Source organism: Pinus tabuliformis, chromosome 4_2 (assembly GCF_031772625.1).
Source record: "Pinus tabuliformis cultivar Carrire ecotype Pingquan chromosome 4_2, CPIR1, whole genome shotgun sequence".
In the NCBI taxonomy this organism is placed as follows: Eukaryota; Viridiplantae; Streptophyta; class Pinopsida; order Pinales; family Pinaceae; genus Pinus; species Pinus tabuliformis.
The window spans coordinates 865,761,711-865,833,799 of record NC_142304.1 but is presented as its reverse complement, the minus strand read 5'-3'; the positions used below and the strand labels follow the sequence as shown (position 1 = coordinate 865,833,799).

Sequence of the window (72,089 nt, the reverse complement as noted above, 5' to 3'; positions counted from 1 at the left end):
TTGGCAATACTTAAGGCAATGCAGAGGTCAGGATGTTCAAAGATTTACCGAGGAGATTAGAAAACAATCACTTAATTTGGGCATTGCACTTGACTCACCTGAAGTAGTAACTAAGTATATTGGATCATTACATAGTTACATTAGACATTCATTATTATTGTTTGAACCTACTACTATTGAATCGACTAGTGTAAAGGTCATTCATCTGGAAAACAGGGGAACACCTGAACGGGATGACCACCCAAAGAGAGCCGCAGCAGCTAAGAGAATGGGAGAAAAGCCCTCTTGTACACATTGTGAGAAAGAGGGGCATGAAGAAGAAAATTGTTGAAAGTTTCACCCTGAGCTGAGACCTAAAAGGAATGATAGAAAGGGGAAGCAGAAGGTCGTCACCACCGTGCAACAAGACCAAGATTCTGAGTTAGAGGAAGATGAGAAGGTCACAACTGTAGGATTTTCACAAGGTAGGCCCATTGACTTGGGGCCAATTTTAACAATGAAAATAATTTTGCAGCCCTTTAAATCGTGGTAGGAGGACCCATAGATTTGGGGTCTGGTTTTGGCCATGAATCAAGGATTTCAACAGACATAACGAAAAGGGCACTCCCCGCCGCAAGGCTCCAAGAACTTGAGGAGATCAACCACTGCATCCAAGAAGAGAATGTTGAGATAAGGAGGCTTCTACAGGAGGAAAGTGAAGAATAATCACACAGCCGTATAGCCATATGCACAACAAATTAACATACAAACATTAAACTGGTGGAAAAGGCAGAGATCCATCATGTGGTCTCTCATGCTCATGTAATTCTCTCTTATTCAGATCATTTAATAATACATTTACATACATGAGCAAGTGGTCTTAAGATAGAGCGTCTATCTTAGACTCACTTGGTTGAGACAATTTCTCAACTTACACACTAATTTAGGAGAGCTAGTTGGATAGAATCTCTCATCTAAACTAGAATCCTTGGTTTGAGGAATTCTCATGATTTTATTTATTTAATTTAATAATTGGATTTATTATTGATTTTTAAGAGAGTGACGCTAACATTCCCCCCCCCCCTCAATGATAAATCCAAAACAAACAAGAGACCATATTCCAAGTTCTCAAGTTGATCCTCAAAAACCATTTGCCTGAAAAACCACCAAAGCTGGATGCTGAAAAAAACTCAAATCTGAAAAGAACATGAATCAGCTGCATGTCCGATTCATCTCTGAATGTCACTTGACAACTCCATCATGTGCCAAGCTGCAAAAGGATCCAGTTGTCCTTTTCTTGAAATCAGCATCCTGTGTCCACTGACAAAATGTGATGAACACCCACTGGCGTATTTGCTGATGATGATTGCCCACTGGCTGCTTCACTGATATTGTTGAGATTTTCAATCTGAAAACCACTTGTCAATTTATTTGACATTTTCCCCCCTTTGTCAGCTGAAAGGAGAGGCAATATTCTCCAAAATATATCTGAACTCCCCCCTGTAGGTGTAGGAGTATTCCACTGGTGTACTCCCCCATTCAACTGCACGAGAGTACCATCTTCATTTGACTATTGGCTACAATATGTGTGAGTGAAATCGATTGTAAAAAGTGTACAATATTCTGGCTATGGATGACCATTCCCATGGATAAATCCATGAATAATCGATCTTTAATCTGGCAGGTTGTTCTTGTTTGCAGCATTTCTCTGATGAATGATTCTGCTTGCCACAATGGTGACAAGGATGGAGATCAAAACACTGATCTTCCAAATGACCAGTTCTTTGACAATGAGAACATGCCAGTTTGTCTGCAACTTGAGTCTGTGTGAATTTCTATTTGTTTGCAACTTCAATTTGTGTGCATTGACGTCGGTCTACAAGTTACTGAGAACTTGATGAGGTGATTTGTTCAAGTAATCTAGCACTGCTGAAATGAATGGGCTTGAATAATTAGGAATATGTAAGTTGTCATTATCTTTGACATATCCTAAGCTGCGTCGATTGTGATTACTTTGAATTTCTTCCCATGGCTCAATGATGGGTTTGGAAGAAAGTTGAACTGGAACAACTTCAACACTTGAAGCTGGTTGGATGAATGAGTTCGAATTATCAGCTGTCTCTGAATTGGTCAAAGTCTTGGAAGCAACATGCTTCTCTTGCAACTCATTTCTCTGTAGTTGCGACTCCAATTGAAGGAACTCAATCGTTTCATGTGCATGTTGAATATGCACATGAATGTCAACAAGAGTGGTTTTGTTGATGTGCACCATGTCATTGGCTGATGATAACATTAAACTGTTAATAATTTGGGACAACTGAATGTGTGTCGCCATGTTTTCTTGCTTACTTTGAAGTGAGGCTCGCTTGTCGTAGAAGTCGTGCTTGAAAAAATTGCTCACCTGAGTTGATCACTGAAATGGCACGCTCGCTTGTACTGGTTGTTGATTGTTGATGCTTTTAAACACTTGCTTGAACTGTTGATTGTACGCTCACTTGATGACAATCACTTTTCTTGAATGAAACATTATGAATGCTTTAATGAACTTTACACAGGCTCGCTTGTTGTGCGTTGAACTGTTGTACTTGATTTGGTTACTTGACATGCTCACTTGATCTGTTGCTTAAAACACTAGCTTGAATTGATGCTCACTTGAAGAATTCACACTTGTTTGATGATGATTGCTTGCTAGATGGCTTGCTTGAACTTGCTTGATTTATTACTGACATTTTGTGCTTTCTTGAATGTACTCACTGAATGTGCTGATTTAAAAAAGGAAGGGTGTCAAACACTGTCGAAAATGCACCCAAGAGACAAATGACAAGTTCAATCTTGATGACTCAGTTGAAGACTTACATGACTTAATGGATTCACCATAACCATTCAAATTAGGTTGTCGGTTACAACCGAGAATGCGCCCACACAATTCAGTTTAAAAATGTTTACCTGCAAGTGATACAAAAAGTGTTGATGATGTTGATGTCGTCTTGGCTTGAAATTCTTGATTTTTGTAGCGTCCTTAACTTGATTTCTTTGATTACATAATGTGAAATGTGCTTGCTTGGAAGATCATCTTATCAAGTTGATGATGTGACTCTTTGTGCTTGTGTACTTATGTGCATGTAGTTGTTTTAAGCATAATACAAAGAGATAATTTGAACACAAGTCATGCACATGCATTCATTACACACCGTGTACCTAAGATCCTCTTATTCAATTTCGAGCGGATCTAGGACACAAACACCACAAAAAATATGTCTTTATTAAATAGTGAATTACATCAACCTTCACCTTCACAACATCATGAATGAAATTTCACAAACAATGAGAATGCCACGCTCACACAGCCCTTTGTCTTCAAAAAATAAAAGTACACTATGCTAAAAAGCCTTCTTCAAAATACAACAATGAGCTTCCCTTTTAAAAATCTTCACGTATCACTCCAAAATTACAAAATATGCACCTTATGAATCCATAAAATCACTTATTGCTCCATTGCATAAAGAGTTAGAAATATTCCTTATCCCTCCAAAATGTAAAAAAATCACCTCTTCTCAAAAAACTTATCACTCCAAAATATTAAAACATACCCTTATTACTCCACAAACATCACTTTAGAAATAAGAAAACACATCTTATTTCTCCATTAAAAATCTCACATTCCAATAATGAGCATTATCTTTCAAAAATTCCCATTTAAAATAATTTCATGAAGTTCCTTTTTTAAAAAGGTGAATTAACTTTTATAAAGTCACTTTTTTTCAGTGAACGAATCTCTTCTTAAAAGTCAAAACACTTTAAAAAGTCAAAACAAACTTTAAATTTTTCATAAATTATACCTCTTTGTTGGAGAAGAAGTTGAGTATGGCCAACCAGTATAGAACGCTCGCGAGAGTTCCAATGGTGACAAAGGCGCTGCAAAGCGGAGCCTGCGCTTTCATTGAGAGTTCTGCAATTAAGCTTGTGAGATTCTCTTTTCATGGAAAAATGAGCACTGCCTTAGAAATTTTCGTTGCGACTGCTATGATGATTCCTGAATCTACTACAACTACCGAAAATCTGAGATCAATCCTTTTAACAGGAGATTTCTCTCTTGGTGTTGTCATTGCCTGTAGTAATGGATATTTACTCGAGAATCTAATGCCCTAGAGGGCCCATAATTGTGAAAAGTAGAAAACTATGATTAGAGGACTGAACCATAGAGATCACCCAACGAAACCCTTTTTTTTAAATTCAAAAACCCAGAAATTAAAAAAACAAAACGAACAACATCCTTCAATTTCTTGATCGCAAAGAAACTTTGCGCATCATCTGTGCCCTAGTCGCAGATAAAAGAGGAACGAAATTATTTCACACACAACGAAGCACATTTCGAATATGAACCAACAGAAACCCTCATTTCAAAACGACTCCACATAAATTTGACAGCCACAAGTGTTTTTATCTCCTCTGTAGGTGTTGGAAATTTTTTATTTGATACAACGAATAAAAAAAATATGACTTTTGAAACTAGCAAATGATTGCCCAAGCTTCCACAGGACGACAATTCTATTACAGAGGAGCCGAAAAGTTTTCTTGATCCATTATGCAGAGCAAAGGCGGGTCATTTTATAGAAGATGAAGATGATCCAACATTGCTCAAATTTGAGCTCATTTGGGAGCCTGCGCGGTGTCTTTAACAACATTTCTCGCATATTCAATGAAGAGCAGCACTATCAGATGCCTTTTTCCCATCTCAAAACCTCCTTCATCCGCTCCCATTACCCTCTGCGTCTATTTTCCACCGAGAATCTACTTCTTCTGACACCGGAACTTATAAATATCATGGAAAAGAGGATGAGTGGTAATTTGTCATGGGAGCTAGATGCAGCAATTCTTCGATGTCTTGAAAAGCGTATTCTTGTGCCAATGTGATCAAAATTGTGATCACATTCTCTCTTATGTTGTGGAATCCATAACAGTGATCTATTGAGAGACATCACGGGTCTTTTGTTTTCATTTTCCTACATCAATTTCTCACCTTCTTTGATAGTCGCAAATTCTTAAAGATGGGTTCTTTTCAGCTATAAACACTTACATCGCCTTCCCAATGACGAATATTTGTGAGTGACTCGCTTGACTTGTTTTTCACAAAGTCGACTCATCAGATGGTAGATTAAACTTGTCTTTCGTATTCATTGATGCTAACTACACTACCACAAGGTCACTTCTTGTTCCACGGAGCAATAGTGCCGACTTCAATTTATGTGGAATAATACAATAGTCTAATGCAACACTATGCACAACATGGAATTTTAACTACACAAAATTTTCCACAATGATTTATGCACAAATTCTCCACACATAGCAACTCTCATCCAACTTGGGAATGGTGAAGACACACCTGGGCGTTGTCTCTCATATCAAGATTCAGATCAAAAAATATTTGGATGTGAGCATTACAAGTGGAACTGCAAACTAAACAACAAGCACCATCGCCAGCAGCTCCCGCGGATCTCTCGAGGGCTAGTGTAATGCTGGGAGAGAAAGGAAGTAGTGGAGAAGGTGGGTTGTCATTGGTGGGCATACCCCTCTATGCCAAGGATCTCATCGTTGGAGGCACATCATCAGATCTAAATCTCCGCACCTTTAATTTCAACCTTGGGTCATGCACCAGCAATAGAAGTCATTATCAATTAGGACTAAAGAAAAACTCAATGAGAGTTTTTGTCAAACACTTGTTGGCATACTACACTCTTATGAATTTGGAAGACCTTCAGCTCTGATACCACATGAAGAAGAATCACACAGCCATATAACCATATGCACAACAAATTAACACACAAACATTAAACTGACAGAAAAGGTAGAGAGCCATCGTGTGGTCTATCATGCTCATGTAATTCTCCCTTATTCAAATAATTTAATAATACATTTAAATACATGAGAAAGTGGTCTTAAGATAGTTCATCTATATTAGACTCACTTGGTTGAGACAATTTCTCAACTTACACACTAATTTAGGAGAGCTAGTTGGAGAGAATCTCTCATCCAAACTAGAATCCTTGGTTGAGGAATTCTCATGATTTTATTTATTTAATTTAATAATTGGATTTATTATTGACTTTTAAGAGAGTGAGGCTAACAACAAGCGAAGAAAAACAAATATTACTATGCCAATTGCAAGCCAAGGATGAGGCCTTGGAAAAGCTGCAGCATTGCTATCTGGAGGTAAAAAGTGATTCCGCGATTTCATATGATTTTCATGATGATGAATTCGCTACATTTGAAAAACACACTATAGGGATTGGATCCAAACTATTGAAGAAGGTGGGGTATTAGGGAAAGGGCCTCGGCATCAAAGGCCAAGGCATCATAAACCCCATTGAAGTTGATGAATTGCCACGTCATGCAGGACTCAGATATGCCAGAAAGGAAATGGGAGAAAGCTCCAATACAGCTAGTAACCAGCTAACGAGAGATGATGAAATTCCATCCTCGCAGTCCAGCAATAGTGAGGGCCCCATAAACACTTACCAGAGGAACACCAGGGGAAAGTGCCCCAAGTTAACCCCGAAAGTTTGGAGGAAAAAGAATTGTTGTAGCCATTGCAACAAAGAGGGACACCAACAAACTGCGCGTTCGATGCTCCATGCTCTAGAAACATCAATGGACGAGCTGAAAAGTGAACATGTTCAACAAATGAATCCACCCCATTCATGGTGGTCTACTCTATTAAGTTGGTTTTTCTAATGTAGTAGCTTGTTATGGCCACCATTGTAAATCATACGTTGCAAGTAAATGTAAAAGTGATGGTTTGTTTCCTATCACTTCAAAACACAACAATGAATCATATTTTAGCCTTTATTTTAGTTGAGGTATTGATTACTTTTTTATGTAATCCTTGGCCAAGGAGTGTGTGCTATAAACTCTTGGCAAGCAAGGGTTGTTAAGTCATGTGTGGTGTGCATGATTGCAAAACAAAAAATGTACTAGTTTTGTGTGCAGGAGATCAAAAGTGTGGGTTGAAAGGACATAAACAGTGTGCTAAGTGTAAATTCTTTTGGGGTCGAAAATTTCCTCAGTAGGGAGGATTGATCCAGGTGGATCTCCAGATGCCGTGACATGGAAAAGGCGCAAAATCTGAAGTGTTGGAAATATGATTAACTTGACATCAGATCGAAGTGCTCGTCGCCCTGATTCCAATGGTGTGAATGACACTCCAATCCGAGTCCGAATGAGGAAGATAGAGGCAGTCAAAGTTAGGTTGACTTTTACTGACTAGGCAAGATTAATGAAGACACAATTTGGACTTTTCTGGTGAATGAAATCCAGCCAACTCTAGCCAAATTCTGGACGAAATTGTCGCATGGTTAAAAAGACTCCTTTGGTCAAAATCTAAATTTTCAAAAATGGCCATGTCATTTTTTTTAACAAAAAAAAAATTAAAAAAAGGGTGGCAGGCCACCAACCCTGCCACCCCAATCATTCAGCGTCATTGTTAATGGAGGGGCGGGCCATGACCCCAGACCCCTCCCCCCATATCATGGAACCACCATAACGCAGCACAAGTTTGGGTGGGCCAGCCCTTGGGGCACGAACCCAACCCATTTAAAACAAAAAAAAAACATGCACGGGAAAGGTGGGCCAGCCCTTGGGGTGCGGACCCAACCTTAACCCTTCCGCCTTAATAAGAATACAACTTGGGGTAGGTGGAGTGGGTGGGTCACCCAAGGTGGGCCCAGCCCGAACCAATGTTTAAAATTAACATTCGGTTGTGTAAAAAAAGGAGGAGGCGGGGTTTGACCGCCCGACCTCTTCCATAATAACCAAATTCATAACCACTGTGCCACAACTAACTGTTGTGTAATCTTCTCGCCAAATTTTTATTTAAATGCAGTTCATCAATGCGTCGAGGGGAAGAGGGAGCGCATGTAGTTTGAGGTAGATTTTTGCAGGTGGGCTAGATTTTCACTTTGTCAGAATTTGACAAATTGTATATGGTTTCAGCATTTTTCGACACCGCAAATGCAATGGAACTATTCATTTCTCCATCAAAGTTCTGCATTTTTCGGCCATTTTTCAGTATGGAGGTATAAAACTCCTTTTTGTGATTGATGCTTGTACTCTTCTTTCTCATGCCACTTAATGAATGAAGGTCTCCCCATTGATCGAGCAGGGCCCGGAGATGTAGTCCAAGTTAGGACGAACTCCATTATCAAGTTTTGTTGTCTTCTTTCATGCTTTATGTGTTTCTCATCTTCTCTCATGTGTACATTAAATTCTATGTTTAAGCTACAATTTATGCATTTAATTATTTAATACATCTATAAGCAAAAGATCTTGGATCACTGGACTAAGTTTTGAACTATTGCAGAGAGCCTGTGCAATAGAAGGCCGAGGGTAGAGTATATGTGGTTGAGAGGAGAAGGATGCGTACAATGTGGTGTTGCAGAGTGAGAAGAGGATAGGGTGTTGTTGTATGAGGCCGAGAGAGCTTGTGGAATAGTAGAGGACTAAGAGCAGAAGTATGATACCGTAGTGAACCAAATTGATATTTCCCTATATATGTATTTTCCCTTGTTTTTAGTTTTAGAATTGTATGAAAGGTAGAACAATGGTTAGAGCAGGTGGTGGCCTGCATTCATAATAGGTTGGTGCCTCTTTCCATTTAGGTGATTTCTATCTTAAGGGGGTCGGTGCCTCCTATGAGTGGGTTATCACAAACAAATTGATGTAATTAAGTAGGTTCTTAATTTACATCATAACAACAAACATATTGGTGGTTTTCTCCATTTGGGTTTCCAAGTAAAAATACTTGTGTCAATATGTGTACGTTTTTCGTGTGATGGATTGTATGTACATGTGACTGCCTTTTCTTGATACTCGTTTGTATTGTGTATGAATGCTCTTATAAGTAACTGATAGTAGAGGAAAGAACCAAATATGTATTCATAAAAAGTTTTAAGAACCTAACTATTACTGATTCTCCCCCCCTCTTAGTGATTCCTTATTCCAACATCTCCATTATAATATTTAATCATCCATATATTTAATCAATGTTGTAACATTTCATAGCAACATTGGAAAACACAATAGAATAAATTAAAATGTATTTTATTATATATGAATAAGAGGCTCTTTATCGTACAAAATGGGATAGTTGTTGATAACCCCTTTTCTTTCAATTGGCACACTATGTCCATTACATTAAACAAAATGTCTTATTTTCACGGAAAATTATTTCAAAAAATACAACAACTTGCATTGATATCCAAATAGATCATCATTTTTCGCTAGAGTGGTTATCAGTGCTCGAGCTACTTCCATGACTTGGGATATTTGGATGAATGTTTTGTTGATTGCATCAATTGTTTTCATCTTCTTCAAATTCCATCTACAAGAATAAAAATAAAGTGTAATGGGTGTATATAGATTGGTGATCAAAGCGAGGTTGAAAGTATTTTCACTTTCTTTCTGTTGTTAGAAAGTACTGGTTATGGATAATTTTTCTCTAGCATGAATTTCTCTTCATGAATTTAGTGATAAAAGTTTTAATGAAATTCATAGAGAAGAAGAAGAAAGAGAATGTAATGAAAAAATACAATCTGGTTTTCACACTGTCGTCCATGATAAATCTATTACATTATTAAATGAACAGAGTAAGTCTGGTTCTTGGTCTTTACCAAAAATAGACCCCAAAGATGTCTATACAAATCTGGGACTATTAGACATTATACAATACTGGAGATATAATATTAAAGAAGAAATTCTACAAACCTCCAGTAATAATCGTCTGCTTCAAACAATGAACATTTTGAAGCAATCCGAGTTTACAGCTACACTAAAACTTGGTCTCAATTTTGCTCATTTTGGTCATATCCAAATTGGAATTCAGCCACTACATAGAAAAGGTCAAGACGTTGTTGTCTTCTCTTGTGTTTTTGATCGCCGATGGAAAACTTTTCATAAAACTTTAATTGGAGGATGTCAAGGAACATTAGCCTACGGTCCAATTTCTTGGTCCTGTGTTCCTAGATTTCCTATTTCCTTAGATGATCCTAATGCCATCAATGCTCTAATGCTCGACATTCAAACACATGGATATGATGATTTTGAGGATAATAGCAATAATGTTGCTATTCATTGGCGATGTGTCGTCAAATTTTATAAGAAGCCCACTCCTTCTGTTGTCCAACAAGTTTCTGAAAACTCTGAGTTCACTACTCTAATCACTCATGACTATGGCTTAAATCTTGTTGCTCCTCAAATGATATCTCATCAAGATCTTAAACCGCCAACAGAATGGGTCACAAATTGGGCTTCTATTCATACTTCTCCCTATCCACAACCTATCACTACTCAAACTTCTATTTGAGAAGATAATGGCCTTGTTCGAACTCGTTTCTTTGCCCAATCAGAGTGTGCACAATCTGAGCATGGTGGACCTCCTCCTCCTCTTGTTATACATAACCCTGTAAAATCTAAAAGACCACAAATGTCTTCTGTTGCATCTATTCCTGAAGGATCACCAAGTCCTTCATATGATCTTACTTCTGATCCAAACTTCATGCATATGTTATCAAATATGATTGCACAAACTCTTCAGTCTCAGCATTCAAATATTGTTCCTCATAGAACAATTAATATGCAATTAGCATTCCAAATTCCACAATTTCCACAACCATGTATATGTAATCATACTCATTGTTCTCCTAACTTTTGTCAGCAAACTCCTAGTGTTCCAAAACCCCATGAAAAATAAGAACATGATAAAGACAAAAGAAGAATAAACATGATTCGTTTTGTTCCAAGTTCTAGAAATCAAACACAAGAATATACAAAGTGTACTCCTTTTTCACCTCATGAAGAAATTTTGCTCTAATCAGTAGGAAAATCTACTACAAAAGGCTTAGGATATCCAGAAGAAATCCCTAGCTATAGATTGGATCCTAGGAATAAGATTCCTAGTAAAATACAGCTTCCTTCTGATGAAGAAATCATTCAATTTCTTAAGATATACAAAGGAATAAGTCCTTATGATCCCTCAAATGAATGGTATAAGAAAATGTTTAACTAGGATCTATATACTCATCAGCAAGAGTATAGATACTATGAAGAAATGAAAACCTATTCAAATAAATATAGGTCAACAATCAACAAAGTCAACAATGAAAATTGGAAAGCTTGGATGGAACAGAATAACCAATGGATTTCTTTTTATGAATTCTATTATCCAAGTACAAATGAAGTAGAAATGGCTTTTTTTTAGAAGTTCAAGAATCTATCTTGTGAAGATATAAAAACAAATATTAAGGAAAATCCTGTTGAAATTCCTAGACCTCTTATCATCCCTCACATAGATGATAAATATAAAAGTATGTTGCAAAAATCAAATGTTCTGAAACATTTACAGTCTGTTAAGATGAAACGGAAGATTTTGTTAGAACACATCTGTCAAATCCTTAGAGTGAATATGATGCAAGGGTCAGCCTTACAGACAGAAGTGCCACAACAAAAATGGGAATTAATAGATGGCACTATTCTTAGCACTAAGACATCAATTCCTCCTTGGAAAAATCTTGTTATGAGACAAGATGATAAGATTTTTAAGTTACTTCCACTTCAATCTGACCAGTCTCATCTTTCAGGCAGGGAATCGGTTGCAACAACAAACTAGACAAATCTTGCTCTAGATAGTTTGATTAAACATCTAGAAAGAAATCATCAATATGCAGCCAGAGAAAATAAAATTCTCCAAGAAATAATTGATAAAATTCTTCAAAAGGTAGATTTTACCAAAGATCAATTACTAGATGGAATAAAAACTCTTGGATCAAATGATTTGCATATTGATAAAACTATTGATGTTTTAGAAAAAGGGATTAATGATAATTCCAAATGGATTGGAAAAGTACATTCAGTAGTAGATGAGAATCAAGTTATGATGACAAGCTAAAAAATGTCACTTGAAGTAGTAAAGAAACAAGTTTGGGTTTGTCTCTACTTCTGTTGAAATTCTGAAAAATAAAAACACTCCTGATCCTACTTTTAAAGCTACTACTTATTTCTCAGATCCTCAAGATCAATTGCCTTTCCATGTTGTTCCTACTCCTCTTCAATCAAAAATGAAGAATCCTAGTGATATCATTTTTCCTAAACCAGAAACTACCTTTGTTTATGCTCCTATGGCTAATCCTGGCATGTTTTCCAGTCTAAACTCTTCAAGCCCTGGACATAAAATGATAGTTTCTAAGTGGTTGAAATCAGGAGATGATCCTGATAAGCCTTCCAGTTCTGATACAGTACTCAACAAATTTGAAGCACCGCCCTTTGCTCCTCCTACTCTAGAAGATTTAGAGTTTCTTGTGAATAATTTTTCTCCTCCTGATAAAGAAACTTTTCAAATAGCAAAAGACATTCCTGATCTGATTTCATTTTTTGATGAAGAAGAACCCAAAGATACAACTGTACATAAAGTTACTGATAGAAGTTCTCGGAATTCTTCTTGGTCACCTACTCCTGATAAAAGGGATGTCATGAAATCAGAATATCATAAAGATTGGTCTGCTTCTTCCACATATTCATGGAATATTACAATTGTTCTGAAGCAAAAATACTATCTACATTGAGTTCCATGTTGGTCTACCACCACAAATATTTAGCAAATGACATTTCTCCAATAAATGCAACCAGGAAAATCATCAGTGAATTCAAAGGACTCCTTGATTTTTGGCTTAAATCATAAATTCATTATGATCATGTCCTCATTCCTTCTTGGGAAACAATTGTGGTAATGAACCCAGAGAATACTACATATATGGATCCAAAAACTTCATTACCTGTGAATAACATGATTGGTTACCTAATGCATGGCATTCTTGTCAATTTTTGTGGTTATCCTCAGATCAATAATGAACTTGATGTAGTCACACTTACATCCATGAAGCTTACTAATATGCAGCATTTTGATGAATATTTTATGGAATATCTCCATCGATTGGATACTCTTTCTTCTGACATGATTCTAGATCTCAAATGGAAAGAAATCTTCATTGCTTCTTTACCAAATTGGGTAACTATTTCCATTTTGAATAAGCTTCCTGGAAATATTGGTGCCTATAAATTTGGTGTTATTAGACAAGCTATTAAAGTTGTCATTGTTGAACTCTACTCTCAGATGAAATTTGCTCGAGATGCCACCAGCTCCACTAAGCCACATGGTTATCAACAACTATGTAAAAAATGGCACTTACGTGGCTCTAAAAGTTTAGGGGGATATGATCGTCATCGCTCTAAAAAGAAAGATTACTCTAAGCAAACTTTTAGTTCTGCAGAAAACAAAAAAATCATTCATAGAAGGCCTCCCAGAGAATACAAAAAGACACACCAGTTTCATCAAAGGCCAAAACAGAAGAAAATATTTTGCTTCCATTGCATTGAAAAAAGACATATTGCTCCAAATTGTCCAAAAGTGAAAAAAGACAAACAACAATTTGGTAAGAAGAAACAATTTAGCTATAAGAATAAATTTGTCAAGGTAAATATTATTGATCTCCCTTCTAGCTGTGAAGAATTAACAGATTCAGAAAATTATTATGATCTAAATGACCAGATACATGTTGTTTATGAAGAAGAAGATTCTGAAGTTGAATATTGCAAAGATCCACACTATAATGAATGTTTTCAAGAACTCTATGAATGCAGTGATCCTGACATTTGCAAATGTAATGCAGTCAGGATGTTCAGACCACTATCAAATGAAAGCTTAGATCATGATGAGATTTCTAGAAATTATTTTACACAAATGGTTAATGCTAATGATCCAAAACTCAAAAAAATGTATAAAGGATTGTTGATGACCCATCTTCAACAGTCCAAGTCACAACAATATCAAGAATAGCAAAAGACACAGATAAATCATCAACATAGCTATATTCCTTTTGTAGCCTTATTTTCAGTTGATGGTCTAACAAGACAATTCAGACAACAAACGATTGAAGATGATTTTCCTCAAACACTTCCTGCAATTAGTCAAGCTATCAAAGATCTCAGAAAAGAAGTCAGAGAGAATAGAAGGCTATGTATTGAAGCACATCATGGGCACAATATACATTCTTTACATGCATAACCCACAAAAGGAGAATCTTCACAGACAGAACAGAAAGAACTAGAAAGAAATCTTGATCCATATCATGATCCAATGAAAGGGATTTTCAAATCTGAAGACTTTGAAATTCCAGATGAAGAATTTGAAGATCCTAGATCTGGATTAGGAATGAATGCAATGAACGCAGATGTAATGTACTGTGTAAAAATGAAAATTAGAATTGGTTCTTCCATAGAATGGTGGAAGTTTCTAATTGATACAGGTTCAATATTTAACATAGTAAGCGGCACTGTAATTCCCTATCCTCAAAGACAAAAGACAAAGTGTCTAGGAGTTGTTACTACAAGTGGAGAAATCAAAACAATGGAAGAAGCTATAATAGATGTATTTGTTTCTCAATCTGAAGGAATTCAAGTTCATGCTCCATTAGTCACAGGGCTTGATTGTGCTATGTACTTAGGAACTCCTTTCTTGAGCAATTTCAGAAGACATGGAAGCACTTATGATGAAAAATCATAGAAATGGGGATATTTTATTCTCTTCAAAGGTATAGATTATTTCTATCCTTTTATTCATTCCAATTCTCCTAATAGATTGAGCAGAATTGACAGGTTACAGAATACCTTGGCAAAGATGGAGAAGAAGAAAGAAATGCTCAAGATTGATGAAAATCTTTTGAAAGGCAAATTTGAAAAAGAAATAAGTGAGATCTCTCAGAAACTAAAATCTTGTTGTTTTGAAGATCCAAATGCCTTTTGGCATATTCATAAACATGAAGTAGAATTGCCTTTGAAAAAGGAATTTCGTGGAAAACTCAGAAGATTAAAAGCAATACTGATGAATTCTAAACAACTCAGGTATTGTAAGAAGAAATAAAATCCTTACTGCAAAAAGGTTTGATTACAAAATCTCATAGCCCTATTGCTTGTTTTGGATTTTATGTCAACAAACACTCAGATATTATCAGAGGAAAACCAAGATTGGTAGTAAACTACAACCCTCTAAATAATATTCTTGAATATGATGCTTATCCCTTGCCAAAGCCCTCAGTGCTTTTGTCTCAGATATCACAGTCAAAAATCTTTTCCAAGTTTGATTTAAAGTTTGGTTTCTGGCAAGTAGGGATAAAAGAAGAAGATAAGTGGAAAACAGCTTTTTCAGTACTAGAAGGACATTTTGAATGGGATATTATGCCCTTTGGACTAGTAAATGCTCCAGCCGCCTTCTAGAGGATTATGGATGAAACTTTTGAAGGTATGGATGATTTCTTGAAGAAATATATTGATGATGTTCTAATTCATTCTGCAGATATTCCCTCTCATATAAAGCATCTTAATATATTCTACAAGAGAGTCAAAGAAAAAGGTATAGTTTTATCAGATTAAAAAATGAAGTTATTTCAGACTATGATAGATTTCTTGGGATATGTGATTCAATATGGATCATATTACATTATGCAACATAGTCTTGATTTCATAGATAAATTTCCAGACAGAATCACTGATAAAACTCAACTACAAAGATTCTTGGGTAGTTTGAAGTACATCTCCAAATTTGTCAAACATTGTGCCCAAGACAGAGTCTTATTGAATAAAATATTGCAAAAATATCCAATTCCGTGGACAAAGGATTTAACAGAGGCAGTCAGAAGAATTAAAGGAAAAATTAGGAATATTTCTCCTTTAAGCACAATCAATGAAGAATGGCCTAAAACCATCATTACAAATGCTAGTGATATCAGATGGGGTGCAATTTTCTGCCAACATGATCCTAGTAAAAAGAAAATGGAATATGAAATTTGCCAGTATGCCTCTGGAATTTGGTCAACTACACAAAAAAATTGGTCCAGCCTAAAGGAAGAACTTAGAGTTGTCTTCCTTGGCATTGCGAAATTCAAAGATTTTGTGATCCATAAACATTTTACAGTCAAAACAGATTGCCAAGCCCTTAAGTTTTCTATCCATAAATGTGACTTTGAAGATGCAGCAATGGTTATATGGATAGTGACATTGGCCCAGTATTGTTTTGATGTAGAGTTCATTTCTGGAGTTAAGAATTCCTTCACAGATCTTCTCAACCGGGAATTTTTACAAAGAAATGATGTAAATAATCTCAGATGTAACGTCATAAGAAGATTAGAAAATGAGATTCACATTGAATGTCTTGATGGTTCTCACACTTTGAATTTCTAGAAACCTCTACTCAATTATCAAGCAGATTGGTTTCCAATGAAAGAAATCAAAAATCGGCATGGAACTGGACAACATTATTTCTCATGGAATGATCAAATGCAAAGAAATGATGAAGCTTTTGAAGCTTTAATTTTTCTTCAAGATTTGAGAAATCTTGATTTCACATTACACAAAGATGCAGATGAAAATATAATCTGCTGTGAAATCTACATTGATCGCTTCCTATTGCCACCCAACCTTCATAACTCTAAAGATCATGAACGCCAAGAGAAAGCCTGGTATACAGGTATGTGTTTTGAAAATAAAACTAACTCATTTTTCTATAATGTGCAGTTTTCTTTTAGACATCATGAGATGCAAGTTACACAAATTGAAGAACAAGACCCCACACCTGAATGGTTTAAAGAATGGTAGAACATTTATGGTATCAGTCCTCTATATTTTTACCCATTCTCTCTAGTTAATACAACTTCATAGATTTACAGAACCATGGGCACATCAATCAGGAATTTTATACAAAAGGATTTTGGATATCAGCAATATCACCAATTATCACATGCTTGCAGCACTCCGTGCCAATGGATCCTTTCATTGGTTTATTACACGAAATCTTTTCTTCAGAAGATTCAAGGGAAACATGAATGGATCTTCACATGAATATGAGTCATTTCATGCCATGACAGATCCATATTTAAATCCTTTTGGCCCACTACCCTTTTAGGACGAAGTACCAAAATATGCTGAAGTACCAATTTGGAAATGTGAGGAAGAAATTTACTCACAGTATTTTAATAATGACTCCTTGACTAGGTTCAGAGAACATCATTATTCTCGTGAACAACTAGAAAATTTTGTCATTTTGTAATGTCTTTCTGTCCGACTTTGGTGGCAGACAGGTTTTTCGTAAGGTTCCCTGAAAAAGAATCTCTTACAATGTAATCAATCCGACATATATAATTAAATAAAGGGATAAGAATAAATATAAAATATTTTATGATTGAATCACTGTGTGAATGTCCTTCGAGTTACCCGAAAGCAGGATTCTCTCATATCTGATGTAGGGATTTGATTTTTATGTAAAGTAAGATTCTCTCATATCCGATATGGAGGTATCACCAAACCCAGAACTAGGAGGATCTATAAATAGATGAAGACTAGGGAAGAGAGGCATTCAGGTTTGGAGAAATTTAGAGAGCCTTTCTATTGGAGAAGTAACTTTGTATTGCTTGAGAAGCAACTTTGTAATACTTGAGTTTTGAAGTTCATAAATAAAGTTCCTCAATTTCTGTAAATCTATATCTCCTTTGTAGATTGTTTTCGATTCTATTCTCGAACTTGTATGAGCCTTGTTAAGGTCGAAGAAGTCGCAGAGTCACAGAAGTAGACCGTTGGGCTAGAGTTCATGTTTCGGCACGAGGATATTGTTCAGAAAATTGTCAGATATGGGAGCGACTAAGCAAACCTGGTATTTATTATGAACCAATACTCTTGTTGGCATTCGTATTCAAATATATTCAAAAACAAATTCGTGATGCTAGATTGCGCAGTAGAGGAGTCTCTTCCCTCTCTGTGATTAAAGTATCAGTTACAGATCTTGTTTATTTCTGCATTCTCGCTTCGCTGTGTGCGCTTTGTATTTGTAGGTGAATGCATGAATATGGGTTACACTTTTGGGCCAAATGTGGCAATGAAATTTCAAAATTTATTGTTTTATGGAATTGAAGCCCTCAAAATTCATATAAGTATTCTGAATTTTTATTCAAAGTAAAAAGAAAAATTGGGAAGAGTTATGTTCTTGTCCTAATGATACTTTTTGCAAAAAAATTAGTGTCGTATAATATGTCAATTTTCCATTAAATGAGATGCTTGTCCTTGCAATTTTTCACACATCTTAAGAGGTATGTGTGTGTTCACGTAGTATAGCTTAGTATAAAATGTGCAATTTAAAAACTTATAAAAGAAGATAGTGGCATTTTTTGAATTTGTTTCATTGTGTATATTTTATGGTATTGATTTTTTATTCAACTTCTCTAAAATGGTTCAAAAAAAATTCAAGCATCATGTTTAAAAGAAATTAGAAGAAAAATAGCATATTAGTTCGAAAATGTCAAACTCATATGCCATTGGATATGGGATTCCTTCATGAATCCAACATGATAAACTTTGCCACCTAAGCACAAATTGTGTCCTAAGTCCATTGGGGTACAAATTGTTGTTGCAGAAAATTTTACAGAAGGGGTGCTGAAATTGTGGATTTAAAGACTTCATAAGCTCGATCGAGGGCTTAAAGTGCTCAATCGAGAATTTAAATTTCAAATTCAAATAGCTCAATCGTGGGTTTCGTAAACCCTTAATTGAGTCATTTATGTGGTTAAGAGGGGCTTGATCGAGCCTCTATAAAATGCTTTATGAATCCCATAATTTAGATTTTAAAATCAGTAAAGATAAAAAAAATTATTTTTTTACCACATTTTAAAATTCCAAATTTTATTATAATTTTTGTTATCATTTCATGTAGAAACCTTATTAAATTTAATATTTAGAAACTTATTATTATTATTATTAAATTTTGAAATATGATATTAATATAAAAAATATATATTAATATTAAATTTATTAATTTTGGATTAATATAATATTATTAACTTTAATATAATATATTTTTTGCTATATTATAATATATACTAACACAACCACATTAATAAATGTGGTTAATATACGTCATAGGCATCAACAAAAGAGTCATTAACACAAAAAGAGTCACACAAGTTGAGTCAATATGTTAATTTTATTTAACCTAACTTTTTTATAAATTTAAAATAATAAAATATATAATATTGTTAAAATCTTGAAGTTATCATAACCTATAGCTACCTAAATAAATAAAAATTAAATAGTTTCAATTGGAATACATGAAGCACTCTATGTATCTTTGATGGAGGTAGCCAAAACATTAATATTTTAGAAAATTTTAGATAATATTTCCATGGAAAATTATCATTTTCCCTCTAGGTGAATGTAAAACAACCATTTCACATCTTTCATTTTAAATATGTCTTTTATATATATAAGAAATTGTTGTACGACAGAAAAATAAATAAATAAATTATTTAAACATAATATTTTAATTGTCAAAGTATTTAAAAAATTTTGAAATATAGAGAAGAGAGAGAGTGGGAGAGAAGGGTAAGAGAGAGAGGGGGGCACACCACAGTGGCTTCATTAACAAAGCAATACCATATCATGTGCATTCATATTGGGGCATAAAAAATGAGGAAAAAATGAAATAATATATTGAGCATATAATAGGGGCGTAAAGGGTTTTTATATGTTGTATAGCAATATGTGTATTATAAGGTATTGTTTATACAATACATTGGCCATGCAGAGGCAAAAAATAAGTGGGTTGGAGAAATAGAGGTTCAGGAGTATTGTGGGAGTATCGAGAGTGGGAGGGAGAAAGAAAAAACTATGGTAATATTAGGTCCATAGTAGCCTAATATTCAAACCTATGGCCCTAGTATTGACATTAAATTCAAGGTAATGTTAAATTCTTGAAGTAAAAGTGACACCCTAGTATTGACATTAAATTCAAGGTAATGTTAAATTCTTAAAGTAAAAGTGACATTCTCCTTTATCTTTCATTTTAATCCTTTTAGTTAAATTTTTAACATTACAATGAAATGAATCAAGATGTTTGAGAGTGGTTCTGACCTCATTAGATTTCATATGGAGAAAGTAAAATTTTAGATCTCACTCAAAATCTAGCAGATTTATTAGTTTTTCAGGATTGCGGGATTAGGGGGTTGCAATGTTTCCATTGGAATTTTTCATGTACTAGGGTATTCTATATCATATCATGCATGTCTTAATTATTATATTCTATATAGAGGAGAATATTATGCAAACAAATAAATATGTATGAAATGTGTGCATGAAAGGTACCATAAAAAAAAGGGTATATCACGTGGTCCTCCTCATAAGATATTGAGGCACATGCCTATAATCCCAAGGATTCAAAGGCTCTTTTGTTGCACAGAATTAGGTATGTTGCAAGGATGGCATGCCTCACAAATAAGTGATTAGGAAGTTAAACAAAACCCAACATATTCAATAAACATGAAGCATATAAAGGATACATGGACCGAAAAATTCAAGGATGAAGTATGAGGTCTATGAATCAGCATAGCCATGGATGGCCTCAACCCATATTCCCTCCAAAACACCAACTATTATGTTTGACCTATAGTAGTGATCAATAACAATATCCCCCCATGGTTGTCTGTGAAGAATAAACATCTTATGTTGGCTCTGATAGTCCTTGGTAGAAGACAAGTGAATAATATGGATGTCTACTTGCAACCAGTGGTAGATGAATTCAAGGAATTATATTGGGAAGGGATACTTGTATATGATGTACGAAGACCCATAGAAATAGAGAGGAGTTTTACGTTGTATGGCATATGTTCTTACACCACACATGATTATCCAGGATTATGAATTTTATCTGGTAAATTACATGTTTATATACGTAACAATATTGTTTCGCATATTAATTTAATTTGTTTCATTTTTCTGATCTTAATGATCACTAATGTGCCCCGTATATAATAATTTTGTAGGTATTTTAAAAAAAGGGTATCATGGATGTAAATTTTGTGGACCTTATCTAAAGGCTAGGTCGTCCAACCACCTACGCAAGCAAGTGTATGACTACTCCAGGGTATTCCTCCCAGAAGAATACCCTTACAAAAGAGTATCATCTGCTTTCAATAGTAAACCAAAGAGAACCCAAATTCTTGCAGTAATGGCACCAGTTGAATGGCTTAGAGCATATGAGGGAGAGAAGGAGAAGGATATTAAAAAAGTGTTCGATTCAAATGGGGATCTTATGTTCGATGATATAGAATTATTCGACACCTAAGTTGAGAAATTTCCCATTGGGATGAAAAGGAATTTTTTCTTTTTTGAGCTCCCATATTATGAGCATCTTAAGATTGCCCACTTGCTAAATCCCATGCATATATTTAAAATTGTTTCATCTTCTTTATGGAGGCACATATCATCGAAATAAAATGGCACATTAGCTATTAGAAGAGATCATATTTCTTCAAAAACTAAAAAGAAACATTGGCCAAGATAAGAAATTAGAGGAGATTCTAGTCCCTCTTGGTCATTCAAAGAAGGTGATGTCTCATGGATTTTAAAGAAAGATGGTATTTCTTTGGGAAAGAAAGTTATAATGGATGTGAGGGTGCCTTCTTTATATGGGTAAGGTGCTACTTCACTATGGAAGACCATTTTTGGGGTTGAAATTGCATGACCATTTGAACCTTCTAAGAGTACATATGTCAAAAACATGATTTAATTATTTATTATTATTTTTATTCCATGGGTTAAAATATAATTAATTTTTGTATGTTTTTATTTTGCAGTGTCATTATCCTTTGCTCGTGTGTGGATTTGTGAACCATGACTTCCCCCAAGGCCTATGACATTCCATATCTAAATTATTTCCATTTGTATGTTGGATCACATTAAAAGAGATTAATAGGGCTAGAATTCCATGGTGGCATCAAGAGATAGAAGATATTTTTTGTATGTTTGAGAAGGAGTTGCAGACAAGTTTCATGGACTTCCAGATTCATCTTCTAATTCACCTAGTAGATGAGGTTGAATTAGTTGGGGTGGTTTTTGTTGAGAAATCTAGGGCAACTAGATTAGGTGATGTCCCTTATTTTGATCATTTATTGTGATGTATTTTTATTTAACTTGATTAGCTTCATCGTTTCTCTTGATTATATTTAGTGTTTTTATTGTCAAACAACTACCAATTTATAAATAATAATGAGACAAGAGGACACAATATGTAGGTGATTAGCCAGGGAAAAAGCCTCCCCACTTGAGAGGAAAACCCACAAGAATTATTCTCTTGTTATAGAACTTCAATTAACAAATTCCAATATCTATGACCCTTGACCGTGACCCTTCCAAGACCAATTCAAAACCACTCCTTGATGTGCTTCCCTTCCTTCAAGTCAACGTTGGTCAAACTTACTTCACAACCTCAAATTTTGGCCCTTCTTTAGAATTTTGGTTTGTTGTAGCAAGACTATGATTTCACCCTTTTCTATAGTAACCCCAATTCACACATGTGGCTAGAAGATGGAAAAATTTGTCTCCTTTCTCCTTTGCTTGACTTGTCTTATCTTCCTTGTTACTTCAACTTGCAAAGGAGACCTTTCTTGACCCAAAACTTGGCCCTTGATGATGACTGCAATTTATGTTACTACTGTAGTAGATGATGTCCTATTTCTTTTACATGTGTGAACATTTTGAGCCCAAAACCAATTCAAAACTCTGCATCTTCTTTTCCTCTTCTTTGCTAATTATCTCGGCTTCTTTTTCGTCTGGTGTCCCTTCTTAATCAAACTTCTTGATTAGTTGTGTATCTTCTCCAAATGAGGTTGAGGTTACTTATATATAGGCTTCTTCTAGAGCCCTAGTTAGGCAACTTGTCCTCTTCTAGTAGGCCAACATCTCCTTGAAGGTTGATTTGATGCTTGCATGATTAACAAGGTCTTAGAGGATCTTTGACTCAACTAAAAATTTCCTTTACAATATGTAACATGCCCAAATGGGTCTTCAATACATGACAATGACTTAATTTATCTAGAAGCACTCAATGGGTGCTTGAGCTAAAAATAAATTTCCCTTGAGCATGAAACCCATGCCTCAAGAACAAAAATAATAAACTTATTTTTCTCTTTACAATAAATAAGTAAAATCATGATTACATATGTCATTATGAAAACCGAATGTAGTTACATATTTCAACACTCCCTATTATCTAGGGAGGTATTCATAATCCATACATGGTACTTGGTCATTCTCAATCTAAATAATTCTCATAAGAAGATTTTGATTGGTAAGCCATCTCATAAGCTACTTCCTTAGCTTATGTCATAGCATCTCATCATATGAACCAACGTTGTCACATAGAAAGGCCTTGACTAAAAACTATATCTCTCCACAAGATCCAAGCACAATACCACTGACTGACCAGCACCATCATCATTATCTCTCAAGGCACATACCCCACCCGGGTGTTCATAGGGTATGTCCTTTTAGTACAATTCTTATCTTGGAATAACACATCCTCAATAAATTTCCTCTTTGACTACTCTTATCTTGGATGCCCTACCACATCCTCAAAGGGTATCTTAGATGGTAGGGCATCAACCATCCATCACTTTCCTTCACGAACCACATCAATAATGTCATCCTTCTCTTTATTGGAAAGTGATCTTCTAGTCCACATCTGGATTCTCTTCATACAACTACCACTTCCAAGTCATGTTTTCTTTCAAGACCTTCCATCCAACCACATGAATGTTAGTTGTAGGTGACATCCATAACTCTCTTTCAATAACCATGTATTAATCTTCCATCCACATCCACAACTCTCTTTAATTTCACTCACAACTCTCTTTTCCTAATGAGAGAAGACTATCATTGAATTAACATTTCTAATTTAACACTATTTCTACTTTCCTCATTGTTACTTGAAAAACTTATATGTGTGTGTATGTGTGTGTGAGCAATTTAAAAATACATTATATATTTATGTCTTTGAAAAGTGAGGAGGGCATGGTTACTTATTTGGTTCATCTTTTATAATTTTACCTATTCTCCCCTTCCCCTAGGTTTGCTTTTGTTTTAACTATTTTTATTCCAAAAATACGCTTACTATATTATGTGAATTAGTGCTTATCATTACATGATCATCAACCCTTAATTTTCTTCCAACTTTCTCTTCTTGATGCCAAAGGTGCCAAGTGGGTTGTGCCTTTTAAGAACTTCCTTTGAAATTTCCAAGGGTTCCACGTTGCTTACCCTTCAAGCATCCATAACTACGAGGGGAAAACTAGGTGCAATGACATAGACCACTGTTATCTTTTGTCACACCCTCTATACCAAGGCTAATGGTGTTAGGGATCAAGGAATATTCCTCGATGCATGTCCCCCAGTAAATATTCATGAGCAATTCAATCTGGAGTCCTCTCTCGCAACATTGTGAGCTTTAAGAGAGAGGTATCCCAATACCTTCCAATCCAAGTCATAACGAGAGTGTTAGTGGGTGGAAGCAGGGACATTGTCCCACCCCTCTCATGAAGTCCCATATTTAAGCTATAGTTCCATAATCCATGTGTGAGTCTTTCTATCAAGAAATTGACCTATCATGTTCGTAAGTATAGAAAAATATTAATTAGAACTTTAAATTCTAGTGTTAATAGTATGCAATCAATCAAACCAAAGGTCATTATTTAAACATATGAAGATGTATCTAGGTGGTCTCCTTCCACACTCAATAATCATTAGTAATATATGCTCATAATATTATCATTGATATAATTACATATGCTAAATTATGATTATGACATAATCACTAACTATATGTAAGAAGCTAGTCCTCAAAATATGTAAACAAGACAACATAATGAATACATCAACATGATTACACATAGCCATCAAAGAGGTTCATTAAATCCATCTTCATAATAAAAAATAGCATCAAATTTGTACAACACAATTATTATCACATCCACTAATAAAAGAAAAATAGGTGGATCCTCAACCTAAGGTCCTCAAAGAATAATGTATGTAATATAAAATTTAGTCAACCAGTGTAGGGAATTACACTCTTTGTTGTTGTAAGTTGGCCTCCCTCGGTCTTCTGACCCTTTTCCTTTGCTAGGTTGGAATTTTTTTACAGTGATTTTTCCTTTTTTTGTGACCCTTCCCTTCATGCTCTTGTGATGTGGAAGCTCCTTGAAGCCTATTCAACCTATTTCCCCCCTCCATAGAGTATAATGTTTCAGCCTCTCAACTCCCTCTTGTATGCCTTGTTAGTGAGCTCGGGTGTGTAGAGGGGAAACTTACTATCAAGAGAGGGTCCATAAGGGCAGGACACAAATGCATCATCATTTGGAGGAAGAAACCACCTGATATTGAGACCTCACCCGATGCCCCATCTAGGAAGAATTGATCTTTGCTAAGGGAGAGGGTTCCACTTGAAGACCTTGCCTCTTAGACACGAAATCCATTGTTGAGTTGGAAGATTGGGTTCCTAATACTGGCCACACTCGGGGAAATTATAATCAATACTTGCAGACAATCAAACTTTACTAGAATATGAAATAGTTGGGTAAAGTTATTTTAGTTTGCATGAGCATTAGATGAATATTCTTCACTATCTCAAGCACCTGTATTAGCACTTGAAAGGCCTAGATCAATGAATGGAGTGCCTAAAGGAGCATCTTAGAATCTTAATCCCACCAGGGGATGATATTTTCATAGTTAGGCTGCTACTACTAAATCAAATCCATTTGCCTCATAGTATATCATGATATTGTCATATTGGTAATTTTCTCCTAATGCTTTCTTTTGGCTAGTTAGGCCCAACACTCTTTGTTGTAAAAATTTAGAACATTCTTCTACTTAGTTACCATTTACCTCTCCTTCAAGAGTTTATTTTTGGTGATGGTCAAGTCTCCCCTGTGAGAGATTGACCTAAGATTTTCCACGATGTTGTGAGAGACCGATTTAAAATTTTTAACATTGTTATATAATTTCCAATTCTATTATCCAAAAAAATATATATAATACTATTATATTTATATTAGATATATTTGTAAGAAGTGTATATAATAGTATTATATTTATATTATATATATTAATATATATGATATTGTTAAAGTATGTTCATAGGATTGGGAATTTCATGAAAAAATAATTGAAACAATTCTTAACGCTTTTTTATTGTTCATTAGTTTTTCTTTTAGCTTTTTCTATCTCAATTGGCTTTTTATTTTTATTTTAACATTTTTTAGTTTTTTAATTTTTTTGTTTTCCAATTCAATTATGCAATAAAACTTTAAATGATATAAAATTAAAATAAAAATTAATAAATTATAAAAATTAAAATACCTTGATATTTTACATTAACAATAAATAAGTATTTATACTCAAAACATAATTAATACAAAGTGAACAAATCGAAGGCTCACTAATAACATTAATATTAGTTTGAAAAACAACTCTACAACCAAACTTATTTATAACATAAAAAAATTATAATTTTATAAAAAAAAATATTATATCAGCTAAATAAGTATTTATACTCAAAATATAATTAATACAAAGTGAACCAATTGAAGGCTCACTAATAACATTAATATTAGTTTGAAAAACAACTCTACAACCAAACTTATCTATAACATAAAAAAATTATGTCAGCGTTTATATTTACAAATAGGTTAGGAAAATTATATATTTAATATTAATATAACTATATTACTGTAATATTTTTTATAATAATAATTTTAAAAAATGGTTGTATTTTTTAATATTATAAATAGTTTATTATTAATTTTTTAATAATAATACTCTTTCAGATATTTATTGTAAAACTTCAAATTAAAATTTAAATAATCATGCGAATAGACATTTCTTTTTGACTTTTTGAAAATGGTCAGACCAACTTTCGTTAACCCTTTTTCGTCTTGTGATAACACTTTTCCCATGGTGTGAGAAAGACATTTGGCCTTGCCTTCAACTGTGTACCTTCCTCCATGCTGCACCATTGTGGTTTCCGAGATATTTGAATTTTCAAGGACAACTCAGACGCTCAACACATAGAGGCAGACCCATTGGCCAATGGGTTAATCGCGCTTACCCTCATAAAATTCAATGACACCAACCCAGAATCCAGGGCCCCTTTCAAAAAGATGATATGGATATATTTATGTATGCCCATAAGGACTTCAATCAATGAACCTCTGACATATCACGTGTGTTCATGACATGTTAAACAATACCCCTAATTTGACTACATATTGAAAAATACCTCTAAAATTCACATTATTTAACCCCCTACTAATATGAACCCAATACACTTTCCCTATTTAAAAACCCCTACTTTCACCAAATAGTGTAGGTACCCATTTTTCATTAACATTTTTTATACCTCTTTATATTTTTTCATTAACTGTGACCCAGTTTTGATACTTTCCAATATAAAAACCCTCTACCTCCTCTATATCACCAAATATATTATGTCATTTTTTCCTCAATAAATATCTCCAATATAAATCCACATGGTATGGTATTTCTCCCTATTAAACCCCACGTGTATGCCTACACCTCTATGTAGAATCTGGAAAAAGATGGAAGTATTCATCTCATTACATGTGTCCCATCGCTTTACCCATTCTACCGCTCTTCCTTTTTCCTCACTCCGACGCTACAGCCCCATTTCCTATGTCCACTTCCTTGTTTTTCATATCCGTAATATGGCCGCTGAGATTGCTACCGAGATTGCCACGTTGTCGGTGAGAAAATTGCAGGTTCCATTATGGAAGTATTCATGCAACAGATTAAGGATATTTATCATTAGGAAGAAAAAGTTTAAGATCTAAAGGAAAATTTGTAGAGTATGAACCTCAATTTGAGCCATGTGTGCACTCGATTCCCGAATCAACAGAGAGTGTTGCCAAATTCTGTAAAAAAATGCATAATGAAAAGGTTAGATGTCGTAAAAAAGGCCAAAGAACTCAGCGTTTGTGTCGAGGAATGACGAAGTCGACGTTTCGGTTGCTGGAATCTTTGCTATCCAAATCTCTCTACATAATCTAGAGAATAGAAGACAAAATTCAATAACCTATTTGAAGGAATTCACAAAGAATTTCAATTTCTTGCCCATATCGAGCAATTTATGTTGGTTGCAGAGGTAGTGCTAGTCCATCCTCAACCTTTGCCAGTCTCCAACTTAGTTGGGTCATATATCAAATCTACGGAGAGGCAACTATAAGAATGGCTTACCCAGTCTCCTCATCCCGTAGTTGGTGTGTGGGGTATGGATGGGATTGGAAAAAATTCCCTGCTCAAACTCATCCATAACAATATCAATAAGGTGAGTCGTATCCTCGATGTCATCATCTGGGTTACTTTTTCTCAGAACTTTGAGGATGAATGATTTTATAATTCCATTGCTAAAGCACTCGATATGAAAGTGGATGAAAAATTTGATAGTAAGGATGGAAGTGTGTACATTTCTTCAAAATAAAAAAATATCTTCTCATTACGACGATGTGTGGGAGCACATTGATTTTGATGAAGTAGGCTTCAGCTTTGGAAATCATTTGGGCAGAAAAGTCCCAATTTCCACTCGCATGAAAAAGGTGATTGCACAAATGGGGGCAAAGAAGTGCTCTTGGGAGATGCAGCCCCTGTCCAATGAGGAAGCATGGGAGTTGTTCAAGAGAAAATCTTTTATAAATGGCCTTGTTGCTCTCGAGACAAATGTAGAAGCTATTGCCAAACAAATTTCCTTGGAATGTAAAGTCTTGTCGTTGGTTGTAAATGCAGTTGGTGCAACGATGGCTTCTAGAGAGACTAAAGAGGAGTGCCATCGTGCCTTAACCCTGATGAGAAATGCAGATCAAAATTTTCAAAGGAACATTGATACAAAATTAAGGTATAGTTATGATGTTTTGTCTAAGGTATTGAAGATTTGTTTTCTCTATTATGTTGCATTTTCTAAGGATGCATAAATTGATGCGAAGAGACCCGTGGAAATTTTGATCATGGAAATTTCATTTCAATTAATATAAACGCCTAAATTTGTGAAAAAAAAATGAAAAAAATGGTTGGTTTGTGTGGATTTTTACTTTGTGTCAAATTATAGATTTAAAATTCATGTGGATGAGGTGAGGATAGGAGTCATTTATGGGGGTTAAAAGCTATCCAAATCATTGTTTTAGTGATAGCATTCCATATGTTGACAGATATTTCTTTCATACAATATTGAAACTAGCCTTAAATCAAATAAGTGTTTAGTGAGACCATCGCATATGTGGATAGATATTTCTTCCATACAATATTCGATCTCACTTAAATTCAATGTAGCATGAATATATATGTTTTAATTTTGAAAAGTTTTCATTTGTATGAAATTTATAACTAATATTAGAGTAGTGTGGAAATTTCATAGTAATTAAAATTTATTCTTTGTAACATCATTTATTATGAACACCTAGGAAATGATAAGAGAAGTGATAATTATGGTCATTTATTTAGTTGTAATTATGTTGATGGGAAATTTTCCCTATAAAATTTCGTCGATTAATGGAATATATATAATTATACCATAAGGTGTTCCTCTATGAAATCAACTCCCCTCTTGTCTTACGTGTCGTACTATGATCCGTTTGATCTATAGTTAGATGATTAAAATGTTTGCCACCATTAATAAAAAAATCTCATTATAACTGAAACAATAACAATTGAAACTTAATCCATTTCTTTTTATTATCGTGGCCTGAGAGGGTTTGGTGTGCAAGAAATGTCTCATTCGACAACTCCACCATGGTATTCCACAGACCGAGATTCTACGCCTTCACTATGGTATTCCACAGACCGAGATTCTACAAGCAACGCGAAAATTTCTCAAGGTTATCTTGTAAGTTATTCGAGACTCTCGATTTAGATTTCTCAGGATTCAAATGCCTGAGAGGTGTTGATAAGGGGCTCAGGGCATTGGGGATTCAACAGGAAAGATTTGGTAATAAACGGGTTAGGCTCTGAGCTGCAGTGTCTCCAATGAACATGCATTCTTCTCTATCATCCAGCAAGGGGATTTGCAAAGGGTGGAGGCTTCTCTCTTGAAAGGAAATTCTGTCAACTTTGTATTTTTGTTGTTTGTGACTGAATAGGAAAGGTTCACACTGCCTCAAGATTTAAACAAACCCACCCTTGTTTGTATGTTTTTTCCCTTACAGATGACCAGGGAGCATGCCTCTACACCTTGCTGCTCGAGGAGGTTGCTTGGATTCTGTGCGAGAATTGTTGCATCTTGATGCCCTGAGTCGCAACAAACAGACTCCTCTCATGATGGCTGCCATGTATGGGAAGGTTTCCTGCATTGAGAGGCTTCTGCAAGCTGGTGCAAATATACTATTGTTTGACTCATTGCATCAGAGAACTTGCTTGCACTATGCTGCAAACTATGGGCACACTAATTGCTTGGAATCCATTCTCTCAGCTGCCTAGTCTACTCCCGTTGCAGACTCTTGGGGATTTTCCTGGTTTGTAAATGCGAGAGATGGGGTTGGAGCCACTTCATTACACCTTGCAGCCCAAATGAAACATGCAGGGGTTGTTCAGTTGCTGTTGAGAAATGGGGCTTTAGTTTGCGCAACCACTGGAGCTCATGGGTAAGAGATAGAGCCATGGGTAAGAGATAGAGACACCTAATTTTGTAATTAGTTTCTTTGTATCATCAAAACCATAGTTGTCACATCTGAAATATTACTCTTCATTTTAATAACATGTGTGACTCTTTCGTGAAAAATGTTTTTTTCTTCAAAATTTGTGCCTAATGGATCTTTCTTTCTTGAACATCATGTGCTCTATCAGAACTTGAAAGAAAATTTTGTCAAGTTTGTATTTTGTTGTTTGTGACTGAATAGGAAAGGTGTCATCTGCCTCAAGATTTAATCAATCCCATCCTTGTTTGCATGTTTCTTCCCTTATAGACGACGAGGAAGCCTCCCTCTACACCTTGCTACTCAAGGAGGTTGCTTGGATTATGTGCGAGAATTGTTGGCTTGGGGTGCTGACTGCATTCAGTGAGATGCATTTGGGTGAGAACTCCCTTAACTCTCTTTGATGGCATAACTTCATTCCTCCAGTTTACTCAAACTTTATTATATGTTTAGTTTGTTACATATAGGACTACTATAATAGGAGATAAAAAGAGAGAATTTACCAAGATATTTTCATAGACTACTGATTAATTTGTTTTACTTGACAGACACATCCATATGTGGTAGCCCTTAAGTACAAACACTCTTCCTGTGCAACCTTACTGAATCCCAGTTTTGCAGAACCATTAGCTTGGCCTACACCATGGAAATTCATAAGTCAACTCAATCTAGAGGCTAAGCTCTTGTTGGAAAAGGCCCTTATGGAGGCCAATTGAGCAAGGGAGAAAAACATTATGTTTGGAGCTGCCTCTTCAGTGTCTTCTTCCACTAATCAAGAAGATAACATTGAAGATAATATTTATGATGTGCGTTCTTTCTTCTAATCTCAAATGTCTATTGATTGGTTGGAACTTGGTAGAATTAAGACACATATCAGACTAAGAAGTTGTATCGGTTATCTGTTTTCTTCAAATATCAAGTGACTATCATTGCAAATGATTAGATGTATTTGTTTGTGCCAATATACAGGCTAGTGAATATGAGGTTTGTTGCATTTGCTTTGATCAATTATGTATCATTGATTTCAGGACTATGGGCATCAAATTTCTGCCCTCTGCACTCTATCACTGTGTTGTCACAATAAACCTAATCCTACCAGAACATATTCTCCTCCTCCATCTTTCCCTTTCTATCACAGTAGAATACAACAACTAGTGCTTTTCCCTCCCAAAGAGAGTTTCACTGACACTGCTTCTTCAAAGACCAACAAGCCAAGACAATCTAAGAGTTTTAGTGAGGGGAGTAGTAGTTTCAAAAGAATCTCAACCAAGGGATCTTTTGGGAAGATAAGTGGAAAAGGGTCTAGAAAAATTGCAAACAATAATGATTGGATGGAATAGAAACCTTGATTTGTGATGCCAAATATACTAGTTGAAATTTCAACCTATGATATGGCATTAGTAGCCAGTCCTTGCACTCCCATACTTATAGATATTGTTGCCAGGATGAAGATCCAACTCCCACTTTTGTCCTTTGCAGAGACAGATCCAACTCTGACATCATATGAATACCCTTATTTTATCTGTATGACCCACAATGATGTTTCTCAGATGGAAGTAATACCGCACATGATCTCTAACAAAACTACTCCAAAGCTATACACATCACTCTTCTCAGTCAACCTTTGAGTGCTAAAATACCTGTTAAACAAAACCGAAATAAAATCTGAGCTAAGAATGGCAAGAAAAATGAAAAGTCAGATTCTACAACAAATACAATTCCTTCACCATCACTATTATTGTAAAGAGGGTACAAGTTATGTGTGTGATATACTCTGGATCAAGGTATCCTATAGTTCCTTTCACTATAGTGGTAACATGACAAGGCTCCCCATCCTCCTCATCAATCCATACCTTTGAAAGACCAAAGTCATTTAAATTGTAATCTAGAAGAGTGTTCGTTATTTTCACATCCTTGTGAATAATCTTTGGGGTCGAATCTACATGCATGTATTCCAATCCTTTGAATAAAAATGGAGATATTGTTATGCATTAATTCCCTTTAAGAGATAAAAGTAGAAATCTACATAAGAAATTGCATGAAAAATATGTTGTTTTCCTTTTGAAGCATAGAGTAGACATCTACCGGTGTTTAATTTTTATAAAGTACATCACAGAAAAGAGGACATGAAAAAACTACCCTGTGTTGCATCTAAAGCTATTTTTACTCTCGTTTTCCAATTTAGTTCTGAAGTTGCGTTAGGACCTGGGAAATGAAATAGAGCCAAAGCTCCCTTTAATTCTTTGATCCTCATTGAATTCTCCACAGTAATTAATTTTGTGGCACGATTTCTTGGTGAAAATTTACCTAAATTCGTTCTACATAGGAGCTGGTATTCTGCATCATGTGCACGCTAATTTTGGATTTTCTGTTTTTAACTAGTTAGTATTTTCACTGGTTACATTGTTTATAGAGGTTTGCAGTTTGACAAAAGAATAATGGAATTTGTAGTATAGTAGCTCATGAGACCTTTGAACTTAAAATAATCCATACTACTTTGGATTTCTTTCTAGTCGTAAGTGGATGTCAAACTATTTGTACATGGAACTTGGCAGATAGATAGTATCATTTTTTATGCATGTTTAGAAACTTGTTGTAGCTGGGTATTTGTTCTTTCAGTGGATTTGTCTTTTGCTGATGCAACAGAGATGGAATACTGATTGATTGATTACACGGTTGGTTTCAAGAGTCCCGAGTTAGATTTTTCAGGATTCAAATGCCTGAGAGGTGTTGATAAGGTGCTCAAAGAATTGGGGATTCAATGGGCAAGATTTGGTAATAAATGGGTCGGGCTCTGAGCTGTAGTGTCTCCAATGAACATGCCTTCTTCTTTGCCATCCAGCAAGGGGATTTGCAAAGGGTGGAGGCTGCTCTTGAGCTAGAGCCGCATTTGATCTAAGAGACCACGGTCTATGAAAAGATGTCTCCATTGCATATTGTTGTTGTAAATGGCCAGATTGATGTCGTGTCATATCTATTGGACCGAAATTTGCATCTTGATGACTTGAGTCACAAAAAATAGACTCCTCTCATGATGGTCGCCATGTATGGGAAGGTTTCCTATATTGAGAGGCTTCCGCAATTTGGTGCAAATGTACTATTGTTTGACTCGTTGCATCAGAGAACTTGCTTGAACTATGTTGCAAACTATGGGCACACTAATTGCTTGGAAGCCATTCTCTCAGCTACCCAGTCTACTCCTGTTGCAGACTCTTGGGGATTTGCTTAGTTTGTAAATGCAAGAGATGGGGTTGGAGCCACTTCATTACACCTTGTGGCCCGAATGAAACATGGAGGGGTTGTTTAGTTTTTGTTGAGAAATGGGACTTTAGTTTTCCCAACCACTAGAGCTCATGGATGACCAGGGATAACGCCTCTACACCTTGTTTCTCGAGGAGGCTGTTTGGATTCTGTGTAAGAATTGTTGGCTTGGGGTGTTGACTGCATTCATCGATGTGTCTGAATGCATCCATATGTGATAGCCCTTAAGTACAAAAACTCTACCTGTGCATCCTTACTGACTCCCAGTTCTGCAGAACCATTGGTTTGGCCTACACCATGGAAATTCATAATCAACTCAATCTAGAGGCTAAGCTCTTGTTAGAAAAGGCCCTTATGGAGGCCAATCGAGCCAGGGAGAAAAGCATTCTGTTTGGAGCTGCCTCTTCAGTGTCTTCTTCCACTGATCAAGAAGATGACATTGAAGATAATATTTCTAATGCTAGTGAATATGAGGTTTGTTGCATTTGCTTTGATCAATTGTGTACCATTGAAGTTTAGGATTGTGGGCATCAAATGTGTGCCCTCTACACTCTAACACTGTGTTGTCACAATAAACCTAATCCTACCACAACATATTCTCCTCCTCTAGCTTGCCCTTTCTGTCGTAGTAGCATAGCACAACTAGTGGTTGTCCCTCCCAAAGACAATCTAAGAGATTTAGTGAGGGTAGCAGCAATTTCAAAGGAGTCTCAACTAAGAGATATTTTGGGAAGATAAGTGGAAAAGGGTCTGGAAAAACTGCGAACAACAATGATTGGACGGAACATAAACCTTGATTTGCGATATCCAATATACCAATTGAAATTTCAACCTATGCTATGGCATTACTGGTCAGTCCTTGCACTCCCATCCTTATAGATATTGCTGCGAGGATGAAACATAAATATTTCCAAAATGGATTTCGAAGCCTATAATTTGACGCTTATTCATTCAGGAACCAAATCTCGTTTGACTGCAAATAGAGAAAATGATCAGAGCTTGTCGCATGAGCCAAGTTTTGGTTCTATAGCTTGAGGGTTGCTTGATGTATGAAAGGGTTGTTTAGTAATTGTTACCAAGGTAGATGAATTGAATCTAAGGGAAGTTGTTTAGGATCCAGAGTTCAAACAAGAAATATGCAGGCAATATTTCAATGATGACCCTGATTTGTCTGGTACTAGATTTGCCTCCAACATTTTCATATAGTAAATTTCTATACAATCAAAAACATAAACAACATTGGAGATTTCTTGATTCCCACCACCAATGCCATATCCTCTAGCTATATGCATGGCCTCGTCCACAATTTCCATTCTTCTTTACTACTCTTACTTATTCTACTGCCTTACGACGTTTCTTTTGCAACATCAAATGCAATTGTTAATTTTTAATCATATATATATTAAATTTTAAAACTAAAATACAACTTTTTCAACCTAAAAAAACTACCCTAAAAGATACAAAACAAAAAAACTTAAATTTAAAACCAAAATACAACTTCTTCCACTAAAAAAACCTACCTACATCTCCTTGAGAGACAATCACTAGTTTTAAATTTTACATAATATAAAAGTCCATATCACATTACATTACATGGTTGTCACAATCGGTCTTTTGGCAAGGTTACCCACCATCATCATTACAACCACTTTACTCGGGTAATCAACGTGACCTTAATCATGACAGCCCCACTTTTTCGTAGAGGCAATCTTATCTAATCCAATTTGAAAAAGTTTTATTACAAAAACAGCGTATAATTAGGGACATCATATGGATGTTGAGTAATCAACATGACCTTAATCATGACAGCCCCACTTTTTCGTAGAGGCAATCTTATCTAATCCAATTTGAAAAAGTTTTATTACAAAAACAGCGTATAATTAGGGACATCATAGGGATGTTGATGGAAAGAGTCAAGAAAGCACAACAGTAACTAACGTAGATTGAGAAATGATGTTAATCTACGGAGAGTTGCTTTGGTCGATTCCTTCGGCTACATAAAATATGTGAGCATCTGGACTATCTCGCTCATGGTAGGTCTACCGACTGGGTGTTCATTGATGCACAGCAGTGCCACGAAGGTTAGGTGCATGGCTTCTTGAATAGGGACACTGCTGAGCCTGGGATCTATAATCTTTGTGACTTCTTCTCTTTTCCAATTGGTCATCTTTTTCACCCACCCTGTTAAGTTCATGCCTTCTTCAAATTCATAGTCACCCACTGCCCTTTTACCCGTAATCAGCTCAAGCAAAACCACTCCGAAGCTGTATACGTCGCTCTTCTCGTCCACTTTCAGACTGTACACGTACTCTGTTAATTCAATAATTGACATTAAGTTGAACGTTAGATGCAGAAACAAATTTAAAGTGAACAAACAACGGTTTGCGTTTATGTTTTTGAGGATTTGGTTGATATTTTTCACAGTTTTCTACCATATTCTAATTAATTTATGTACGGTAAAACTGTTAGGGCACACTATATTAAAATTTGTGATGGACAACAATATTATTAGTTCACAAGTTCGAAAAGATTGATACAACAATTTACCAGGAGCTATGTAGCCAAAGGATCCTGGGATTGAGGTCGTGCGCTCCGAGGTACCAGAATGATGCAAGAATTTAGCCAAGCCAAAATCTGCAACATGTACTTCAAAGTTGGAGTCCAGAAGAATGTTATTGGATTTGAAGTCGCGATGAATGATAAGCGGCCGACAATCATGGTGAAGATAGCACAACCCCTTGGCCGCCTCCACTGCAATTTTGTATCTCTTATCCCAATCCAGATACCCTCCATTGTTTCCATGAAGCAGCTCTCCTACGCTTCCATTAGGCATGTAATCATACACCAGAAGATTGGTGTCATGGTTGGAGCAACACGCCAGCAATCTAACTATATGCCGATGGCGGATATTTCCCAGAGTCCTGACTTCTGAAGAGAAACCATGATCGTTTGAACAGCCATTGAAGGTGCCAGTCTTTATCAGTTTCTTGACTGCAATTTGCTCACCATCAGGCATTATGCCTCTATACACAACTCCTGCTCCTCCTTTGCCGATGGCATTCTCTTCTTTTATGCATCTCAAAACCTCCTCAGTAGCAAAGTTTACTTTCTGGAAGGTCACCATTTTCCACGACGACATGTCCTCGCCTTCTTTCTTTTCTCCGCCAACGGTTCTTGCCTTTTTGATTGCTCGATATGCCAACATCAGTGAGCAGATGATGAGAAGTCCAAGCGCTAAGACAGCTAAGAGAACTACAACGACGATGTATGTTGACCAGCTAGAACGGCGCGGAGCTACGCCCAAATTTGGATTACCACTTGTATTGACAAAATAAAACAGACTACTGTCTGGAACAAGGCCTGAAAAGTTGTTGTCTGAGAAATCCGCGGATATCATCCACTTGAATGCCGGAATGCTACCGCTCAGCTGATTTTTAGAGACGTTTAGATAGTAGAGATCATTGTTCATCTTCGCGATTTCCACGGGAATGGGACCGCTTAACTCATTCTGGCTAAGATCAATGGATTGCAGTGAATTACAGTTGCTAATTTCCCTAGGAATCGTACCATTAAACCTGTTATTACTGAAATCGATCTTTACAATACTCTTTAGCCGGCCAATCTCTGTTGGAATAATACCTGTCAATTGGTTTTTGGATACGCTTAGAAAGTTGAGATCGCTCATCACGGTCATTTCTACCGGAATGGGCCCAGTGAACTCATTCTGGCTAAGATCAATGGATTGCAGTGAATTACAGTTGCTAATCTCCCTAGGAATCGTACCATTAAACCTGTTATTACTGAAATCGATCTTTACAATACTCTTTAGCCGGCCAATCTCTGTTGGAATAATACCTGTCAATTGGTTTTTGGATACGCTTAGAAAGTTGAGATCGCTCATCACGGTCATTTCTACCGGAATGGGCCCAGTGAACTCATTCTGGCTAAGATCAATGAATTGAAGTAAATGGCAGTTGCCAATCTCCATAGGAATCATACCATTAAACCTGTTTTCGCTGAAATCAATCGTAGAAATATTCTTCAGTCGGCCAATTTCTGGTGGAACATTACCCGTTAATCGATTTCCATGGATGAGAAGCGTCCGCAAAGCAGATAATTTACCTATGGAAGAAGGAAGAGAGCCGCTCAAACGATTATTGGAAATATCAAGCCGCAATAGCATGGAGGATACAGCATTAATTTGCTCCGATATGCTCCCACTCAGATAATTGTTCTGCAGTTGGATCACAGTCAGCATGGGTAAGTACAGTAAGCCTGCAGGGATCGAACCATTCAAATAATTTTTCTGCATGAGGACCATATGCAGAGAATTACATTTGCCCAAGGAATCAGGAATAGGGCCGAAGAATAAATTATTTTCTACTGTCAAATTCTCTAGCTTTCCACCCTTACAGAGATTCTGAGGGATGGGACCGGTCAGTTTGTTGTAAGAAATGTCCATTTCCACTAATTGTCCACTTACGCCCAGTTGCTGAGGCACCTGGCCTGTGAAATTGTTCCCCCAAAGGTTCAAATACTCCAAATATGGCAAATCACCAATGAAAGGTGGAATCTCGCCATGTAGTATGTTCGAGAACAGATACAGCTCTTTTAACTCTTTTAGCTCCGAGAGTTGCATGGGTATTTGTCCAGAGAGAGAGTTATTGGACAGATCCATGCATCTTAAGCTCGTAAGATTACCCAGTTCGGGGGGAATACGGCCAGTGATGCTATTATCATATAAATACATTGCAGCTAGATTTTTCAGACCACCAAGCTGAGAAGGAAGAGCACCAGTAAGACCACAACCAGACATATCGAGTTCCACAAGCTTGCTCAAATTTCCTATCTCGGCAGGAATATCTCCATCGAATACATTGTAATAGCCTAAATAAAGTTTTTTCAAGTTCACAAGATTGCCAAGCTCTCTTGGTATTCTTCCACCAAAACTATTTCCATACAATGAAAGATATTCTAAATTTGTCAACTTCCCATACTCACCACGAATGCTGCCGGAAAAGAAATTTCCTCCCAGCTCAAGATGGTTGAGCTTAGCTAGATAGCTCACATTCAATGGCAATGCCCCTGACAAATTGTTGTAAAAGACATCAAGGACCTCTAGGTTCCTCATGTTTGATATGTTGGAGGGGAGGCTTCCAGTGAGAAAGTTATTAGAGATGTTGAGGAAGCGGAGGGCTTGCAGATTTGTGACCTCACTAGGGAATGGTCCGGAAATATTCATGTAGGAGAGATGTAGAGCCACTACATGGCCAACATGGTCACATTGGACGCCAGTCCACGAGCAATAGGTGGCGTGATTGGAAACACTCCAGGTATCTAACAGATGACTAGAATCGACCATTCCCGCTTTCATTGAAATCAGCACTCTGGCATCTCCATGGAATGAGGAATTGATAATCATAGCAGATGATGGGTATAGAAAAATGGAAATAAGGAAAACCGTGGCGACCTTTTGCTTCTTCATGTGGTAAAGAATGAATCTATGTTGACAACACAACACTCTGATTGTCGCAATGGAACAGTTCTCACAACTACAATTATGGAACTACTCTCAGTTACCATGCACAGGGATTACTCCAAGATGCCAATGATTGCAGAAACTACTCTCAATTACCATGCACACGGATTACTCCAAGAGCCAATAATTGAAGAAATAGGGGATGAGACCACTTAATATAAACAATCTCAGAGTACTGTATTTAATCCACACAAACAAACAAACAGCAATGGGAATGGGTAGTAAGCCAATATTGGAACAGGAAAGTAAGTCAAAGGGAACAGCGAAGTCAATAGTTGATCTATTGGTTACTAAGCCAATATTGGAACAGGAAAGTAAGTCAAAGCCGAACTGTGAAGTCAATAATTGATTTATTTTTTCAAGATTACATATCACTTTATTCTTATATAATGGACGAGATTTGAAGATAATTAACAAATCATTTATTTATTACATTGCATATGAGAATGAAAAGTATACATAAAATAAATGTTAACAAAAATAATTCGTTTTCAGTCTTTTGTTGGCAAATGGTCAAATGGAGAGCACGAAAAAAAATGAGGCGTAAAGCCAACTTTTTTGGCGATCGTTTCGCGTACTGTTTACTACAAAGTTTTCGGAGAGCACCAAAATGAACCGTTCAACCTAATTTCCTTTAGCGAGCTTTTCGTGTACAGTTTTGGGGCAATTAATTCACTTTTTATCTAATTTTTGTAATGTAAATAATAAACACGATACATTTAATTTATAGCTTTTTTATTTTATCTACTAAATAGAAATAATATAATATTCAATAAATAAAATAAGAAAATTATTAAATTTTATTTTATTTTATTATATAAAAATAATATGATATTCAATAAGCAAAATAGAAAAATACTAAATTCAGATTTATTTTATCACGAGTGTTTAATATTTAAGCCATACAATATCAATAATAAATATATATATATATATATATATTTTAAATTAAATTTATTTTAACTTTAAAATTTATTGATCAAATCTCTTTTACTTAAAAAAATTGTATTTCAAGAAATTTGATATATATATATATAATCTATACACAAGAATTTCATTGGTAAACCCATAGTTTTTAAATAATGAAGTTTGTTTATCTCAATTTTATTTAATTATTTTATTTTATTTTAATTTTGTTTAAAACGAAATCTATCTCTTTTACTTTAAAATAGATTTACACCTCAAGAAATTTGATCCCTCTAAACGTGTGTGTGTGTGTGTATATGTCAAATCGTTGCACGGAAGCGGGTCCCTTGTCCCACAAACGAGGGGGTCTCATACACAAATTTGGTGTCTAGCTTGGCCATGACCTTAAAAATGGGTAATATATATATATATATATATATATATAGATATAGATATGAGAAAAATTTCACATTCAAGGCACTTGGAAATAGTCATGGGTAAGGTAGTTGCGTGCCCAAACTCATCCTTTGGAATAAAACTTCTTAATAGGTAGAGGGAGCCAAGAGGGTAAGTGAGGAACTTGAGGAAACATTGAAGGACAGATAGATTGCAAACTAAAAACCTCCAAGAGGACGTTGTGGAGGTAGGAAAGATGTTTCCAACATAAGGAATTCCATAGCCGGATGGCCAGTGGAATTCCAATTGGAGCCTATGTGCTTAGTCTTGAAAACCCTAGACTAAATCTAGTTGGGATCAGAAAATCTCTGGGTTGGACCTATGCAGATCATTGTTCTGAAACTGTTCTAGAAGTGAAACTAGCTCAGTGGATTATCTGAAATGATCATATGTCAAACTAATGTAGAATTCATTAATGCCATTAGCGAATTGAATGTTAACTGAAAGTGCTTTTATCATGAGAACTGCTTGAGAAGAATGACTTTACGACAAGTGAGAAACATAAGCAAGACGTAAAATGAAAGTGAAAAGCAGCAAAACGCAACGATACCAGACAACAAGATTAATTACGGAGTTCGTCCCTGATGGACTATGTCTACAGGTCCACTTTCAAGATGGGTGAACGCTTTATTAGGATTGAATCTGAGGAGGTCAATTACACAGCAAATCAACCAGACTGATCATGCACAGAGGCACTTCCGGTCACTGTCACAAGAAATTTCTCTAAATTAGATTTCCAACGCCTGTCTCAGTTCCCAATTCTGACTCCCGATGCTCCTGTTACAGTGAAAACAAAACAGCCTATATCCTCCAGAATTTGCATACAAAAATAAAAAACTACTCTCCCCTTCTTCAATGATTGAATTGAGGATTTATAATGCTTTGGATTCATTCTAACTTCTTATGCCCAAGATTGGCATGAATGGCTAGCAAAATGGGTTCATATGCCCTCAGTCTTGTCATGAAATGACACCTTAGGTATTGGTTACATGGTCATTCAATTAACATAGCACCAAACTTCAATTACAAAACCCATTTTAGACTTCGAATAAGCGCAAACCCATTAGCCGTTAACTAACTAGGCGGAGGAAGCGGACAACCAGCGTGTGACTGTCGCAGTCTAACCGCAAGCTGCCACCTGCGCGGTCATCATCCCAACGGTCTCGGCTTATGGTGCGGCATGTCTATGCATGTGACCTGACTCTCGGCGGTCTCGGTTAACAATGCGGCTTCCAGACCCCAACCTCATGCCATGGCGGTTAACCACATGTTCATATGTGATGGCTTAACTGTAATCTGCGCGCGGTCAAGCTCGATGGTTTGTAAACCCTGAAGGCTTACCTACAACCTAGTCACGTGCCTTTTGCTGCTGCGGTTAGAGATTCGGTGCTGTCTAGTTCTGGCAGTTAGGAACATGTTATATATGTTTAAACATGGTTTGTAATGTTTTATTACATTATAATGACCCGAGAGGGTTTATAACATAGGGTTATGTATTTTAATGTATTTTTAATACATTGGTTTAGGTTTAGTTTAGGTCTTGAATTACATGTTTTTTTACCATAGCTTTTTAGGGCTAGGTTTTAGTCATAGGTTTTAGCATAGGTTTAGAATGTAGGCTTTAGATTTTTTTTAGATCTAAAACAAATCCATGCACCTGCTTTTTCTTGTCACAAAGTGACATTGGTGACATCACATGATGAGAAACCCTCGTCCACAACCAAATCCTGTGAGACGGACGAAAAACCCATGTCGACGACTAAATCCTGGCGGAACTAACGACAACCACACGTCGACAACCAGGTACAAAACCATATCACCATGAAAACCAACACTGGACAACCATAACATTACCGTCGAAGTTGAAGATACCAGACACTGAATGCTGACGATGAAATTGAACCTGTGCAACTGATCTGACAAGATCCTCCTCGATCAATCCTCTCCACTTGAAAGCTTTTGGACCACAAAAGTTTGACTTAAACAGATAGTAAATGAGGGTAGAGCTCCCTCACTCTCCACCTTGTCCGAAAGATGTACCAAATACATTCAATCAACCACCTGAAAATGATGACCCTAATGATGTTAATCATGGCACACTTTGAATCTATGAATTATTCCATCCATTTGCAATATGCACAACTTGCGAAGATGGCCAAACAACATGTTATGAACATGGCAATTGACTTCTTTCCATGAAATGCCATGAATTAGTGATTCATAAACATCTTTGAAAATAGTCTCTACAGGATATTGTTCAATACTATTGACATGTATTAACAATCTATATTGCATAATGACAAAGACAATCAAAGACATTTTTTACATCAAACCAGCTACTTGACTTGATATACTTTCCTACTTCCTGATTACTAAGTGAACTTGCTGTAATAAACTCATCAAACTGTAAGGTGAAAACTGCTGCAACTTAGTTTGATTTTGAAAGTATTGAAATGTCGAATGATTTATTTGAATCATTGTTTCTTCATTCATTAAATGATGTTTCCATTGATTAGAACTTTCCCCTGATGTATAAGTTTCCCTTAGATGTATTGGATACTTTGACACTGCTTTAGAAAAGGCTTTGATATGAAAACAAATGGGCTTCCTCTCCACTTGAAAAGAGGCTTCCAAACTGTTTGAAACATGAAATGGTGACACGATACAAGAGAAATATAACACCGACTTTCCCCAATACTGACCTACATCCCTGTAAGTTATAACTTCCAAACTTGGACTGAAATAATTCTTTCTGACATTAGGAAGAGGAGCTTTAGGCATCAATTGTAATTCATGTTGTATTCCCTACTTATGAGTAAGATGTTTGGTTTCTTTAAATAGAGCTGAAAAAGTTTCTACCTCTTCGATCAAACTATCTTTAAACTGGGACTCATAACTTGAACAAACATCATGTTGATTATTATGTTGTTCCTTTACACACATGATTACAAATCTCTTATTTGAACTTACTAATCACTTCATCTGATTAGCAACAACTAAATTCAAGTGATTGTTACTTTGATGTGCCCTGGCAATAAATTCAACCCCATCTTTCTTAAGGTGATATTTATGCTCTCTCCTGTAAAATACTGCATCACGATCATAAAGATAAGGACTTCCTAAGACAAATCCACATATGTCTACTGGAACCACATCTAATTCCACTTCATCAATGTAATTAGTTGTAATGGAAAATATTAATTGACACTATTTTGTGACTTTTATCTGAGTTGATTTATTTAGCCATCCTAAAGGGTAAGGTCTTGGGTGATTCTGTGTCTCCAAACCCAAGTTCTTAACTAAATATTCACATATTAAATTTTCCTATGATCCACTATCAAACATTGTATCTATTTTTGTGTGCTTAGAAGTTATCCTTATGTTAAATAATTCAACTCTTTTATCCTCATTTGAAGGATTTATGTTTGATGAAGATGCAATAGTATTCGAACTTGAACTAGTGTTAGAAGTTTTACCTGTCGTAACTATAGCAGTTATCCTCCTTTCATCACCTGAATGAGAACCTAGATATTGCTAGACTGCTACAATTCGCTTCTTTTCATCCTTCTCCTTAAGGAAATTTTTGGGCTTAAGTTCTGAATGAAGTTTCCAACGCCTAGATTCATCATGACCAATTCTCTGTCAATGAGAACAAGTAGGTCTTTCCTTCTGAGTTATCGCTGATTTATTTCTCTTCGAATTGTTCTTCCTTTTATTGTCATTGGAATCCTTGATTTCCAACTCTTTGGATGATTGTGGTGAAAACTTGAATGGTCTACCACCTGATTCAATATGTATGGCTTGAATGCACACTTCATCAAAATAATCATGATTAAACATCAATAATGTATGCTGCAAATATGAATGTAAACTGTCGTTGTATTTTAATAAACTTTCATGTGTATCTAATGAAATACCAAGAACCAATGCTTTCTTTCTGAACTCCTGAGTAAACTCATGAACACTCTGCCCTTTACCTTACCTCAAATGTTGCCAATCAATAACAGCTTGCTGCATGTATCCTAAAGGATAGAATTGTTTCCTAAGAGCTTTTAAAAACTTAGGCCATGAAGAGATGACTTTACCTTTCCGCTTTACATCCATTTGAGTTTTACTTTGCCACTAGATTAAAACTATTCCCCCCATTCTAAGGGTAGCTAACTGAATTTTTGTTTTATCATCATAAATGTTTAGAATACGACAATACACTTCTAACTGCTTAATCCAGTTATCTAACTTTTCAGGATTCATTTGGCCATCATAAATAGGTAACTCAAATTTTACATCAAGTTTCAAAAGAGATGTTTTCTTATGTTTCTTTTTTGTTTCAGATTCTGCACTGGAAGAAGAAGAAGATGATGATGATGATGGAGATGATGGAGGTGAAGGAGGCTTATTAGCCTTGCCTTTACCTTTGTCCTTCTTCGATGTCTTTGAAGAAGAAGCTGCATCTCTCACCTTGTTATCTTCGTAAAGTTCTCCCAACATCTATTGCATAGTCAAGAATGCTTGCCGAAACTGTTCCTTGCTCATCTTAGTTTTAGGCATTTCACCTGCATCAGATCTTGTCATGATGGTTGACTTATGAGAGACTCTTCTCTTTCCAATTTCTGGATCAATCTCCTTGAGGATTCCTTCTCCACGTTATGACTTTGACCTGGTTAACATTCAATGGGAAAATTCTACAAATTCATCCTGCTCTGATACCAAATTATATGATCTGAAATGATCATATGTCAAATTGATGTAGAATTGATTAATGCCATTAGTGAATTGAATGTTAACTGAAAGTGCTTTTATCGTGAGAACTGCTTGAGAAGAAAGACTTTACAATAGATGAGAAACATAAGCAAGATGCAAAACAGAAGTGAAAAGCAGCAAAGTACAGTGATACCAGATAGCGAGATTGATTACGGAGTTTGTCCTTGATGGACTACGTCTCCAGGTCTGCTTTCAAGATGGGCAACTGCTTTATTAGGATTGAATCCGATGAGGTCGATTAAAAAGAAAGTCAACCAGAATAATCATGCTAACAGGCACTTCTGGTCATTGTCACAAGAAATATCCTTGAATCAGCTTTCCAATGCCTATCTCGATTCCCAATTCTGACTCCCGATGCTCCTGTTACACTGAAAACAAAACAACCTATATCCTCCAGAATCTGCATACAAAACTCAAAAACTACTCTCCCCTCCTTCAATGATCGAATTGAGGATTTATAATGATTTGGATGCATTCTAACTTCTTATGCCCAAGATTAGCATGAATGCCTAGAAAAAAGGGTTCATATGCCCTCGGTCTTGTCATGAAATGACCCCTTAGGTATTGGTTACATGGTCATTCAATTAACATAGCACCAAAATTTAATTACAAAACCTATTTTAGACTTTGGATAAGTGCAAACCCGTTAGTCGTTAGCTTACCGAGCAGAGGAAGCAGACAGCCAACATGTGACTGCCGCGATCTAACCGGAGGCTGCCACCTCTGCGGTCATCATCCTGGCGGTCTCGACTTAGAGTGCGGCCTGTCTACACATGCAACCTGACTCCCGACGGTCTTGGCTGATGGTGTAGCTTCCAGACCCAAACCTCATGCCATGGAAATTAACCACATGTTCACATGCAATGATTTAATTGTAATTTCCGCGCAATCAGGATGGATGGTTTGTAAACCTCGACGGCTTACCTACACTTAGTCACATGCCTTTTGTTGCTACAGTTAAAGACTCCGCGCGGTCTAGTTCTGGCGGTTAGGAACATGTTATATATGTTTAAACATGGTTTGTAATGTTTTATTACATTGTAATGACATGAGAGGGTTTATAACATAGGGTCATGTATTTTAATGTATTTTTAATACATGGGTTTAGGTTTAGTTTAGGTCTTGAATTACATGTTTTTTACCATAGCTATTTAGGGCTAGGTTTTAGTCATAGGTTTTAGCATAGGTTTAGAATGTAGGCTTTAGATGTTATTTTAGATCTAAAACAAATCCGTGCACCTGATTTTTTTTTGTCACAAAGTGACATTGGTGACATCACATGACGACAAACCCTCGTCGACAACCAAATCCTGTGAGATGGACGACAAACCCATGTTGGCTTCTTGGGGCTTGACCCAGGTTCAGATTTAATTTAGCCAAACAAATCTCAGTACTACTGGCCCTTTCAGCAACAGTCCACGAAGCGTGGACTGAGGTCTCACCCGAAGTAGTATGGGAGGCTGCTAGAACCAGGTTTCCGCACCCTAGAGATGTCTGATGAGTGCGACTGGTCCGCAGTTTTACCCTACACGCAGGTTCCTTCGCCCACTTTCCCGCACCTCACAGTCGAATATACATCCTTCAAGTAGCCCTACCCAGGGGTTGAACGCTGCGCTCTGCGTTATTACCCAAGATCTTACTGGTATTCCAATGTTAGTCGATTATCTTAGCCTACTTGTGTGCTTTAAGTTATACTTAACAATATAAATCATTCATACAAGTGCCTGCAGTAAATAAACAGTATATTTGCAAAGTATATCAAACATGTATTAACCCAAGTACAGATACATAGAATTATGACAAAACTTCTCTTTATTAATTCTTTCTTCGGTTACAGACTCGACTCCGCCCTGCACACTCAGTTGCAGGGGTCCACGCACTCATCTGCAGACTACTAGGCCTCTGCGCACTCAGTTGCAGAGCCTTCTCCTACTCTATGACCCAAAGACACACTTCACACTTCGACTCAATCACTTAGAATTCTCATGCTCATCTTCTATTATTTTATTCTTCTATCCTTCATCTACACTTAGAGCTTCTCTCTATTTATACAATCCCATGGTCCGCAGACAATGGGTAGGTATCTCTAGCCAACATAACATTACAAAACTAGGGTAGACAACCCTGTGACTCTATCATACTTTCGCACCCCACGCCCGCATTTGCAGAGCTTTACAACAAGATTCGGTCAAAACTTGGGCTTTGAGCCCCAAAACATGCCTTGGGGGGGGATTCCATGCCCAACAGGCCCCCAACACAAACATCGTGACTCACCCTCGAGTCACTCTGTCGGCGCAGTAATCCTTGCACGAATTCCCTTCAACTGTTCTCGAACTGCGTGGAGGTCCGCAGTGCACTGAGCTGCTACTTGCTGGATCTGTTCCGTACGCTATTCTGAGACCTCTGTGGCTGAACTGCTTCGCTGCATTTGTACCGATATCCCCTGCATATGTTTACAGTCCCGCGCCTTTGTCCGGATCCCTGGAGTGCAAAGACTATGCTTCTGCCAGCTAGTGAGATAACCGGGCCACCTGTGTAGGGCTTCAAGTGGCTGCCATTCACTTTGTTGGGAAAGGCTCTCCATTTAGTTTAACTAGTTGTACTGCGCCTCCATCCGTGACCTCCTTAACAACATATGGTCCCAGCCAATGCATTCGGAACTTTCCTGAGAATTTATCAAACTTACTGTCATACAACAGCACCAAATCATTTACCTTGAAGGTGCACAACTTAATATGTCGATCATGCCAGGCCTTCTCACACTGTTTTTGCACTTGTTGATGAAAGGCAGCCAGGAACCATTCCTCCTCGAGTTCTTCCAACTGCGTGAGCCTTTCGTCTAGGGATTCGCGGTCCGTCATACTTGTGAGCACTGCTATGCACAGAATAGGGACAATATATTCCATTGGCATGACAGCTTCCATGCCATAAACTAACCGGAAAGGTGTTTGTCCCGTCAGTTTCTTGCATGTTGTTCTATAAGTCCATAGTATTGCACGTACGCGCAGGTCCCAGTCAGTTAGTTTCACATGGTAGACCATGTTCAGTGCTTCGCGTATTTTGTCAAAAGCTCTTGCGCGAATATGCTTCTGCGTGCTTGGTTTTTCCATACTTCCTGGTCTTGCATGCTCTGGTTTGTCGGTCATGTTTCCTATCGCGAGGAAGGTGTGCGTTCGTGCAGGTTGCGCACCATACACCTGTACCCTTATGGAAAGGTGAGCGCGTAGGTTGTTTTGTCTATCATACTCGGCTTTCATCCGCATCTGAGGCCTTCCAAATCGCATGCGTATCATCCTCCCACATTTGCGCCAGTCCTCAAAACTTCTTTGATGCGTACCCCACCATCTTCTGGGCATAGCACGCAATACCTATTTTAGGGCGTCAAAACGCTGCTGTTTTGGTACTTCTCTTTCAAATTTGTTTAGGAAATCATCCACCTTGCTCAATCCGTCATATATAGGTAGATCTCTTACCTCTATTGCCACACAGCGTAGCGACCTTGTCATCATGTTACAATTGAGCGTGGTTACCTCATGTAACCGGTTCTGCCATCGTTCTATTTCCTTGTCTGAATCTGAGGTGCAGGAGCTTTCGCGCTCCCACGAGATCCTGCCATTCGCGGTTGGATTTACCCAGTCCTGCTCCCACACTGTTATCTTATAGATACAGTCTAGATCGTCGTCGCTATCATAGTCACACACTGGCTTCGTGTAGCGCGATACTTCTGCAGAGTCTAACGGTACCACTACGCACAACAAATTTTTCTCAAAAAATCATCTTGCGCTTGTTAGCGTTCAAATTTGCCTCAGGCTGAGGAAGGCAAAACTCGAGGCCACATCAAACCACGCTTAGCCTCGTAGCTAGCCCTACGAGGACAGGAGAGGGCTCTCTCCGGTCAATCTCGGCAAAAGGTAATCAAAGAGGCTCGAGATGACTGAATTGATGACTAATTTTAGGCTAGGTATGAAGTACAAGGATTATGGAATTTATTTTTTGAAGTTTTGTTGAATTCAAGGGAAAGGCAATTTTGGGTGCGGGGATGAGGCACAGCTTTTGCAGAGGTCTACTTGGGGCAAGATAGGCGATTGTTTTGATGCCTTTAAAGTGAGTGAATGAATAGTCCTGACAGGTGAGGAGCTAAGGAGAGCAAGGAAGTCTCAAGGATTCTCCTTAAACTGAAGAAAACATGGAAAATTAAACAAACTTAAAGGCAAAGCATAGCAAATTTATGGATTCTACCTTAACACTTCATTTGTTTAATTGCAGAAGATGAAATAAGGAAAGTGGTACACATACACAACTTACAAGTACTGATAGAAACACACCATCAACACATAAGGCCACATGAATCCCAAATAGTGCTGTAAAACCCTGGTCTATCCTTTGCCAAAATTGCAGATAAAATATGTACAATAGTGTATCAAGCTATTCCCAAGAGTCCAACCCTGAAAATGACTAAGAAAATACATAATATAGGCAAGCTAACACATTCCCTTGCCTCTAGGGGTCGAGCTCATCATCCTAGGAGCTGTTTCAACCAATTCTAAACAAAGCACTACAATCTAGGCAGTAAAAACAACTTGCCTCTATAAGCTAGGAAACCAATTCATTCATTAAATTTTTGCTATTTTATGAATGAATCATCTAGAATAGGTAAATAAGTGTCAAGTCAACATAAAGTTCCATTAATTACATCAAGGAGGGTGAAAAATCCCATCACAAGTCAAAACTGGTCAAGATTGGCCGAAATCCTGAGCTGGAAGGTGAAAACTGTACAAAAAATCTTGATGCGTAGCGTGCTTGAACCATAAGCGTAGCGCGCGTTTCCACCTGCTTTTGGGGCACTTCCCGGCATCCAAATTGAGCTCACGATAGCTCGTTGGAAAGGTACAGATGTCTACTTTCCAACCAAAGTGGAATTTTTCAATTTGGTATCCATTTGCCCCTCCAAAGGTTCATTCTCCAAAGACGTCTACTTGTGTGTCCAAAAAGGGGCAGTGAGGTAATTTTTTGCATGTTTTTTGACCTTTTGGGGACCCAAACCTTGATGAAATGCCTTGGCAATGGCTGAGCAGGTGTATTTTCATCATGCAAAATCCAAAAATACAAACCTTTCATGATTTGGACCTCCCAATTTTAAGGGTAGCGCGTGGCGCGCTACGTGTTGAGCCCAAAAAACAAATTGTGCCAAAAGCCCTGATGCGTAGCGCGCCTGAGCCCTATGCATAATGCGCCTTTCCACCTGCTTTTGGGGAACTTCCCGGTGTCAAAATCAGGTTAAGGATAGCTCATTGGAACGGTCTCTGAGTCTACTTTCTAACCCAAGTGGAATTTTTGAATTTGGAGTTCATTTACCCTGTCAAAAATCAAATCTCCCAAGACTGGTCAAAATGTGCCAAATGAGGCTGCCTCAAGGCAGAGTGCTGTTGCAGTCAACTTTTGAATTTCTTCCTCAAATATAAATTGAGCTCATGATATCTCATTGGAAATATATTTGTGTCTAGTTATCATTTGACTCATCAAGAAAGTCATTTGCCCAACCAAGCTAAGAGAAAACCTGATTTTCCCAAGGTCACTTCAGAGATTCATCAATTCTCCTGAGGCGATTGTATTTTTGAAATTTCTCTAAAACCATGACACCTGTGTCAAACGTGAAGGAGGTTTTTCTTATTTTGCCTGTTTTGAACAAAAACCTCTCTCAGTTTTCCAAAATTCATCTTTTATTGCTCTGAAATATCTTTTGCGTGAAACTTATCCCGATGTGTTAAACAAGGAATTTTGTGGAAATGAAGCGAAATGAAGGGGATGAGGGGCTTCTAAATTCTTGGGGAAATTTTTGGAAGTAGGGAGGGATGTTAGGAAGTAGGGGAAAGTGGAATATTAGAGATCGAGTGAGGGGAAGGGGTCTAAAATGGCAAAACACAGGCTCAACCTAGAAAATTGCCAGGTTGTAGCAAGAAACTAGGGTTTGTGCGAAAATGAGGAATTTGGAGGATCTAAGGGATGGGAAGTGTTTAATAAGGTACATGAAGGATAGGGGAAGGTGTATGAACATCTGGATACAAGTTTTGCTAATGATTTGACCATCCAAGAGAAATTACCTCCAAAACCCTAAGAGAGGGAAATGGACCTTACTAAGGCACAACTGAAGCATGAATAAGTTGTAAAATGACCCAATGGAACTTGACATGATGATAACAACCATATGAATGATGACAGACTCAGCTAAATAGTGACATAGACTGACATTTGGGCAACTTTGAAAAAAGTGAAAGCAAACCCTAGACCTAATGCCTAGTGACCAAATTTTGCTTGAAGACTTTTGAAATGACAAAATTTGACCTTGACACTATGAGACCACTTTGTAAGAGAGTATTTGATCACTGTAGGAAGGTTGGAAAGACTGAAACTAACATTGGCTCCAATGGGGATGGTAGCTCCTTGGAGGTGCCAAGAACGGCAGATCGTTAGGAGAGCAAACAGTGCCTTCGTCCATTGGGCTATGGAGTCATTATTTGACAAACAATACAAAACTTTGACTCATTTGTTGACTGAAACTTGATTCAAACCAACTCAATTATGAAACCAACATGACTGAAAACTGACTCACAAATGACGCATGACTGACTTAACTAAAACAAGAACTTACAAAGCTTATTGAAGGGCAACAGTCCATCAAGATTTGAAATCATGATGACAACCACCTGTGTTTCATACAAGATAATAGACCATCAAACTATATTAAAATGCCAATGCAACCAATCAAGCAGATGCCTTCTTGATTGATTCTCCTGATCAGATCTTCTGGTCAACAATGAATACTGGTAACTGGGCATCCAAAAATATAGCCAACCATAATGTCCTTCATCACTAAATACTGCAATAATCACCTTCACTGCTGACTACAATAGATCTGCCATGGGATCTTGAAAAACATGAAGTCTTTCCTCCTGCTGAAAGAGCAAGGTGTATTTTTCTCTTGATTCTGATCTTCCTTCATCATGTACTCCAGAAAGAGTATGTTCCTGGTCCTCAAAAAATTCTGAACAAATGGATGAGCAGATCTCCTCTTGTAAAAACATTTCAACACATGAAACATATGAAGAATCTGAAAGGTAATCCTGTATGCTTTGATCTTCTCTGGTGTGAATGTGCTGTAGGTCATTCTTAAACAAAAAACAATCTTCGAGATTATCAAACATGGCAACCTTATCATCTTTGTGAAAGAAAAAATTATCTTTTTGCTGGTCTACAAAACTGATTATAAGACAGTCACCTTTTTCAAAAGAGGAAGAAGTTTCACCAGCACTTTCCTGACTATGTGTGCACTGCAAAGCTGCTGTAGCTTGGGCTGTAACAAGACCTTTCAAAAGTAGATCTATCTCATCTTCAGACAAACGAGACAATGATTTTTGTTTTCTTCTGCTTAAACAGTAATTATCTTCATATGACAGGGCATTCAAACTATCATTTATTACTGAGTTATTGAAAGGAGATTTATCACTTACTTGCACAAAGATCTCATTCTGTTTTTTATGAACATCTGAATCCAAAACTCTGTCTATGATCTCAACAGCAGAGCTCTCTTTGATGGGATTCAGCACAAGGTATTCTTGGTCATCATGATCTGAATGTTGATCTAAAATAGCTGACTTGACTGCATCACATTCTGAAATTGAATCTTGACTACCCTGCACGCTGTCTTCTTCTGTGGGTAGATCTGAAATAGAACCCTCTCTTTCATCATCTTCCACCATATGACCATCTTCAACCTGTTGATCTTGATTCTGCTGCAAAATGTCCTGATCATCTGGACAAGTATCCTCTAAGTTTTCTTTATGCTGCTGAAATGGATTCTCATACAGAGCCTCCATGATCTCATCATCCATAAAATTATCATCTTCATAATATTTATCAAGGCTTTCAATAAAAGTAGAAGCATGTTTGCAACGGTCATGAACTAAATTTAATGATGGATAAGATGCTTGATATCTTTCAATGAACAAGGCATGAAAATCCTTTAAACAGTAAATACAGGCGAGCGGCAAATTTTCATACCAGGATTGGGCTTCACCTTCCAGAGTGGCCAGGAATATCTTCATCAAGCAATCTTCAGGAAAATCCACCTTCAACTTGCGAATATGCATATGAAATCTAACTAGATGTAAAGCAGCATACTTCTTACCATCATCATTAAATGTAGGCAAATTCCTTGACCAATCTACCTTCGGAATTTTATTTGGAAAACTAGGGATGTGATCTCGGCTCATGGGATGTGATCTTCTTGTGATTCGGTCCATCTTGAAAATCTCACAGCTACTGATCTCTCTGCAGTGAAGTCACCATGAAGCATTGATCTCTGGATTTTTCAGTGAATGAAGTCGCCAGGTGAATGATTTCAGCCTTTCCAGTGTCTGATCGTTGTCCACCATCAACCATCAGATCTGAACTTGATACATGTACTGGGGCAATTAAGTTAGATGTCACGTTTACAAGCTAGACCGGAGATTGACTGAAGCAGCGTTTATCTACTTCCGCTAATGCAAAGCAAAAGCGTTTCGAAGGCTACCTGGCATAACTTCAGGCTCCGTCTGTAGCTTAGAAAACCAATGACATAACAAGAAAACCATTTGTTCTTCCCCAGTATGGTCGCCACTATGTTAGCATTCGAATTTTCCTCAGGCTGAGGAAGGAAAAACTCGAGGCCACATCAAACCACGCTCAGCCTCGTAGCTAGCCCTACGAGGACAGGAGAGGGCTCTCTCCAGTCAATCTCAGCAAAAGGTAATCAAAGAGGCTCGAGATGACTGAATTGATGACTAATTTTAGGCTAGGTATGAAGTACAAGGATTATGGAATTTATTTTTTGAAGTTTTGTTGAATTCAAGGGAAAGGCAATTTTGGGTGCGGGGATGAGGCACAGCTTTTGCAGAGGTCTACTTGGGGCAAGATAGGCGATTGTTTTGATGCCTTTAAAGTGAGTGAATGAACAGTACTGACATGTGAGGAGCTAAGGAGAGCAAGGAAGTCTCAAGGATTCTCCTTAAACTGAAGAAAACATGGAAAATTAAACAAACTTAAAGGCAGAGCATAGCAAATTTATGGATTCTACCTTAACACTTCATTTGTTTAATTGCAGAAGATTAAATAAGGAAAGTGGTACACATACACAACTTACAAGTACTGAGAGAAACACACCATCAACACATAAGGCCACATGAATCCCAAATAGTGCTGCAAAACCCTGGTCTATCCTTTGCCAAATTGCAGATAAAATATGTACAATAGTGTATCAAGCTCTTCCCAAGAGTCCAACCCTGAAAATGACTAAGAAAATACATAATATAGGCAAGCTAACACATTCCCTTGCCTCTAGGGGTCGAGCTCATAATCCTAGGAGCTGTTTCAACCAATTCTAAACAAAGCACTGCAATCTAGGTAGTCAAAACAACTTGCCTCTATAAGCTAGGAAACCAATTCATTCATTAAATTTTTGCTATTTTATGAATGAATCATCTAGAATAGGTAAATAAGTGTCAAGTCAACATAAAGTTCGATTAATTACATCAGGGAGGGTGAAAAATCCCATCACAAGTCAAAACTGGTCAATACTGGCCGAATTCCTAAGCTGGAAGGTGAAAACTGTACAAAAAATCCTGATGCGTAGCGCGCCTGAGCCTTACGCGTAGCGCGCCTTTCCACTTGCTTTTGGGGCACTTCCCGGCATCCAAATTGAGCTCACGATAGCTCGTTGGAAATTTCTGGATGTCTACTTTCCAACCCAAGTGGAATTTTCCAATTTGGTGTCCATTTTCCCCTCCAAAAGTTCATTTTCCCAAGAATTCGATCTGTGTGTCCAAAAAGGGGCAGTGAGGTCATTTTTTGCATGTTTTTTGACCTTTTGGGGACCCAAACCTTGATGAAATGCCTTGGCAGTGGTTGAGCAGGTGTATTTCATCATGACAAATCCAAAAATGCAAACCTTTCGTGATTTGGACCTCCCAATTTTAAGGGTAGCGCGCGACGCACTATGCGTTGAGCCCAAAAAAGAAATTGTGCCAAAAACCCTGATGCGTAGCGCGCCTGAGCGCTATGCGTAGCACGCATTTCCACCTGCTTTTGGGGCACTTCCCGGTGTCCAAATCAGGTGTAGGATAGCTCGTTGGAAAGGTCTCTAAGTCTACTTTCCAACCCAAGTAGAATTTTTCAATTTGGATTTCATTTACCCTATCAAAAGTCAAATCTCCAAAGACTGGTCAAACTGTGCCAAATGAGGCTGCCTCAAGGCAGAGTGCTATTGCAGTCAACTTTGGAATGCCTTCCTCAAATCCAAATTGAGCTCATGATAGCTCATTGGAAATATCTTTGTGTCTAGTTATCATTTGACTCATCAAAAAAGTCATTTGGCCAACCAAGCTAGGAGAAAACCTGATTTTCCCAAGGTCACTTTAGAGATGCATCAATTCTCCCGAGGCGATTGTATTTTTGACATTTCTCTAAAACCATGACACCTGCGTAAAAAGTGAAGGAGGGTTTTCTTCCTTGGCCTGTTTTGAACAAAAACTCTCTCATTTTTCCAAAATTCATCTTTGATTGCTCTGAAACATCTTTTGAGTGAAACTTATCCCGATGTGTTAAACAAGGAATTTTGTGGAAATGAAGCGAAATGAAGGGGATGAGGGGCTTCTAAATTCTTGGGGAAATTTTTGGAAGTAGGGAGGGATGTTAGGAAGTAGGGGAAAGTGGAATCTTAGAGATCGAGTGAGGGGAAGGGGTCTAAAAGGGAAAAACATAGGCTCAACCTAGAAAATTGCCAGGTTGTAGCAAGAAACTAGGGTTTGTGCGAAAATGAGGAATTTGGCGGATCTAAGGGATGGGAAGTGTTTAATAAGGTACAAGAAGGATAGGGGAAGGTGTATGAACAACTGGATACAAGTTTTGCTAATGATTTGACCATCCAAAAGAAATTACCTCCAAAACCCTAAGAGAGGGAAATGGACCTTACCAAGGCACAAATGAAGCATGAATAAGTTGTAAAATGACCCAATGGAACTTGACATGATGATAAAAGCCATATGAATGATGATAGACTCAGCTGAATAGTTACATAGACTGAAATTTGGGCAACTTTGAAAAGAGTGAAAGCAAACCCTAGACCTAATGCCTAGTGACCAAATTTTGCTTGAAGACTCTTGAAATGACAAAATTTGACCTTGACACTCTAAGACCACTTTGTAAGAGCATATTTGATCACTGTAGGAAGGCTAGAAAGACTGACACTAACAGCGCTTCTTTAGATTTATCACTCCATTCATGTTAGTGTCCCAGTCTATTCCCAGTAGCATGGGATAGGGATTGCTTCCATCAACAATCTCTATCACTTCGAAATCTGATAGCACGCTCGCACCTTCGATATCTACTGTTATTCCTACAATCTTGCCATAGGTAGGATCTTTTTCTTGTTCGCCATTCACAATTGAATAGGAGACCATTGCAGCGTAGGCCATCCCATGCACTCCCACGTTTGTTTTGGCAAGACATTTGCATCCGACCCTAGATCCAAAATCACTTGATCCATTTCATATTCCCCGATCTGCGCGGTCAATCTCATCTCTCTTCCTGTTCGTGTTGTGTGCTTCCCGAGCTTTCGAACTATGCGCGGTTCCCCTAGCGTGGTTCCAACTCATCTCGTGATGAGTTCTTGTAGTCCCTTCATATCTTTACTATCACGCAGTAGCTTCATGCATGTATCCAAAAATGTAGTGAGCATTGATGGGTCCATATCGGGTTCCAGTTTGTCTTGACTTCCTGAAGTGGGGGCCTCCGCGAAGCTCTTCTTAGCTTCCATGAATGTCTCCTTAGCGTGCTCCAGATCAAATTCAGGTTCCTTCGTCGGAGCCTTGCGAACCCAGGTACTTTCTTCAGGTTTCTTGCCCTTGTCATCCCCCGTCATAATACTGCTTCGAAGCACAATATTTATATTCGGGTCTTCATTTGGAGGTTCTGAGTCGGGGGAGGTTGGAGTGCTCCTTTATCGCGCAACCTTGCTATGAGCGTGGGACAGTTCTCCGTCTCATGATCAAACTAGGTGCAGTATAAGCATTATGGTCTCGTCGGATTTGTACAATCATGGGCATAATGCCCTAGTCCTCTGCAATTGTAACATATCAGTTGTTTGCAACCTCTTCCTGGTCCCATTCCACCTCGACCTCATTGGCGTCCCTGAAATCCAGTGCGTGCCATCCCTGCATTTTGATCGAGGGCCCGTATTTCAGTCTGAACTCTATAGGTAGGAGTCTGATCCATCATTAGTTCATAGCTTCTATAGGTTCGCACATCGTAGCCTACTGACCTGCAGAAATTACAGAACAACTACTTGGAATTCTATGTATTCTTCTATAATAGGTGGCAGTTATCCGTAGCATGCTTCCCTCCTATCTGACAAATCGTGCACCATAATGTAGGCATCGTGCTTGGTCCTGCTTGTGCCTCCAGTCTCAATGGCATTGGTCCTCCTCCCGCCAGGTAGTTCGCAAAGACTGGACAATGGTCCTTGTCATGTCCCTGGCCTTTGCACTTTATGCACCATACCTCCTTGCGCGCTTCTGGGTGAGCTGTCCTGTCTTGTTTCAAACTCTGCATCTCAAGGCACAAGTTTTTCAACTGCGCGTGGATCTGTTGAACTCCCAGGTTAGGATCTTGTATCGGGGTCTCATGCAGTCTCATTGCGATCTCCAAGGCCTCGGCCTGAGTGGTTAGCTTCTGCTGTGACAACGCATTCCTTAGATGCGGCATTAGCGATGCTACAAACCATGCACGGTGTTGCCCATCCATCAAGGTCATATTGGCTTCACGAGTTGTACACTTTAGTCTCTGATCTAGCTCCCAGGGGGTCTTGCGTGGAAGCATCACGATTTCCTTAGATCCAATGATCGACTGTGTCTCTGATTTTGGCCTACTAAATTATTTGTTTAGCGCGGCTTGAATATCCACGATCCCTACGTTCAGATTGTCATTGGAATGCTTAATGTACCATGTCAGTGCGCGATCATGCAAAGTGCTGACCAGCATTACTTTCTTTATGTTGTCATCCGTGATTCCCGTGCTTCTTATACAACCCTTACCATGAACCAGAACTGGTCCAGATCTTCATTCCCTACTCCTTTGAACACTGGTGGCTTTATCTCGCTTGCCATATTGAATTGTGGTGGTGGCAGAGGTGGTGTGGACGAAGACGAGGGTGAATATGGTGAAACTGGTGGTGGTGTAGGTGGGAGTGGTATGCATGGAATTTGCTACCTTATCAAACTAATCGCGCTTCTTGGTGAAACCTTCGCGAGCTCTTCCTTGCTTTCTCGCGTAGCCCCAAACATCAATTTTTCACATAACCCGCTTTTCACACAGTAGCATTTTAATCCAAGTGTTCAAAGATTTAACGTACTTTCCTCGCAATCCTTTGAGGAAGCATCGTTCCACCTCACTATAGCTAACTGAAGTATCTACCGCGAACTAGGTGATAAATCCTCCTATAATTCGATCGAGCTAGCGATCCACAACACGCGTGATCTTATCTTTCGATGCTTCCAGTCTGCGCACCAATTCTGGAGTCCACACAATAGGCTTGTCGAGCCTACACCTTCCTTAACTGTCTACTAGCTTCGCGATCCACTCGTAGAACTCAGAGGGGAAGGATGCAAAGAAAATTTCGTGGATTTTTGTATATAAGTAGCAATCTAACAACTCTTCCTTTGATAATCATGGCTTCCTGTTTTCATGTGCCGCGAACTCGTGAATCTTTCTGTCCAACCACTCTTCAATTCCTTTATTTATCAGATTCCAGTGATACAACATCAGACATCTCTATGCAGATCTCGGTCCCAACAATGGAACCATTTGTTGGCTTCTTGGGACTTGACCCAGGTTCAAAGTTAATTTAGCCAAACAAATCTCGGTACTACTGGCCCTTTTGGCAATAGTCCGCGGAGCGCGGGCTGACGTCTTACCCGAAGTAGTATGGAAGGGTGCTAGAACCAGGTTTCCACACCTAGAGATGTCCGATGAGTTCGACTGGTCTGCAGTTTGACCTTGCGCGCAGGTTGCTTCACGCACTTTCCTGCACCTCGCAGTCGGATATACTGCCTTCACGCAGCCCTACCCAGGGGCTGAATGTTGCACTCTGTGTTATTACCCAAGATCTTACTGGTATTCCAATGTTAGTTGATTATCTTAGCCTACTTGTGTGCTTTAAGTTATACTTAACAATATAAATCATTCATACAAGTGCGCGCAGTAAATAAACAATATATTTGCAAAGTATATCAAACATGTATTAACCCAAGTACAGATACATAGAATTATGACAAAACTTCTCTTTATTAATTCCTTCTTCGGTTACAGACTCAACTCTGCCCTGCGCACTCAGCTGCAGGGGTCCACACACTCAGCTATGGACTACTAGGCCTCTGCGCACTCAGCTGCAAAGCCTTCTCCTACTCTATGACCCAAAGACACACTTCACACTTCGACTCAATCACTTAGTATTCTCATGCTCATCTTCTATTCTTCTATTCTTCTATCCTTCATCTACACTTAGAGCTTCGCTCTATTTATACAATCCCATGGGTCTCTCTAGCCGACAAAACTAGGGTGGACAACCCTGAGACTCTATCATACTTTTGTGCCCCGTGCCTGCAATTCACGGAGCTTTACAACAAGATTCGATCAAAACTTGGGCTTTGAACCCCAAAACATGCCTTGGGGGGAATTACATGCCCAAAAACCCATGTCGACGACTAAATTCTGGCAGAACTGACAACAACCACATGCCGACAACTAGGTACAAAACCATATCACCATGAAAACCAACACTAGACAACCATAACATTACCGTCGAATTTGAAGATATCAGACACTAAATGTTGACGATGAAACTGAACTTGTGCAACTGATCTGACAAGATCCTCCTAGATCAGGGGGTAGTTCCAATGGTGCTACTAGTTCTCATAGGTTGGGTGGAACATCCTTTTTCCTATGATTTTGTGGTTGGCTCGGATAAGCAGAGAAAGGGAACAAATAAGTATCAAGAAATTTTGATCTTTTGTTGGTTAATGTTTCAGAACTGAAAAGCATTGTTCATACTGGAAAGTATGAACTTAAGATTGAAATTGTTTTTCATATTGGAAGGCATGTTTAAGATTGAAACTGTTGTTATAGTGAAAAGTATGTTTATAATTGAAACTAGTGTTTATACTATGAAAATTCTTAAGACTGAAAGTGGTGTGTAACACTGAAATATTCTCTGGATTGAAACTATTATTCATTCTATATGGAATCTAAAACTAAAAGAAAAGAGAAAATGTTTACAACAAAGAATTCAGGGCATAATCCTATGTGAGATTCAGGTTAGTTCTTGGGCCAAGTTAAGGATGTCAACAACCTAGGAATAGTCCCTAACTCATAAGACTAATGTTTAAAAAAAACAAAAAAAACAAACTATGAAGAAGATCTTATATAAAGAATTATAAAAAATATTGATAATTGTTCCTATACTGAAGTAACCGATATAAATACTTTGTGCTTAGGAAAGATTTAAAAGTCGGACATTAAATCGGTTTCAAATTCCAAATTGTTTAGGAACATGAAAATACACAAAATACCCATAATACTTGGAGAAGGAATAATAATGTTTATAATGAAGTAACAAACTTTAGAATGTAGTCTTAAAGCACATATATACCGTAAATATTGAAAACACAACAATCACATTATAAATTTCAAGTGTCGAATAAAATAGAGAAAGTCTACAGAATGTTTATCACTCACAAAAGATAATATCCTTTATACGCCATTAGCAAGCACCCAAAACTAAAACAAATTTCAGAGACAAATTATTTTGTGAGAAATCAAGAGATTTGAATTCATATTATAAAGAAAAATCCTTGGAAAAGATAATTAAACTGCCTTAAAAAAGGGATTCCCGACCACTACATTAACATTCATTGTCCTCTGGCCAAGTTTAGAAGCATGCAACAAAGCAACTATGGTCACAACAGTACAACGCCATATTCCAATTTTGACATGGATAAAGGCCACATGCCATATTAATTTAAAAATAAGATATAGGTTGCAAATTTGTCAAAAAAAAGAGAAAAACAAAACTATGTGCGATGGTCTGTTAACAACAGAATGGACCAGTCATACATAACCCTAGTCTAGCCTATAAGAAGAAATTTAAAAACCTCTACATTAGAATGCAATGAGACCCAATATGAAACCCTAGGAAAAACCCTAGCCAAACAACTTCCAATAGCACCTGGAGAAGAACAAGAGGGTAATTGTTAAAACTTGGAAGTGGAAGCGAATCTTGAATTAGAATGTCGAAAATGAATGTGGAAAGTGCTCACCTACAAGAGAACAAAAATCATGAATAGTTAGGGTAAGATGTTATGAAATTGTAACTTACTAACCAATAAATTAGGATAAGGATTTTCCTATAATGGTGCCCTCTCTCCTTAGGAGTTCCGAATGTGCCCCTAAAAACCCCATCAGTCAAAATGGCTACAAATGATTGAATAGAGAACCAGGTGGGACAAAAAAAAGAAGTCACATGTGAAACTTACCTATTGAAGGGTGAAACATTGACAGATTTCATCAAACAATTGAGCCTCGCAATCTCCATCGAAGAACGTTTATGGATAGCCATGACAAGGGTTGCAAATGCAACCAACAAACCCTAATATGAAGCCCAAGAACCATAATGAAACTAGAGGAAACAAAATGAGCAACTGGTAATAACAAATCCCTGTGCATACCAAAGGAAATATCTACAAAGGATAACCATGAAATTACCCCGGTGAATGAGAGTATTGGTACAAATGAAGTGTTTCAAGTGTTAATAGTAACATGATTTCCGCAAAAGGGTTGCAGAGTCATTTCTGGCAAAGGAAGAACAAAAAATGAGTTGCATATGATGTCATGGCTAGGGGATGGTTATTCTCTAACCACCTCCTCCACATCACACCATATATTCAACCCTAGCAGTAGATAAAAAAACCTCACACTTTCCAAGACCATCAATCACCAAGTGGAATACAACTGAAGTGACTTTGTGATAGTTCAGAAGTCCTTTTTCTTACGATAAGATTTCAGTGATACTATCCTATTTCTAAAGCTGGTCTCTCCATTCTTCGTCCATCTTCCAGCTTGGAGGTATAAGGATTGTAAAGAATGTTGCTTGTACTTTTATCTCCTTTTATGCCACTTAATGAATGAAGACCTCCCCACTATTAAACAGGGCCCGGAGACGCAGTGCGAATTGGACAAACTTCGTAATCAAATATTTGTGTCATGGTTTCTTTCTTATCATGTTATTTCCGCATTATTTAATGTGATTTTAAGTTCCATGGTTTATAAGTTCTGTTTCATGTAATTCTGATGCATCTATAAGCAAAATATATTGGATCACCTAATGTAAAGTTTCCTTACTACTATATCAATTCTATAAATCCATCCATATTTGAGTTGCATATGATGACTAACGAGCATACTGTGAATTGAGGACATACCTAATATTTCCATACAAATGAGATTTTTTATGAGAGTTGCAGGTTGTAGATATGATACATTTACACAGTAGTTTTAATGAAAGACTTGGATTTATTGCAAACGATTTGAGGGTAGAATAATAGGCTATCATATTTCATTGTTTTGAAAGAAGAACCAGAAAATTTCCCTTGTTTTGGATAATTTCAACAAGAGATAGCTTGATGCATCGAATAATCACCTGAATATTCTCCTTGTAATGTTAATGGGGCTCGGAAGGATCCATGCGTACTTTTTTGTCTTTTCTTATCCATCCTATATCTTCAAGCATTGCAAAGTGCAATAAATATGTTGTAATTACTGAAGTTCCCTGACTCACTCCTGAGATTTTAGAATGTTGTGTTTTAGATTTCAAGATCCTTGAAATGATCTTTATTTTTCATGAACCCCCTTTCCTTTGATACCAGAATCTCAGAGACGCACAAAGGTTGATCCTTTACCTTCAATAAGCATCTTCCCAATGGAAAATCCCGAACACTACTCTTTTTCAAACCCTCTTGATTGATGCCACAAGGGTCGAGTAGACTTCACCTTTTGTAGCCTTTTATACTTCTCTGTGAGACAGAAAAAGCCCTAATACAAGGCCGAAGGCATGTCAATGAGCTCAAGAATAATATTATATATATGAGCTTAGATGCTAGGAACTTTATATCTTCATATATGATTTTATATAAACCTGCAACAAAGAAGGAATTCTGAGTGAGACACTATCTCCAAACCAAATTCAATTCAAGGGTGATTTCATAATAAAAGATTTTACCCTAAAGCAACCAAAGCTTCTTGGTTGTAGTCATGACAAAAGGCCTTAGATATAGATCATTTGACTAACAATTTGACAGATAGATCTGTCCTAGAGATTCTTGATTGATGAGGCCTTGATCTCATTTCCTTTCTGGGATCTGCAACCTAGAATTGTGCAGTAGGAGTTCCAGTGCTTCATGATGACTGATCTTTGAAGAGAAAGAATGTCAGAATTGTCAAAAAACTTCTTATGATTTCTTTCTTCCTTGCTTGGGCTTGCCCTCACCTTAGCTCTAATACCATGTTAATTTTAGTTTAACATCTTCTTTGCTAAATCAATTACTTCAATGTTCCATAGAGGCCCAATCTTTAATTTCCATTATTTTTATTAGCAATCACAAAAACCATTATCACATTGACAGTAACTGAAGAAAGAACATAAATGACATTTGTAGAAGACAAGCCAAGATAAGAGAACTCGGGATTTGGCTCAAGCCAGAGAAAAACCCTTGATCAAATCTTCTTATTATTAATATCAAATGTTCAACAGAGAGAGTACAATAATACAAAGTCAAGATTGTCTTGCCAATGAGGAGATCCACAATCACAACCCTTAATCATAAATGCAATTCTAGAGATAACGAGATGTATCCTCTTAAATTGATGATATATGCAGAAGAAGCTTGGACAGGTTAGGGCTTCTTTCATTTTATCTAAGAGCTGTTATAATCAGGTCAACCATCCAACTGATATTCACAATTACTGAAATACCTCATATCTTATGATCACGAAGGTTGAAGAATGTTGTTGTTTCTAGGAGCTCTGGTTAGGTCATGTGGCACACTGCTTCAACACTTACAAATTCGGTCAAACTTCCTTCTACAGTTGTGACCCTTCTCCAAGTAGTCAACCCTCTATCTATTTACAAGACAAGGCTTATTCTAGCCTTCAAACATGCCTTCATACCAATCTTCCTTCACCAAAACAGGTCTTCATCCTACCTGAGCAGATGATAACCCTCACGGTCCTCTGTTTATCAAGTCAATGCCTGCGACCTGCTTGAGAAAGGTATCCTGGAAATGCGTCTCACCTAGAAGAGAGATTCCATACCATAGTCTCACACCCAAACTTGTGAGAAGCTTTAGAAGAAACTCGAACCTGTAATAAAAATAGAAATAGGCAAAAAAAAGATCACAAGAAAACCCAGACTTCCTCCTAAGAGGCTCAGCCTCCTACCTGAGGAACTTGGCTTATGATGAAGACCAAAGAGATCACAAAATTTCCCTTGATACCTTCATTGGAGATCTTCCTCTTTTGCTACCCAATTCAAAGAGAATAATGAGGAAATGATGTGTCCAAATGAGGGAGAAGGCACCTCTATTTATATAATTCGATGGAGGACAAGGGATGTGTCTGTTGGGTTTAATGAGTCGACATATAGGAGAGGTCGACCTTGATAATTGTTTGTGATAAAATAAAATTCAAAATTTCACTTTCGCTTATCCAAATGAGACGATCTTTATATCGAATTTGGTCCTCTCAAAAAGAGGAATTCAATGGAATGATTATCTCCATCAACTGAGCTATCCAAAGTGGAATTTGGCCCTAGTTGCCAATTTTAACAGGTATCTCATTTAATCTTTTTATACATCCACAATTTGACAACACATTATGTGTAGTTATGCATAAGGAGATTTAAAAACTTTATCAAATTTTCATTGACCTCAGTGAGTAGTAGACTGTAAGACCATTGTACACTCTTCTAGTCACCATTGGGTCTCGCTGGTTATATCTTGTTAATTAGGATTTAATACTTGAGGAAAATTTAGCTAATATGTTAAGAACATTGTCCAGCAACATTAATACATTTACGATACAATTTTTGAAGCTCTGATATCGATGAGCTTAAGTCGATTGCAGATTCCTAGAATATTCCGGGATCCGACGGACATGGGTGCGGTAAAAAAATTGACTGCGCCCATGTCTGTCAAATCCCAAAATATTCTGGGAATCTGCAATCGACTTAAGGATGGCCCTCTACTATCATCATTAAGAAAATTAACTTGGGTCTTGTCCTTATGAACTAGAAATAGAGAAACTAGATGTGAGCTTCACGAGATTTAATGGTTCTGTAGTGATGTGCCTGAAAGTCAAATACCTACCTCCACCCAAGAAAAGTAGACCAAGATGTCATCCTAATGGCTACTCATACCTCTAGCATTCTTGTGAACTCCATGATTTCTTGACATCTTACTAAAACAGGTTGGTATTATGCATAGTGAAAGATAAACTATACATGTATGCATGATTCTGTGCATTGAAATGCTAAATCATCTCATGGAGACACAGGAAATACATAAGTAAGTCAATTGCTACACTAATTTAATAAGAAAGAAGCACCCTCCATGTGGACAAAATTTGGCATCCAACTACAAGGTATATGTTTCGTATTTCCAAGGAGGCTAAGGCAATAGACTAATTATTAAGCAACCCATTAATATATAGAACATTCATACAATTATGGCATACTATAAGGCATTCCATGCATACCAAATCTCATCACCAAAGTGACACTAGAGGTCATTAATCAGTACAAAAAGGCATTCACTTATGCTCTGCATTTAATCATAGCATCACCCATTGAACAATAGTCACTATATAGGGAAAACCTAGGAAAATGTGCATCCAAATAATAGTGAACTGTTATGCAACTGCTACAGGAATTGCATGCAACCCTTAGTGGTAGTTCTGGATATAGCATTAAAAAAAAAGAACAAAATTTGTCCATAAAAAATCCATATATAGTAGCAGATGAATTGTATACATTGATATTGTGTAATACGGGTGAAATAGTAGCATCCCATGTGAAATTCTCATTCCAGCATTTATCTAATAATAGTTTATATATAATACATTGAGATTGTGTGATACAGGTGGATTACTTCATAATTTTAAGCCTCCAAGAATCACTTGCTAGGTTACTATATGCATGAAAAATCCAAATTAGAAGCACAAAAATCAATTTAGCAAGAGTCCATTGTATATAGGTAAATTACTATTTGCAGTCTTTAAAAGGAACACATGTTATCGCAGTTACCAATTACCCATAACAAAATTAAATCCTATCACAGCCAGTGCACATAAATAATGCATTCACTTTCAAAAAAAACTTAGTGTTTTTCAAGAATCACATACATGCATTTACATTACTTGCAATTAACGACCATGCATTCAAAATATTTTCATTCAAATGTATGTATATGGCATGTTTACTAACTTTCACAATGATTATATATATCATGACTGAACCAAAAACACGACTTCTACCTATGTGGAAGAAGACTAGGGTTATTATACATTCATTCGCAGCAACAACAAAGGACATAATCACGAAGCATCACAAAGAAAATGGCATTATGGAAGCTGTAACAAGGAGTCTTGAAAAACAAGACAAAGAGGAGGAAAAGGATGTTTCCAGTTGTTCAAGTTTTGACTTGTTTGAACTGGAGAATTTGGCAGATATCGATATGAATATCTACCAAAGATGCTTACCAAATGGCTATATGGGATCCTTGTATGATAGTATTGTGAAAAATGAAATCAATATGAAGATGATAATTTGATGCCACAAAATAAACTTCCCATAAATGCAAACATAATCTTAGATCTAGATAGTATATTAAATATTGTAATTTGTAAAAGGAGGGAAGAAAAAGCTTTGGAAACGAGTGATGATCTTATTCGTCACATGCAAGAGTAGTTTAAGGAAAAAGCTCGCAAGTCTGAGTAAGTGAATTTAACAATGTCATGATGCAATGATCTATTGTAGATTGAGTCTTCTGAATAAAATGTAACATAACTCTTGTTGTGGGAGCTGTAGGTCTGTGTATTATGCTGCTACAAATGTGGTAATCTTAAGATTCATGGTGGAGGTTTGTTGGTTTCCAATGCTAGCAACATTCAGTGTTCCTTTTGACCAAAGTGACGATGAGGTGGTTATCTACCAGTGCCTTGAAGGTTTCCATAATGCAATTCATGTTACCTTTGTCATGTGTATGCAAGCACAATGAGATGTTTTTGTGACTTCTTTGGAAAAGTTCACATATCGACACTCTAACGCTGACACCAAGCAGAAAAATATCGATGCAATCGAGGTTAGTAGCACTCCTCTACTTGTATCTCCTCATCTTTGGAAATGGTGACTTTTATTTTAGAAAGGAGTTTGGAATGGAGAGAAAGGGTTGAATCTGATCTTCAGGTGTTTAGGGAAATTCATCCATGACATGGAAAAAGATATTTGAGGCTCATGCATTCATGCAAAGTAGTCAACTTCTAAAATGATTTCAGTGTAGATGAGATAAAATGAAGCATACAAATATTCATATAATTTGCTGACAAACATTGTTGGTTTATAGATGCAAATGTATGGATTTGACTTGACTAACTATCTTACAAATTAAGTATGATTTATTGGTTTATAGATGAAAATGTATGGATTTGGCTTGACTAATTGTCTTACAAATTAATTATGCTTTGTTGGTTTATAGATGCAAATGTATGGATTTGGCTTGACAAATTGTCTTACAAATTAAATATGCTTTCCAGAATCACTATGCACCTCTTGTTTCTACTAGTGTGTATGCAGTAATATCTATTTCACTCTGTTGATGTGAACGATAAACACTTTCAACACATTCAACACTTGATAAGCACATCCACACTTCATACAATCATCAAACAAATCCACAATGATTTAGAAATAATACTTACTAGGTAAACCGATGCTCATCCATGAGACCCTAATCATGAGTCATCCATCAAACTTGAGAATGCATACATAAATCATCTCTCCAAGAGGTTGCATAAGTCATTCATCCATAGCGAATTAGTAAAGAGAGAAGTAGACAAGTAGTAGTAATCCTCCACAAGTAGTAATGACAAAATGAGGTGAGTGCTTCCCTTATTTATATAAGGGAAACCAAGCACTTTACTTCTATAAGGTTAAAACTTAATATCCACCAAAGGCCCCTAAAAACATAATTATCCATGATACAAGCTAGATGGGGATATGCAAATATATTCTAGTCTTCTGGTTGATGTGGGGATCTTCTGCCATTCTTTCTTTTGAGAGGTTGCCTAAGAGCCTAGGTTGTAGAACTATGACTTGTAATAGAATGAGTTGTTGTTATGTATTCCATGTTGGAACTGTGCTCATGTTCACAAGGAATTATCGTCATTGAGACAACTCCATTACAACTGAGAATTCTTGGTGTCCATAGCTGAGAGATTTCTTGGTGTACCTATGTTGGAGCATTGGAGGGAAGTGGGATGACCCTAGGAATTTTATGGAAGAGAAGGGTATATCATTCTTTGGGTTGTGTAGGTTGATGGCTAAGAGAGCTGGTGGGTTAGAATTGTTGTAGGAGTTAACATACTGTGATTTGCTGGGAAATTGGGCCATGTGAGAGGACTATAGCTAGCCATAGGATAAATTTGTCCTTGTGGACTCACCATCCCATTTTAGGGGTGGCCCTATTAGAAAGAGAGTATGGGCAACAGAGAGCCTATGGTTGGGTGAAACATCCTTCATCTTTCATCTACATTGTTTGAGGCTTGAGCAAGGGAGATTTCAACATAGAAAATTGAGAAAGGGTGATTTCAACAGGGGGGATTTGAGCAAGGGTGGTTCAACAAGAGAGGATTCATATTATAAGGCTGACACGACCATCCTTATTGTTTTGTGGTGTTTTGGGCAGCAATAACTGTAGTTTTTTACTGGTTTGTGGTGTTTTTGGGAAGCTACAACCATCCTTGAGTTTCAATTTTTCAATATAATTTTCCATATTTCCTAATTTTTGAGGGGTCAAGTTTCCAACATGTTTCCATTTCGGATACCTGTTTATGATGAATTTAAATGATGTTTATGTTATTATTTGATGGTTTTTATGTTTACAAGAGAAATATATGCATCTATAACATTGAATGTTTAATTTATATTTTCATATGCCTTCATGTCACATGCATTCTTATATTCATGGAAGGGCAGTGGAGAAGTTGGCATCAGAATATAGAAAAATGAAAAAAATGTAAAATTCAGAAGTACCCCCTATATCCTCAATGGTTGACAGATGGTACTGGGTATGTTATAGATGCAATGTTAAGAAGAAACAATGAAGCATACATTTCACTTGATTGTTAGCCCCTTGCCCAACAACAGGTTTGAAAGAAATAAAATGTTTTCATTCAAGAATGGGATGTACCCTGCTTCACACATGTGTGGGGATCCTTGACACCATCAAAAGATCCCCATGCCATATATTTGTCTATTTCTGGAATTTTCAGAGTTCTGGGAAGCTTTATGTTATCAGGTTTCCAAATTCCTCCATAGGAAAATCTAACTTGATGACACACTTGGATTGGAATAATTTCGTTGCTTTGAAAGGCCATTTCACTAGACTTCTCCCTAAGTTGATGGTATCAGTGGGAATATATATTTTTCAATCTATGTATGTCTTATTTGTTCTTTACTCCTAATCATTGTCACTAGTAGTAGCTCTTGATAGTTCTTTGGGTTGACATAATCTCTTCTTGGTATGCCAAGCATGGAAATTTAAAGCAAGAAATTTAATCCATATAAGATGGGTGTATGTGTGATCAACATGAGGAAGAGAACTGCTTGTGAATGTTTAAATATGGGTTGCTAGGCTAGAACTCAAGACTACTTACAATGAGACAATCCACAAGATGGAACCTTTGGAGAAAATGAGACTGGATTCTAGAAAGATTATTATAGACGTGTAGTGCGAAGGAGAAAAACTACAAGAGAACAAGAGGATGTGGTAGTTTATTACCTATTCTTCTATTTGGCTATGTTTTGAATGCTTCAGGAACATGGTTGGAAGGGTAGAGAATCAATATGTTTTGGGCATTTCTTTGTTATTAATGTAGATTTTAATAAGATCATTTGAACATATCAATTGAAATACATCTCAACCTCTAGTTATTTGTCTACATTAATAACTAGACAACCTATAATTACATCTACCAAACCCCAGAATGCGGTAGAGCTCACTGGAGAGAGATGAGTGAAATTCGCTGCACATAGAGGGAAGCTCAATGAAATTCGGTTTGACAGGAGAACCTACATGTTTCACTTGCCCAAAATTGATGTGGATGAAAACACATATAGTGTCATGGAAAATTTGTTGAAACATGATGAAAACCTTTGTGACTCGTTGTATCTCCCCAAGGAAGTGAAATCACTGAGGTGCTATGTATTCTAATTGATCAATAAAAATGAGGGAGTTGAAGTGCTGAGAGATAGTGGTATAATCATCAATCAATTTGGCACTAATGAAAAACTAACCAAGGTATGGGGTAAAATCAAGAAAGAGATGACAAACATGAACCCCCAGTATATGAACCAATCGACATCGCCATTGATCGCCATCACCCTCTCTTTTCCTGATTTCACCCCAGAACTTGGTTAGTTCTTCATCGCCCTTGCCTTTATTGATCAACTAGAATATCAATTCCACATAGCACCTCAGTGGTTTCACTTCCTCAAGGAGATATAAGGAGTCACAAAGATTTTCCTCATGTCTCAACAATTTTTTCACGACACTAGATGTGCTTTCATCCACATTAATTCTGTTGACAACAGAATTAATGTGGACGAGAGCACATCTAATGTCATGAAAAAATTGTTGAAATGAGTAGTAATATATTTTAATTTAATATTTTTCACTTTTACTACAAATGGTTATCAAGAATATGTTCTTTTAAAATTTCTAACTGATTATAATCCTGTTTTGTAGGATTCCTTTTACTTATTCCCTTTTATAGTTACTGTGTTATCTAATAAGTTGATTACAATCTTTCAGAGCTGCCAAAAGTGTAGAAGCTTGTTCTTACGAGGAAGGCAGTGGAAGGAAAAATATTGACTACTGTGGAGATCATTCCAAAGAGTGAGTCACACCAAAACATAGAATTACAAAAAATATGTTAAACATCATTAGTTAAACTTATTTGGTTCCTCATCCTCATTCTTTTGTCATTCTAGTTCTATAGATTGTAACAAGAAAAGAGAAGGGTTTGATTTTCTTGTGTAAAATCTTCATCCTCATTCTTTTGTCATTCTAGTTCTATATATTGTAACAAGCAAAGAGAATGGTTTGATTTTCTTGTATGAGATCTTCGTTCTTTCATCTTTCCCTTCTTTTATGTTTATTCCTCAT

At 37.1% G+C, this 72,089-nt stretch overlaps 1 protein-coding gene and 2 pseudogenes across 1 annotated transcript; all 3 read left to right on the top strand.

Annotated features, from left to right (window-relative positions):
• Positions 1–28,358: 28,358 nt before the first annotated feature.
• Positions 28,359–28,874, top strand: LOC149172406 (putative disease resistance protein At1g61300). Its single transcript, XM_089426313.1, has one exon. The coding sequence runs from the start codon at positions 28,359–28,361 to the stop codon at positions 28,872–28,874; it is 516 nt and encodes a 171-aa protein (XP_089282439.1).
• A 1,240-nt stretch (positions 28,875–30,114) lies between these two features.
• On the top strand, positions 30,115–31,927 carry LOC149172405 (putative E3 ubiquitin-protein ligase XBAT31; annotated as a pseudogene).
• A 1,442-nt stretch (positions 31,928–33,369) lies between these two features.
• Positions 33,370–34,645, top strand: LOC149172404 (putative E3 ubiquitin-protein ligase XBAT31 pseudogene; annotated as a pseudogene).
• The last annotated feature ends 37,444 nt before the right edge of the window (positions 34,646–72,089 follow it).

Coding starts and splice junctions, on each gene's coding strand:
- LOC149172406 (XM_089426313.1), top strand. CDS start 28,359: ATGGAAGTGTGTACATTTCTTCAAAATAAAAAAATATCTTCTCATTAC.